The sequence below is a fragment of the Carettochelys insculpta genome, chromosome 4 (genome assembly GCF_033958435.1).
Source record: "Carettochelys insculpta isolate YL-2023 chromosome 4, ASM3395843v1, whole genome shotgun sequence".
Classification (NCBI taxonomy): domain Eukaryota; kingdom Metazoa; phylum Chordata; order Testudines; family Carettochelyidae; genus Carettochelys; species Carettochelys insculpta.
The window spans coordinates 51,170,735-51,227,531 of NC_134140.1; the positions used below are offsets into that span (position 1 = coordinate 51,170,735).

Here is a 56,797-nt window from a genome sequence, read left to right on the forward strand (position 1 = left end):
TTCTCATAGCTGGACTTGCATATCTAAAATTAATATTACCTCCTAGTATAGACCTGGCATGAATCTTTCATATTTGCAGGCAGAGCAACTCGTACACCGATAGTTCTGCACAGCGAACCAGGCTAGTAATATCTCACTTGCCATTAGGGCTGAGGTCTACTCTAATGCAGAAGGTTGAATTAAGACACACAACTCCAACCACATTAAGTACATCGCTGGAGTTGATACACCCTCACTTGGAGTTACGGTAAGGCCTGATGATCCTGCTGCCCCAGTTTGCTTCTCCCTCCCACGACCCATAGCGCGTCCCGCAGTCCCAGGTCAGTTCTGCCTCTCCCTTCCCTACTGGTGGATGAGGTTACGCCCTCCGCCCCCGGCCTGGCTCACTTCCATGGGCTCGCTTCATTGTCCCGCCCCGCAGTTCCCAGGGCAGCGGAGCCGGGCTGTTGTCCCGCACAGCCGGCAGGGGGTGCTCTATCTAGCGGCGACAGCCCTGCGCTCTCCCTCAGTGGGCTGGGGTGTTTCCGGGTCTTGTCACGTGACGGGAAGAGGCTTCGCTGCGCTTCGGACTTGCGGCAGCTGCGGCTTTCGATGGGCCGGCGGCGGAGCAGCTGCACGCAGGAGGAGACGCCCCAGCCCTTGCGCGGGCCCCGCGGTAAGGGGAACGGGCCCCGCCTGACTCCCCGGCGCGCTGTGTAGTGCCCCTTTCCCCAGCTCCGCGCTCCTAGAGCGGCAGGCTCCGGCCCGACCACGGCTCTCACGGGCACTGGCTCCAGCCGCGCCCCGCAGGCAAAAGCCGGCGCTCCCTGAGGGCGCCTCGCGGCGTTCCGGGTGTCCCCCGGCGCGGAGTGGGGATCCGGGGACGCGGTCTCGTGGGCCAGGCCGACAGCGCACTGCACGGGCCGTCTCGCCCCTTCCCACGCCCACAAGGAAAAGGTGAAAGGAAACGGCGGCGAAGCTGGCGGGGTGGGGGCCCGCAGAGTGCCCGACGGGGCTTAGTGCTAGTTTTAAGTGCCCCGGGTCTTTTGTTGTCTGTGCCTTGCGGGGGGAGGTTCCCAGTTAATGGGGGACATTCATGTTGCAGTCTAGGGAGGGTGCTCGGCCTGTGCTGGGGTAGGGGCCACTCTGCTCCCTGCCAGGTGTAGGACATTCTCTATGGGAGTTCAGCATAAGTAGTTGGGTTGGTCTGTCCTACGTTAAAACCCTGGCACATGCCGTTCGTTATACATTATATACACTTTTTTGCATTTATTGTAGAGGCAAATGGAGCTAATGTGCCCATGGTGTATGGGGCCTAAGCACACCTAAAACTTATTCATTAGCTAAGGATTAAGTTGATCTTGTTATGTTATTTACAGTAACACTGGAGAGATGTAGGAACACTGACCTCGGTGGTAATATGGATGCTTCTAGTGGGTAATGCTGGAGAGGTGTAATTAAACTCTAGTGAAAGTACATAACTTACCAAACCAAAAAGCGGTCAAGTAGCACTTTAAAGACTAGCAAAATAGTTTATTAGGTGAGCTTTCATGGGACAGACCCACTTCTTCAGACCAAGTGGGTCTGTCCCACGACAGTGCACCTAATAAACTATTTTGCTAGTCTTTAAAGTGCTACTTGACTGCTTTTTGGTTTGATAGTGTATAGACTAGCACGGCTTCCTTTCCATTACATAACTTAAGTTGTAGCCTACCTTCACTAATAGTAGTATGTGCACTACACTGTATTGATGGAAGATGCTCCTCTGCTGCCAGGGCCTCTGCCTTTCAAGGAGGTTCAGTAGTGATGTCCATGAGAGCGCTCTCCTGTCAGCAAACTGAGGCTTGGCCATGGCTGCAGTGTCAATTACTGTGGTGCCAGTTTGGCTGGTAGTCAGGACAGGCTCATGGAAGAAACCCTTCAGTTGCTATAACAAGTATCTGTGGTGCTGGACTTAGATCTGCACCACTGGAACTGTAGCTGCAGCATTATGTCTGTGGCACTTCAACATTTTTGAAGGCTTCCAACTTAAGGAGATATACTGTTGCTGTTAAGTAGATATCATTGTGCAGAAGTACCACTGAGTGTGACTGGGTTCTTTGGAAGACATAAATAGCCTATGTAACTGGAATAATTTTCTTGGGGCAGAGACTGTATCTTCTAGGATGTGCATTCTGTCAGGGCTCAGTAAATAGGCTTGCTGATACTCTTCCTATTGAATGTTTATTTTGTAATTTTCATTGTTGTGAATATTTAAGTATTTCTTGGGTAAATTAGGTCAGCGAGGTTATATCATGTTAGACTTCATATAGTAGTCTGTTTTTTTCCCCTTTTTTGTCATAGAAGACTCTGGATGGAAACTGGTTATTATAGAAAGACTTCATCAGACACTGGAGCGGAGATTTAAAAGCTTGGCTTGTTTAATGTAGCACAGTGAGCTGAAAGGGGGATATGAGCGTTCTGTCTGTATTGGGGAATACATCAGGGAGGACAAAGAGCTATTTAAAGCTGACAATGAAGGAATAAGGTGATATGAGCATTAACTGCCCATTAATAGATTTAGGTTGGAAAGTAAAATAAGGCTTCTAACCATCAGAGGAGTGAGGTTCTGGAAAAGCCTCCCAAAAGGAGAAATGGGGACAAACTATCTAGTTTTAAAATGGACCTTGATAAACTTATGAATGGGAGCACATGACAGGGTTGCCTGTGATAATGAGGGCTGGAGTCACTGACCTGGAAGGGATGTCCCTTCCAGTCCTATAGTCCTAACTTCTCTTAAAGCTTGCTACAGAGACAAAAATGCTTAATCTCTTGTTCTCTCATAGTTCATTTAAGGCTTTGGTAGATGCAGTGTCCCAAAAGAGCACAACTATCGTAGTGGTATATATATGGAGATGAGATCTCTGTTGTAGCTGGATCCTCCTGGCTTTGAAGATTATGAGTGAGCCCTTGAGCTGGTTATAGAAAGTGGACTGGAACACCTGTGGGGAGATTGGTACATACTGTTGATGTGCTTACCACTGGCACATTTAACTGAAGAGCGGGGGCTACCACATTCTGCATTAATTGGAGAGTGTGTTACTCCCACTTCTAGCCCCAGATACAGAATGACATTAATAAATGTGATATACTTATGGATTTTTGTGGTCAACTCCTTGTTCAGAAGGAAAGGCTCCTTTTTTGTAGCCAGGTGAGGAGGGATTATTTTGCCACTGGAGCATATATGTCTTGTGCCCTCAAGGTGTTGTACCATTTTAAAGTGAAGAAAGCAGGCACAGAACAAGACTTCAGGGGTAGTGGGATGTCGTCTCATTTATTTCTTCAAAGTAGTTCCCCTTTTCTTATCAGTGTTACTTTGGTTTTGCCTGAGCTGAGTTTGAGTCTTTTCTTTATTCAAGAACATGTATATGCATCCTTCTGGCAGCATTGGTTGTGTTTGCAGAAAATGATATTTTGCTGGGTTTAATCTATTTGATGTTGTCAGTGGATCCTATGGCATCTCCTTAGAGTTAGACATTGATGTGCTGTCACATGCATATTGAACTAGAGAAGGAGGATAGCTCCTAAGAAGACTCTTTAGATAAAATCATTACGGAAGAGAAGCAGTTGTTGATTGCTATGCTACAAGCCATTAGAGAGAGATAAATGGCATTGTGATCCATAGTATATAAAGGTTTTAATCATGTTTCTTCCCTCACTCACCCATATACCCCCTCTCGCATTTGTCTGTCTTCACAGTGATGCGAGTTGAACATTAGAAGTTATTTCAAAAAGGTGTGTCTGGTTTCTCTGATCATTGGGAAACTCAAGTCTTTTTGTTGATTAGGAGGAGAATTAGACTGCAAATAAACTGTTCTTTTTAGGTATCTGAGTGTGTCCTAATTGAAGTGTGCATGCACCTTGTGCTCAAACATTACAATGTTTGGAAAGGAATGTCTATTGAGCTGGCCTGCACTATACATGTTCTCTTGCCCCATCACGTGATGGCATAGATGGGACAGAGCTGCAACACTCCGTCACTTCCATTATCACTTGTGGCAGCAATATGGAAAAAGAAATGACCACCCACTATCCCTTAGCAGCATTTTCTCCTCTCTAGTTTGCTGATGTTTATTATCAACAACTTCCCCTTTTATCTTTATTTTATTTCACCCCAAAAGATTTTATTTAAATTTATTTTTGGCTCATTCTTTGTGCCAGTGCTTCAAGCCTACCTAAAATGGGAGATTTGGAGCCCTTTAACTGCAAACTATACCCATTCTGAATAAACTTGCTGTACTTACATGCTGCCAAAGCTGCTGTTTTTGTCTTAGTGAGAGCCCTGTGTCCTGCCACTGCTAGGTGTGCTGTTCTCTTTGGACTAGGAGATGATGATCCAGGGATACTCTTTCAAACAGTCAATAAAACAAACAGTTCCGTAAAGAGAGTTGACATATTTACCATAGATACATCAGAAATAGTTTGGGACACACTTATGGGCCACTTTTAGATACAATAAACTTGGTGCCAAAAGGACTTGAATATACCTATACCTATACATATACCTATATCTAACCTTTTAGAATTAAGAGCATAAATGCCCATGAGTTCTAAAGAAGTGTACTGTGCATGTTTTGTAATATGTTGTAATATGTTGCAGATGTGTTAAAAATCAAGTTGTTGCCTATTGGTTATTCCTTTGTCAGGAGGCAATTGAGTTATGGATGTACTACTGACAAAATGGCATAACACTGTAGTTGCTCTTCATCTTCCAGGTGTTGGCAACTATTTAGCAGACTTCCTAAGTAGATAATCTGTTACTAACCACTTTAGTTCTCTGAAGAGCTCCATAATCAAATAAATATTTTTAGCAGTGGGGAAGTTCCATTACGTAGCTATTTATGCACAAAAGAGAACACACAACATATAGGCTTTTCCAAAGGAGGCATGAGCCCAGGGTCCCTTTTTATACCGTGATAAGAAGTTTTGCCAGGCTGGTAGGGCAGACCAGAAAGGATGTAACCATGATGATACTGATAGTTCCATGTTAAGATTCCGGATTCTGGTTACCAGATCTCATTAGGATGTCTACTTAGTCCCTAAGAGCACCTCCAGACTGTCAAGATATAGTATGTCAGACCCAAATTCACATACTTCACCCAAACCCAAAACCGATGCATCTAACAGACTAGATGTTGGCTGGTTGAATGCTGCTGGTAGTTTGTTTTAAGTTCAAGAAGTCCTATTGCAAAGCCGGAAGCTGTTCATGAGGAAAATTTATTTCTCAGAACAGAAAAGATTTTCTATCTGGGCAGCTCAGTACAACCTTGATCTATTGAAGGTCTCTCTATTGCTAATCCTTCGCTAATACTTCCGTCTGCATTTGATACACTCTGTACTTTCATTTAATTCTGTCAAGGGCTGCCTTGCAGTGAATATGACATGCTCACCTCACATGTTGCTGATCATTTCATTTTCCTTACAAACTCATGAAGACTGCTTGGCTGGGTCTACACAACGTGGCTTTCCCAGCAGATCCATGCTAATGAGCAGCCACGAAATTGCAAATAGACACTCATTAGCATGGTCTTCTGGCTCATTAGCATAGCTGCGCGAGAGCTTGGTCTTGGCAGAGGGGCGTGCCGGCTGTAAAGAAGCTGTGTAGACGTGCCCCTGCCAGCCAAAAGCACCTCTGTTGCCAGTCCCTTATGTCTGAATAAGGGTCTGGTGACAGAGGGGCTTTTTGCTGCCAGGGCCACGTCCACACAGCCTCTTTACGGCGGTCCCCCCGCCAAGACCGAGCTCTTGTGCAGCTATGCTAATGAGCCAGGGGACCATGCTAATGAGCATCCATTTCCAGTTTTGTGGCTGCTCACTAGCATGAATCTGCTGGGAAAGCCAGCTGTGTAAACCCAGCCCTTGAGTCTTCCTTATTTCTTCGTACCACTTTATTCTGAGGATGGACTCTGATTGCTGTTACATCAGCTAGAAGGCTCAGCAAACTAACAAGCTGTCATCACTTATCTTCACATTGTGTTCCACAGAGATAAGGTTGTATTGATACCTGTTCCCAAGTCTGACACAGTTTTGGGAATAATTTAGTAATCTTTCTAAAATCTCATTCTCCATGGAAGGTAAGAGGAGGTGCAGAGGGTTTGGCACTCCACCCCTTGCAAATTTCAAGGGCCTTGCTAGAGTTGGAAAGAACTAAGCCCTTGACTTCCCATCTTTTTTTGTTGTCATAAATACCAATTCTAAGGAGCAGACTGTTTTTTCCAAGCGAATACCTAAATGTGTTACCAATGTATTTAGTCCTGTGTTTGATGGAAAAGGTGTACGAGCAATCCAAGGCAACAGGCTGTCTCTTCAGCATGCTTTATAAATCTTCCCTTTATCGGAGATCAGTAAGGCTGCTATGTGGAGTCATTCCCTTTTGCTAAATCTTATGCTCTTGACCTGACTAGAACATCAGGTGCCAAATGTGGTAGAGGTATATTATGATCACTGTTTAACAATAAGAATCTTCAGATGCACCAAGAGGAAACTGTTACTTACCTTCATAATGGCTACAGTTCTTTGAGATGAGTCCCCTTCATCCCCATATTTTTGGCACCTCCCTTATCTGAGATTCTGAATTAGCGAGGGACCTGAGGACAGTTGATACAGCTCTGCATTTATGCCCTTAGGCATAAAGATGTGCAGAGCACAGACAAGGCCGAATGAGCAGCCCTGCTCAGAAGTTCTATTTCGTGGGGGGTGGGGAGAGGTACTTGCATATATAGGGGATCCTCAGATTACAACCTCTTGAAGATCAACAGTTACTGTCACAAAAATAACTGTTCTTTCTGTTATTTAACCTATGAGTAAATGTGCTTGAACATTACTCATACTTAAAATAACTCTTTAAACCTGTTTTTCAGCTGTGAAAAAATGACTGCAATCAAGCATGCCTTACAGAGGGATATTTTCACTCCAAATGATGAACGTTTATTGAGTATTGTGAATGTATGCAAAGCAGGAAAAAAGAAGAGAAACTGCTTTTTGTGTGCCACAGGTATGCATGTTGATTGAAAGACACAGCAAAGTATTTCTTTTCATTGTCTGAGTGTTCTTCACTTGAAATATAACACAATGAATATTCTGTTTCATTTAAGTGGCAACTGCTTTTCATGTCTCAGTCTGTTTCTTATCTGTATAGTGAATGTGTACTTCCATTTATTATAAATGAATGGAATCAGTTATGGTATAGAGTGAAAATAAATTAGTCATGTTTTCATAAGAAAAAGGACCTTGCTATTAAATCCCTGCAAGGCCCTGGTCCAGGTGTGTTCTGAGAAGTAAGCCTTGTCAAGTCAGCCACTGACCTGAGGGTTTAGGGTTTGATACCCAGCCATGGTAGAGGCCGTTAAAAATAACATTACCGGCTGAGAATTAAATAAAAAGGAGGATAGCTACTTAGGCTCAACACTTTACATCATATTGGTTACTTTCAGAGTGAGGCGGGATGGGCTGAGGTGTACTGATTAGAAGCCAGGGCAGGGAGCTATGGGGAAATGTGAGTACTACCTCCTTATGCTTTGTTCTTTGGGCCCTTTGTTTTGAATTTAGCTGCAGGCCTTTCAAGCAGTAGAGGATTTTGTCAAATAAGTATCAATTTGGCCTAACAGAACCTGTGATTTAAAAAAAAGCCAAACACCCCTTTACCCACCCTCCCCCTCCTTAGTAACCCTAACTACAAAGTGGAGTTTTATATTCAATCCTGATTCTCCAGGGTTTTTTTAATTTTTTAGCTCTGTGTTTCTCCCCAACCCTGTGATAACGTAATTGTGGATGCTGATGGGGCTGCCCGTGTTATGAGCTCTTTAGGGCAGGGATGGTCTTTTTTGGCATGTTTGTAGAGCACATAATATAATGAGGTACTGATCCGTTGACAGGGTCTCCTATGTGCTCTTAATAATAACAAAAATATATTCTGTCAAGCCATATTTTGTGTGGGTTTAATTATGATTTTGTGTCAGGCCTCAGCTCTGTTTTACATTATAGATGAAACTTTGCTCTTTACTTATCACTTTATTTTAGGGCTACTATTAAAAAAATGAGGAACAAATGCCTACATAGTATTGTAGCTGAATTTAGAAATCATGCAATCATACCGTAAACCCTTGAAATGTGCGGCTTCAAGTTGTGCATAACTTGCTTTAACACAAGCTAAGCACAACCTGAAGCTGCTCTGCAACTGTCAGCTGGCAGGCAACTAGGCAGGCTAAGAGACCCTTCTCCCTGACTTAGCCCAGCTGCACAGCTGTCAGGCTGACAGCCATGCAGCTGAGGGAAAGCAGGGAGAAGTAGCCAGGAAACACACCAGTCATGGTGGACTATTCAGTCTCCCAGGTCCCAGGAGTGGTGGGGAGCTGGGAACCAGGCAGCATCCTGGCTCCTCTCCACTGGCTGGAGCCAAGAAACTGACTAAACCTACTGTCCTGGTCAGTTTCCCAGCCTTGCAAGGGGAGGGGAAACAAGACCTAGGCTTCTGCCTGGTTACCAGCTCCTCCACTGCTTGCGGGACCTGAGAAAGTGTCCAGCTCTGGTGGGCTCTTCCTGCTCCTGCAAGCCCAAGGGAGCAAAGACCGTGACTGCAGCCTGGTTCCGGTCTCCTCCCAACTTGTGCGAAAATTTGAGTAATGCGGGGGCTGCAGGAGCATAATCCCCACAATAACTTGAGTGTTTACTGTACATATCTATGTATCTGAGATCAAAAATGAAGCCTGTTTATGGGGTGCAATCCCTGTTACAAAAGAGAGAAACTTATGCTAAATGTCTGAAGGGGAAAATCTGTTTAGAATTCATAAAGTCAAATGTAGATGAGAAGTCGATTTGTTAAAATAGCTCCTAGTCTTTGCTGAAAGTAATTCTGTACATTACAGTGACAACGGAACGTCCAGTGCAAGTAAATGTGGTCAAGGTGAAGAAATCCGATAAAGGAGATTTCTACAAAAGACAGACAGCGTGGGCACTTCGAGATCTTGCTGTTGTTGATGCCAAAGATGCTGCTAAAGTATGTGTTGGTGCTTGTGTAATGTGTTTAGGATGTCTGTAACTATGCAGAGATGTTAGAAGTTTTTCATTCAGTGCACTGTCGAGTCCAAGTTAATTTCTTTCTTGTGAGTGACACACAATTTAGCTTCTAGCATCACATAAAGGTTTGGAAGCTGGGACAGCTGCCATCTGCATTTTTCACCTGTACCCTAATCTGCCTTGTTCAAGGGTGTCTCAACTCCAGTGAAGGGGAGCTAAGTCTGAGGAGTCAGCAGAGTGTATGTGATAGTATTCTCCATATATATAGTCAGATGCATCTCAGGTAGGTAGAGTTTGGCTTGTGTGAACAACTTGAGAGAACCACTCCTTCTTTCCAGCTTGAGTGCTATTAAAGTCTTTATTCTAAAATCAGTTCCCTTGGAAATGGGCTACCTTTATAGAAGGAAAACATTACTGCTGATTTATAATTCATGCTAGATTTTAAGTAATGCTCCTGCTATAAGACACTTTGAAACTGCAGTAATGAACTGTATATAAGAACCTAGATAGAACTGTGAAAAAATAATGCACTTGGTAATGAGGTACATTTTTGTGACCATCCCAAGAAACGAACACATTGCCGCATCTCATCCGTTGAAACATATATCCCTGAGGTACTTTGCCTCTTCATAAATCCTAGATTATGTATGTCCACAACATTAACTTGTTTTTCATCCTGATAATCATCTCTGTACTGTGGAAGGGGATATTTTTTCCTCTTTCTGTTAAGTATTTCGTATCTCAGAACTTGGTTTGTAACTGGAGACAGAAGTGGTGGGGACAAAACGTGGGATAAGTGTACACTAGAGCACTACATTGGTATGGTTGTGCCACTGTAGCAAGGCTGGTGAAGATCCTGGTAGGAGAGTTCTCTTCCTCTGACATGATTATTTCACCCTTTTGAGGGGTATGAGCTGTGTTGGTGGGCTAGCATGTCCCGTGGGCGTAGCACCAGCGCAGATAATCGCTGTCCTTAGGTCAGTGTAACTTTTGTTGCTCAAGGGATGTCTTTTTCACACCCTGAATGACATAAATTGTATCAGCTTAGGTGGTAGTGTAGACCAGCCCACAGATTACTCGTTCTTCCTTTTAGCGTTCTGCCTATTAGGTGTGGGAGGGTGCAGAAGTCAGGGTTGGGGTGTGAGGGAAGGGCTCAGGGCAGGAGATGGAGGGTGCAGGAGTGAGAGCAGGGGGTGGAGACCTGCACCATCTTGGAGTCTACCCTTCTCCCCCGGGCAGTTCCCTTATGGTCATTCTCCAGTATAACTGTCTCATAAAATGGAAAGGGAGGGGTTTGCTGTCAGAGAAACAGTTGAATTCCGGGCACATCTCATTGTCTTGGCAGAACCTCTCCCTTTCCTTGCTCTAAGTTATGATAAGAGGAAGCTGCATACCAAATTTGGTGGTCCTAGCTCGTACCGTTTAGGAGAAGTACTTGAACAAGTAGAGTCACAGCTGGATGGACAGACAGATGCCAAACAATCTCAAATATATTTACTGACTTATAGAAGATTATCAGTTTTTTGTCAAGAGCAGGGTGAATACACTTAACTTTCTTACTCCTGTAATAAATGTTCAGTGCACATGTTGTACTTGCTCTGTGTGCCAAGCTTTACAAGCTGTTCATAAATAGCTTATAAAAATATTAAATCATTGGTTACCAAGTCAAGCAATCAAAAGTTAAAAAAAAAAAAACCAAAAAACACACAGAACTAAGGTTGTTTGTGCACCAGTAATTCAGCTCACTTGTGAGAATGTGTTTATAATATAGTTTTAATTACAGTCTCATTATTTTTTTCCACAGGACCCTTGCCTTTCACATCATACATTATCTAGCATGCACACTACCTATAAAATTGTGGGTGCGCACACTTCTTATAAAGTACCATTAATCTTCACACTTGTCAGTATGAGCTGCTTGGACATCTGAAATTCTTTTATAGTGCTTTGTGGGAAATAATCCTAATGAAGATTTCATTTCCCATCATGTCCAGTTGCATGTGCCAGTGCTTGCAGGAGGAACATTAGCAGTAATACATTTCCTGTGACATATTACTTGTAAGTCTGATTTGTATAGAATGTATAGCACTGAGGATATGAAAGTTTCACAGTTGGAAAGAAGGAGTTCTCAGATGTTTGGACAATAGAGTTTAAATCGGGTCACGTTCAATGCAGTTGATACTGGATATATGGTGCCTCTGAAAAGGAAGCTTTTAATCAAATATAATCAAGACAATTTCTCACAGATGGATACAAGAAGATGAATGTAATATTAAAATATTTACTTTTTGTAAGTGACTTAAGTGGAAGACTAAAACCCCAGTTTGTAATTTTTATAAATGCAGCTAATGGGGTCTCTGTCCACCAATGCTCGATCCTTCAGTGATGGGTGCCATTACCAAGCTCTAAAATGCCAAAAATGTCCATAGTTCTGCTCAAGATGGAGTAACCAGAGCTGTCCTCTCCACAGGAAGGTTTGGGGAGGCTACCCAAGTCTCCATGCTTTGGGGAGGCCATGGCAGCTTCCTCAAGCAGCCTATGCACAGGATAGTCCCCCAGGCTAGCCACAGTGCCCAGGGCAGCTTGGGGGAGCTTGGCATGGGCCAGTAGCAGGGGTTTGGCTCCCCTAAATTCACCACCATGGCGGGAGCTGGAGCTGCCTGACAGCCTGCTTTGCTCCACTGTCCAGATGACTTCTCTTGTCTTTTGCAGGAAAATCCAGAATTTGACTTACATTTTGACAAAGTGTACAAATGGGTTGCCAGCAGCACAGCCGAAAAGAATACCTTCATTTCGTGTATTTGGAAATTGAACCAGAGGTATCTTAGAAAGAAAATTGACTTCATAAATGTTAGTGCTCAACTTTTGGAAGGTAAGATTTAATAGTCGTGGTGGTGGTTTTTTTTATTTTTATTTTTTTTTTAAACAAACACAGTTTACCATTTTTCAACATTGTGATAAGATACTCAAGTATGTAAAAACTAATACAATATCTGGTTTCTGGGATACTAACTAATTCAATAAGTGGACTCAATATAGGAACCGTATCCAAATTTAATACAGGATTGGTAAAGGTCACTTCAAATGAGCAGGTTCAATATTACAACAAATATAACTAGATATTTTCTACAAATGAAACAATCTGTGTTGAGACGCACAGTATTCAGTGATTGTTGAAGTATTCACTTACTCTCTAACATAATAATGGCAATGTGTAAGACTTTATATAGTAAGCCTTTAGAAAAGGAGAACTTGTTCACTGTGTCATTTCACTTCCCTTTGAGCAGTTGTATAGATCTTACATATACAAATGTGTGCAAATTTTAGTTTTTTGCGTTTGTTTAGGGTTATTCCAGGGTAATCTGACACTCTTTTATATAAATCTTGGAATGCCTGTGTAGGACTTAATTGCATGTAGTAATTAATTTATTGTCTTTGAGCATTCTTTGGTGCATCAGACTAATGGGGCTAAGCTTATTTTGTATCTTCATAACATGAGTGAGACAGTAAAAGGCAAAATCATTTCCATGGCTAGAATCTCATAAAAATTGCAGTGAAATGATGACTGTTCATACATTGTTTTAATCAGAAATGGCAAATGTCCTATGCTGATATTAAACAATCGAAATGTCTTATGTAGATACACTTGAGTTCAAGTCATTAACTTCAGGTGGTGTTTAGAGGTCAAAAAGTCTTTGGGAACCTACTTTTTTCATGTTGAACTCAAATTTTTCAAAACCTTGTGATATTGTAGCATTCAATCTTGTTGCCATTTAAAAAAAAAAAAAACACACACACAATGTTCCTACTCTGCCCAGCTAATATTCTTTGCTTCCTTTCCTCTGCTTTTTCATACCTTTTTATTCTCCAGAACTACCTAAAGTTGCAGAAGGTGCGTAACACCTTTTCCTTCATTATTCTTTTGTGTAATTTTTTAATTAAGTTGCTTTTGTTCTCTTGAAACAATTCATTGAATATCTTTTTAAATTGCTAGAGAAAGCAAGTTCCACGTGTGTGACAGAAGGTGTATGAGACAACATTAGTGTCTTCTATGCTTCTTTAATCACTCTTCAAACTGTTCCCATAAGCTTATTATTGCAACAGCAAAAGAACACTGAAACTTGCTGCCCATTTCAGTTACTGTTTGTTTGGATTTTTTGATTAATATCTTGAGGGTAATCCTCATTTCCTTCATTTTTTTTTCCTCCTCTTGTGAGAAATTTCTGTTGCGCATCAACTTCCCTCCTACTCAATGAATTCAGTTTCTGTTTATAGAATAATTTATCCTTCTGTTTATTAGTCTTAGCATATTTTAGAGGTAGAGGTAAATATTTACAAAAATGAGAGCCTATGATTGGGTTCCTAAATAAGTGGCTTGATTTTTGGGGGATGAGAGGGAATGGGTGCTGAGAACCCAGCATCTCTCATGAACTTCAGTGGGATTTGTTGGGTGCTTAGTACCCTGGAAAATCAGGCCACTTATATAGGTACTCAGGTATTTTTAAAAAGAAAACCTTGCTCATAAAGTATTCTCAGACTCCTGATTAATGTAGCACTTATTAGAGTTTTGGTTTCACAATTTTTTTTCTCGGCATTTCTACAAATTTCCAATCATTATTGCTACAAAAATGGCAGAAGTTAGTTCTTTCAGTTGAAAGTAAATACCAATAAACAGCACTGCCAAACTCAGGCATTCAAAATCATGACTCAAGCACCAAAAACTTGAAGTTTGCTTAAAAATCATGAAATTAATGAAAAATATTTGGCAGTATCTGTGAATCTGTGTACTCCTCCAGAACAATTCGATGGTTAGACCTCATTTGGTTTTGTGTTAATGGCTGCCATTTTAGGTTTTGGAAGCTGCCTTGTGGAGCTCCACTGCATTGTAGCGTGTGAGCTCTGAGATGTATTGGAGGAATTGTTTACATTATTTACGGTGAGGTGAACATTTGTACCTAAAGGCTAGTAAAGGCCAATGGAGGAGGTTTGAGAACTATCGTTCAGGATTATGCAAGTAGGATGTGGCCCTGCCAAAGAAACTATCTCTTGACTTAATCTTGTCAGTTACTACCCTTTATCTAACTTTGCATCATTGGTGATAGACTAAGTCCCATTGCTTCTTGAACTTTGTAAGTGGCCTGTATGTCTACTAATTTGTTTTAGTGTAAAGGTAGACATATCATCTGTAGTAGATGATATTGTCCTATCAGTTTTCATAGCAGAAGCACCCAGGATATTGCCTAACTGTATGAGCAGTGACCATGAGGCTTTCTTTACTTGTTGTGGAATTGGAAAGAAATGAATTGGGAATGCCTTACAATGTGTTACTAAAATTCTTCAAACTTCCTGTGTTAGGAAAGGTTAAATATGACTCTTACGCCTAAAACTTTATAAAAGATTTTGAAGTAAATATAGGGCGTAGACTACATGCATGCTTGTTTGTCTTTGTATTGGTTTTTGTATTGTGTTTTTCTTTCTTTCTTCTATTTGATGTGGCCTTCTTTTTTTTTAGTGTGAGTACTTTTATTTAAAGGAAGTTGAACTATCTCCATTTAAAGTGGTAGTGCTTCTTCCAGTTACTTTATTACAAAAATGAATTCATTGTGGGATTTTTTTCCCCTCCTTCCCCTCATAAGAATCTGTTCCAAGTGAAGAAAATCAGAGTGTAACAGGAGGAGATGAAGAAGTTGTGGATGAGTATCAAGAGTTAAATGCAAGAGAGGAACAGGACATTGAAATAATGATGGAAGGCTGTGAATATGCCATCTCTAACGCTGAAGCCTTTGCAGAAAAGTTATCCAGAGAGCTGCAGGTGTTAGATGGTGTAAGGATTTCTTGTTTCTTTTTTTGTAAGGTTTTATATAATGAATTAACATATCTTGGTAAAGTCAGTTCAGTGCATTTTGTACATGACAGTATAATTTAACTATTAGCTGACAGCTCAAGCTGTTGCACAGGTGTAAATCATAAAAATGTAGTGTGCTTTTTTTTTTTGTTTACAAAAGGGCCAAAAAAGGCTGAGAATTTAAATTCTATGGTACTAGACCACAGTTCACAATGATAACTGAACCTATTCATATATTAAACAAAAAGAGCTCTCAATAATACGTGAAGCTTTTTCTATCTCATCATGTTGATTCGACATATATTCTTGGCTGCAGAGTGGCAGATGCGCATTCCAGAAATTTACTGTATAGACTTCTGCTTTTTGCATTTCTTACATTTTACATTTGTCTGAACCTACAGTATACTCTAAAGTAGAGGCTAAAGGGAATATTCTTGTATACTACAATTAACTGGATACATGTATTGCTATCTTTGTGTAGAAAAATTTCATGTTCACTAGTATCTAAATTAAAGAACTTTTAAGGCATTTCCAGGCCTTCAAAGATGACCAGAAGGACTTCAGGTGAGGGGTAGACAAAGATAAGGAAGGCATAGTAGAAGACCTTTTCTCTTCCCAGAAAACAAAGGAAAATTGATATCCATAATGTATGTACAGTACATTAAATATGTAAAGAGACTATTAAAAAGAATCAAATTGTGATAATGTATAAAATGAGAACACTGCAAAATAAACTGAGACAATACCAGAGGTGTTAAGTTTTAAATGAATGTTCTGCTAACCTTAGTATTAGAAGCAGTGACAACTAGGAGTTTTGGATTAATGCCAGGGTACTGCACAATTAGATTGATCTTTGACAGTGATATATTTAAAAGACAAACAAACAAAAATCCTGCCAATTCTCTGTTATGTAGTGAATGTAAGCGAGGCTGGCATTGTTATTTCTAATATTTTTGCATAACGAACAGCTTTCTAACTCTATTTTGCCTTTAAATTTGAAAGTTTTTCCCTGATGGAGTTGATTTTCTGTAGAAAAATTTTTGTATTATCAATTAAACAGTCTTCTGAGCTCTAGCTTTCTTTAGGGCAAAGCCATAAAATAGTCTTCATAGGGACAAAAGAGTTAAAATTTTTCTGTGATTATAGCCTTTGTATGCAGACTACTATTAGAATATAGTGAAAACTAGGGCAAAACTTTATTCTTACTGATTTTTCGTTAGATGGTTCCATATTCTGACATGGCCAAAGGCAGTGGTTCTCAGCCCAGGGGAGGCCATGATCAGGTTTCAGGGAGTCCATCAAGCACGGACAGCATCAAACTCTCACTGCGGCCTAGGACAGAAAGCTGAAGCACCCTCACCGCCCGGGAGCCTGAATTCCAGGGCCCAGAGCCCTGCCATTTGGGACAGAAGCAGAGCCTGTGACTAAATTTTATGGGGACCCGGGAAGTTGTCCTATTTGATATCACGTAAGGCCTGCCCTGGCTTTTGAGTGCAGAAAATCTGTTATGATACAGGTGTGTCATGGAGGTTTATAGCCTGTTGCAGGGCACTGGGGGGGAAAAGAAAAAAAAAAAAAGAGAGGTTGAACTCCTGGCCAAAGGCACCTACTCTGTAGTCAGTAATAGTTAAAATGTTAATATAATTGAAATTGGAGAAAGCCAGAACAATGTAACATTTTGGGAGGTACAGTATTTGATAGCAATGAGGGTGCCATTTGAAACAATATATAAAATTGTTCACAGTCAGGTTCTAAAGTGATTAACTGTTTGCTCTTCAGGCCAACATCCAGTCAATCATGGCCTCTGAGAAGCAGGTGAACATCTTGATGATGCTGCTTGATGAAGCTCTGAAGGAAGTTGATCAAATTGAGCTGAAGCTGAGCAGTTATGAGGAAATGCTCCAGAGTGTAAAAGAGCAAATGGATCAGATCTCAGAAAGCAATCACCTAATTCATCTCAGCAACACGAATAATGTGAAGCTGCTGTCGGAGATAGAATTCCTAGTTGTAAGCATGTTAATTATGGCCTGAAATCTGAGACCTTTTGTATTAGGAGTTAACTCTTTTTAGCATCATCTTGTAATATCACATTTCCAATAGAACAGCATGAAAGTAAACTATGAGCCAGTGCTTTGCTTATATATTGTGTGTTACCTTTTAGAATCATATGGATTTGGCAAAAGGTCACATAAAGGCCCTCCAGGAGGGGGATCTGGCATCCTCTCGAGGCATTGAAGCCTGCACTAATGCAGCTGATGCCCTTTTGCAGTGTATGAATGTAGCTCTTCGACCAGGTAATGCTTTTATTAAATAAACTCAGAGAAAATGTAACTCTTGCCTTGTTACAATAGTACCTCTCCTCATCTTAGATTGTTTTTTCCACACATAGGGAATCTTTCCCTGAAGCTCCTTCCACTCCTAAACAAAAAACATGCAAATCTTTAACATACTTTCCATTTGCGTTTTTTTTTAAAGGACATGATATGCTTTATGCAGTCAAACAGCAACAGCAGAGGTTCAGTGACCTACGTGAACAGTTTGCACGGAGACTTGCCAGCCATCTGAACAATGTATTTGTTCAGCAGGTAACTTCACTTCACTTCTTTAACACGAAAGTTTGCAATTCGATATCTGTTCTGAAACCTTTGGAAACAAAGCATTCTGAAGTTTGATGTGATTAACTGAAATTCAAGCACATTTTCTGATGCACATAATAACTTACTCAAATGGCACATTTATTTACAATAATCTGATGTGTGCATAATAGTTAAGTGGAGATTTCTTCAAACAACTATGGATATCGCAGAAATAACTAACTCAGCAGCTTTGCAGAAAATGGTCTATGTTGTTTGACATGTACCTTAAGGTTCAGTTTTTATTTAGTTATTTATTTTAGCCTGAAAGTTTGATAGTTAAAGCAACAAAGAGCAATAGTCAGGGGAAGCCAACTCGAGTATTTAAAATGTGGACCTTTCACTGCCATAGAAGGACCCATCTCTACTACAGATACAAATGCAAGGAAACTGTACTATGATTCCTCCCAGATCTATGAAATTATTCCAGTTCTTCATATAACCTGGCTAGAAAACATGGCTGAATTCCAGTCTGCGTAACAATTAGAACTATGATGGTAAATATGGATTTGGACACAAGTTAGAGAGGCTGCCTGATATGATTGTATTTATAGTAGAGGTGAATTTTACACCACTTAGTGCAGGGATAGATAATAATTTTGATGGGGGGGGGGGCCAGATCAAGATTTTGATAAGTGGTCAAGGGCCGCACTTTCCTATGGAGAGGGAGCAGGGTCTGAAATAGAGATTGAGCGCGGGAGGCAGCCTGAGGTAGATGACTGGTCTGTAGGAGAGAGAGAGTGGGGTCTGAGAGAGAGTTTGGGTGAAGAAGGGGGTTGTGACCTGGGGCTGGAGGGAGTGCAGCAGGGGGTTCAGGAGAAGATTCTGGCCTGGGGAAGGGATGAAAGAGCAGGTGCAGGGTCTGAAAGGGTCGGCGGGTGGGGGGAGGGTGCAGAAGGTTTGGGATGGAGGAGGAGGTGGAGGGGTCTGACCTGGTGTCGGGGGGAGGGTGCAGAAGGTTTGAGTGGTGACCCGAGACAGAAGATGTGGATGCAGGATCAGGGAGGGGGTACAGGAGAGGAATGTGGTATTGGGGAGGGAGGTAGGAGGCTGTGTGGGGTCTGGGAGGGAGTTGAGGTGGGTGAGGTGCTTAACTTAAGTAGCTCCTGGTCAGCTGTGCTCTCTAGCTGGCTTCTCTGTTTGCCAGTAGTCCAGGCCCACTGGGTGTTCCATGTGGTCCTTTGCACTTTGTGGGGAGGCTGCCCAGGCTGCTCCCTCCCCCAGCAAAATCTCTCAGCTCCTATTATCTGGAAACTTTGCTGGGGGCAGGGGCTGGATGTGAAATTCTCCTCCTTTCACAGTGCAGAGAGCCATAGGGAGCTGCCAGCTGCTTAAGAGTAGCACTGCTTCATACCACAGGGGCAGGCCAGGGGCTGGATTACAAGGTTTGGTGATCCGCAGTGCTCTTTTCTCCTTGTTGTTTTTTGAAAAAAGCGCTTGTATTCAGCTGGCTTGCTCTCTCCCCCCCATCCACCAGTCCCATAGCTGGGGCTTCAGGGGAAAAAAAGAAAGCACTCGTGGTCTGTATATTGCCCACCCCCATTTAGTAGGACTTTGCTCTAGACATTTCTTGTAGTGGAACAAGTGGCATAATCCCAATTTTATGATTGAATTGCTCCAAACGAAATGAAGGAAGATTTTGAAATAGTTACAATATGGGTGGATGAGGCTTGTATAGAGGATTTGTAGAAGGTGTTAAACTACTTACAGACTAGTTCCAAGCAGAGGAGACTGAAAAACTCTTGCTGCTGAAATTCTGCAGATTGTTTTTATGGCACTTGTAACAAGTGGAATTGCTTTGAGATTCTGACCCATGTTTTCAATTATTTAGAATTCATATTGTGCTGAGGTTGTTTCCTGTGTTGGATTGTGTGATTTTTTTTTTTTTTTTTTTTTAAAAGCATCTTTCAATTTTCAACATTTTTTTTATTACTGTATTTTATCTCCAACTAGTTTACTCAGACCCTTCTTCAGCTCTATAACAGGTCCTACTATCTTTCAGTTTCTGTGAGTACATCAGGTTTGATTCAAGCTTTTCTAATTTTTCTTTTTTAAAAGCTTGCTAAATCTAACTAGCAGTTACAGCTTTGGCTTCACAAATAAGAAACTTGCCTTTATTGATTGCAGAGTACAAGGGATCCTTCTTGAATGTCTGTATCAGCACTCAGGATTTGTCTGTTAGTGGACAGACAGTGTGGCCTCTGATGTATTATTAGGGCAGCTAAGTCACAAATTGCATGAAGGAAACTATTACTGTGTTTGCACAAAATGAAAATGTTTGGCTGTGCCTAGACTATCCCCCAACTTCGAAGGGGGCATGGCAATTAGCTTGTTGGGAGATTACTAATGAAATGCTGTGCTGCATATCCATCACTTCATTATACTAAATCTCCCCTGTGGCACTTTCGAAGTGTAAAACTTCGAAGTGCCAGCTTGTGTGTAACTCCGGGTACTTCAAAGTGCCCACACTACTTTGAAGTACCTACACTTCTCAAGTTCGAAGTTGCCGTGGGGGAGATTTAGCCAAATGAAGTGCTGCATATGCACTGCAGCACCTCATTAGTAACCCCCAGATGCCCTAATTACCATGTTCCCTTCGAAGTTGGGGGCTAGTCTAGACATAGCCTTTGTATAAAACAATAGAGGCAAACAGCACCAAACAAAAACAGCAGGCTCAGATGATAAATAATAGTTCTCATAGGTATTGAAAAAAAATACAGGGTTTGCCAAATATTCCATATCCAATAGTTGGAAAATGCTGTGCACCTGAAACATTGCATTTGGCAGTGCAGGCTCTCCTTGAAATGGCAAAATTAAGATGTTTTCTATTTGAGGTATTTGTCTACTCTGTGGAAGAATAGCTTGCTAGATCTTTTAAGAATTTTCACAATTTCTGTGTTTTCTACTTTTTTAGTTTTTTACTCACTTACATTTAAATGAAACAAATCTGTGGCATTCCACTTTATCTGTTCATGTCTCTAGGGCTGTGTCTGCATGTCAGTATTATTTCAAAATAAGCTGTTCTGAAAGAGAATTTCCAGAATAGCTTATTTTGAAATAGTGCAGCTACACACACTGGCTGGGTCTACACAAGCCCCTTCCTTTCAGAAGGGACATGTTAATGAGCGGGTTCGAAAGATGCTAATGAGGTGCTGCAGTGAATATGTAGCACCTCATTAGCATAATGGCGGCTTTGGCGATTTGAAAGTACAGCTTTTCGATCGTATGCCACCTGTGGAGATGGGATCTTCTGAAAGGACCCCCCAGTTTTTGAAGGCCCCTTCTTCCTATCTGGTGTTAAGAAGAAGGGGCTTTCGAAAACTGAGGGGTCCTTTCGGAAGGTCCTGTCTCCACAGGTGGCATGTGATTCGAAAAGGCGCACTTTCAAATCGCTGCGGCCGCCATTATGCTAGTGAGGCGCTGCATATTCATTGCAGTGCCTCATTAGCATCTTTTGAACCCGCTCATTAACATGCCCCTTCGGAAAGGAAGGGGCTCGTGTGGACACAGGGAGTATGCATTTCGAAACAGCACTCAGCTATTTTGAATAGCACATCCACACACAATAGAGTCTATTTTGAAACAGAACTGTTGGATGCAATAGGGCTTATTTTGACATATGCCCTATTCCTTGTCTACACAGCCCTTATTTTGAATGACCTAATTTGATATAGGAGCTATTCATCAGACAATGAGGTTTACCAATTTCGAAATAGCATTCCACGATTTCACAATTATTTCAAAATAGCAGTTGCATTGTATAGATGCTCACAAAGTTATTTTGAAATAGTGGCGGCTGTTCTGAAAAAACTTTGCTGTGTAGATGCACCGTTAATGAACAAGTGAGCTAGTGATGATCAGATCCTATGTAAATTGTTCTCATGAGTAAAGCTGGAATGTTGGACTTGCTGAGCAGTGCAGTAAGACAATAGATGTGTATTTAAGTGCAGATCTTGCTTTTCTAATTTTATGTCCCTGATAGTGCTTTCGTATAAAAGTTTAGAGAGTCAGCTCTTGTTACAACAACAGAATGTGTTGGTTGCATTAATCTGATACATGACTTAACTAAATCATATTGTTTCATACTGGAGAAAACTTCAGAGGTGGACACACACAGAAACAGTGAATTTACATTTTTGCAGCAATTTCTAATCTTTGTGTCTGGAAAAGTACTGATGCCAATCCACTCTCTTCTTTTGCTTACTTTTTAAGTGAAGACATTGTGAGGGTGCAAACTTAAAATCAGATGTCCCATTCAACAGAATTGTGTGATTTATCTGCAAGCTCAAGCAGGAAAAGCTGATGGACTGTGAATGAATATGCCCTTGTTTACACTCTCTCCAAGTGTAGTACCATCAATAAATTGTATTTTAAATGTATCATATTGGACAGTGGATCCAGGTGTGAAAGTCTGTTGTATCAAAGATTTGGTTTACAAAAATGGCATAGGCTGCATCTACACTTAGCCACGCTGCAGGCAACATGATGCAAAGGAGGGCCCTTAGGTCATTTGCATGTTCACACATCTAATTTGCATATTTGCACAAGATCAACCTGCTGGCAGAGGCTACTGCCGGCAGAAAGCAAGCAGCGTTTTTGCCAGCAAAATCCTCCTTTGTTGGCAGCATCTTATGTCACGAAAAAATCAGGGAAGAGGGGCTTTGCCGGCAGACTCACACGTACACTGCCTGTTTTCTGCTGGCAGGGCAATCTTGTGCAAATATGAAAATTATCTGAGTGAATATGCAAAGGAGCAGTCATTTGCCTCAAGCTGCTGGCAGCACTACTCAGTTTAGCCACAGCCATACTGTCTTATTAGGCAATTTGATGAATGCAGAGGTTGCTCTTTTAAATTAATATGAAAAATGTCACTAACTGGCATATTTACTCTTGTGTCTCTAACCTCTTGTTGGGAGTTGCGCTTTTTGTTTAGAATTACTTGCATAATTTATTTATTTTTGTTTCATTAAGAAGCAATCTTAAAATAGAGTGAAAATGTGAAGCAGTTTAATCTTCCATCCTTTCATGCAATCAATTTATATTGTCATCTGGATTTATTTAAACATGATAAAGGGAGAGTAAACTCCAATAGATTTATCTAAGCTTAGATATCTAACTCTGAACTATTATACAGTTTGTTTCATATTAGGTACATGTGTTTTCACATTTTTATTTTAAACGATTCAAACAAGAAATCATAGAAAATTGACATTTTAAACAGAAAAATGCAACTCCAGATGAGAGCTCATTGCATTTGCAAGATGTCTTAAGTTACTGTTGCTAACATTCATCAGTTGATAGTTAACCATTTATGTGTCTGTGTTCTAATCTAACTTGCTTTTTAACTTGTATTTTGTTTAAAAAGTATGAGTAACTTTCAGGATGTTATTGGGTTTCTTCATAAGGAAAACACAAATCAGCTGAAACCATTCAAAGGGGGAACAGTGGATGGCAAACTTAAGTTTGCAGTACAGTGTGGTGACAAAAGAGCAATTTAATTTTATGCTATGTATCTAGAGGCAGTACACTACGAACCATAGAAGTGGTACTCCCTTACTTATGTGGGATTGTTGAGGAAACAACACTTTATTAATCCTAGGCCCCATCATCATCAACTATAGGCTCAATTCTTGTTGGTGTCTCCCTGATGCCTCTCTCACTCTTTCCTTCCGTCTTTCTTGGTCCAGTGCTGAGTGGCTTAGTTTCAGTAGACTAGCTCCACACCAATCTACTATGTCATCTACCCATTCTCTGTGGGGTCTGCCTCTCCTTTTCAAACCGAACATTATGCCGAATATCAGGGTCTTGATTTTTCATTCTGCAGATATGGCTGAATAGCTGTAACTTCTGTGGTATAACCTTCTGCAGTAGTTTCTCTTTCGCCTGTACCTTCATATATAATTCCTTGTTGGTAATCTTCTTCATCCATCCTATTTTCAGACCCCACAATACTTGCATTTAAACCAACTGGATGTCATTTGCATTAGAGTAACAGAAAAAATTGAGGTGGAGGGATTGACTTGGGAGTAAAAATAAGGACAATGAAATTAACTTTGCTACACCGTGGCTAAAGGGTGAATACGATCAACTGTAACTATGTGGAGAATCCCAACACCAAGCAGAGAAGGAAATTGTTTGAAGTGGTATAAGAAGGGTATGAATTGGAATTATGGAATGAAGTAAGAAAAAGACATTTCCACTGAATATCTGAGAATGTCCTAACAGTAATATCAAGTAATAGACAAAAGAAGTTATAGAAGTCCTATGGCTTGGTTCTGGCATGAACATAACAAATTAAGTATATATTATAGGCGAAAAGACTTCATAGGAGGAGGATGAATTTGATGACTTAGAGGTTTTGTCATTTGAATTTCTAGGAAAAGCCTATCTGAACAAGGGGTGGGGAGGCATCAAAGAACAATTAAGAAAAAATTTGCTGTTGATTGATTAATGTGTAGCCTTTTAGCAGTGTTAATTCCCTAACAAAATGGGAATATATTGCTTCTGTTTGTTTGAGACCAGCTGATCCCTAGTTTTTAATTTTGTTTTAAATAAATATGCAGCTATGAAGACAGACATTGCATACTTAATATGACCACAAAGTTAACACTTTCTCCTCATTCAGCAGGAGTGACTCATGTGGCATATGTCTACCTGTGCATATACCAAGGTGTAACTTCCTGTAACTTTCAAGGTGCCTAATTTTGATTTTAATTGGGCTTTAGAAGGGGGAAAAAAAAATTATCTGAATGTGTGAACTTACTCTTTGCTGGAACAAACAAGAAAAGTTGTCTTAGTCTAGGAATCATTTTAATGTTATCTGCTATCTCATACTGTATCCCAAATTGGATATAGTTTTCTAGCTGCTTTTATCATTCTGAGAAAGGAGGTTGTAGTAATAATTAATGTCCTCTTAGTTGGACTGGTTTATCTAAAGCATTTTAAGTACACTGAGTTGTTTGGATTGCAGTGTTTAGTTAAGGTTTTTTTTAGTTAACATTTGTATGGAATATTCAGGTTTAAGTCTCTCAGTTTAAATTAGGTGTCCATTTCTATAACACAGGTAAAAGCTACTACAAGATTTTGTTTTTACATAGATTGGACCTACTTCCCAAGTGTTGCTGAACTGTGCTTGCTACAGTGGAAAATGGCTGTAAAGAGAAAAGGGCCGTAAATTATCTCTTTTTTTTGTTTCTGACAAGTATTGAAGGAGTAGCCATGTTCGGCTGTAGCCACAAACAAGGAGAAGTCCTGTGGCACCTTACAGACTAACAGATTTATTGGTACGTATGCTTTCATGGACATCTGACAAAGTGGGTTTTGCCCATGAAAGCTAATGGTCCAAGAAATCTGTTAGCCTGTAAGGTGCCATGGGACTTCTCATTGGTTTTTTTCCTGTGTTCTAAGTGCCACGCTGGCATCCTCTGTCTCTTAAAGCACCATAACGGTTGCTCTATAAACTACACAAACTAGAATCATCTGCTTGCAACCAGCCTGCCAAATGGTCACCCTCATCCCACCAGCGACCTGCTCAGGAATGCCCCTTTATCTGGAGAAGAATGGCAGACAGTTGTTTACACTACTTTATACCATTTGGGAATTCCATTACATCACAGAAATTACTCTCTGCCTGATCTTGGGAGATGTATGTGCCCTTTCTAGTACCAGAAAGGCACAAAAGTTATGGATCTGAAGACCAAGATCTGGCCCATAGTTTAGTTGTAAACCAGAGGAAAATTTTCCTTTTGCATAGTGCAGCATAGTGTAACCCACACAGCTATGTCTGGTTAACTGTCCCATGTAGTGGTACCTAGGCCACTTCACAGAGAAAGAATAAGAGTCCTCTACAGCCTAAGATGAAAGGCAGCTGGCCTTTAGCTCAAGTTATAGAGGTGCCTGCACTAAGCTCCAGAGATCCCAGGTTCAAGTTTGCCTGTGGGCAGTTACAGTAGCATACTACAACTTTAAACATTTTGAAATATGAAATCTGTGAATAGACCTTTGAATTGAGCTAATAATCATGCAGTCTACTGTGATTGCAGAGTGTATTTATCATCTCAGTTTGTATCGGAATCACAAAAACACCCTTAATTTAAAAACATTATTAAGGTTGCAAAGGCAAGCACTCAAATTAGGAAATACCAGAATTAAGACTATATGTGCAAACTTAATTTAGCCCCTTATGCATATGCAGTTATAATTACATGCCTACATACTAGTTTTTCCCCCACAGGCCCTCTGTTGTTCAGTGTACAAGATAACCCATACTCATCCCTGGGGTATGGTGTGAGTAGTAAAGAAGGCAGTTGCCTGCTTCATTTGTTGAAGTTAGAAGGTGTGTAGCAAATGAGACAGGGGATTGCAGAAAAAGAGAGGATGCTTAAGGCAGTTGAATGCTGCTCTTGGGAACTGAATTCTCTCTGTGACTCTGTCACAAGTTTTTTTCTGTGATCTTGGACAGTCATTTAAACTAGACTTTTCACAGGTGGTTATTGTGGTCCTCATTTCTTTGGATGCCTGATTTGAGAACCTGCATGAGGCTTGTTTGTAGAAGTGCTGAATTTTTTCAGCTGTAATTGAAGTCAGTCACAGGCAACTTTAATTCAGGCATTTCTTAACTTTCGGGTACTTGACTTTGGATCCTTAATATTCTTTGAATGTAGTTTTTTGTGTGTAATTTCCCAGGATTTTTTTTTAAAGAGGCAATAGCAAATTGTCATGTGGCGGCATAATCACATCCACCTTAAAGCCTTAGACGTATTGGAACCTTTAGATCTTCTGCATAATCCTCTGCCATTTGAGATGAGTAACTAACTGATACAGGATGTCAGCCTACTGTTGTTATATGTACCAAAACTAGATGGGGATGAGATACTTTGCCATCAGGTTTCACAGGTATTTGCTGGCAGCAGAAGAATGGTCAGACTAGAAATTTGAGTTCCATTCCCAGCTCTGGAGAGGGAGTGTGGTCCTGTGGGCACAAATGTTTCCCCCAGTTACCTCTCCCTTCAGGCTTGGACCTCTTCTGCCCCATCCCTCCAAGGTGTCCCTGTTCCGTCTTACCACACCAGCTTCTTGTTCCATCTTTTCCTTATCTCTCATTCTAGTTCTAGTCTCTCATCCTAGTCTCAGTTCCCTCATCTCTTCAGTCCCTTGTCCACCTTTTACAAGATCCCCTTCCTGGCTCCTCATCCAGTCTGCCTATCTCCACACCCATTGCTTCTGTTTCTCTACCTCCTCCTTCCTCCCATCATCCCCCTGCATTCTGTGTCCTGACTTGCTCTCAGTCCCAGTTTCATCACCAGTCTCCATCCAGTCTTAGTGTTTACCTGACCTCCACTCCTCTTTTCCCTGCCAGTCCAGATGTCCCCTCACACCTTGTCTGTTCATCGCATCGGTCTCTCCAATTCCCATACCTCATTCCCTCGTCCACCTCACTAATTCTCAGCTCCTGTCTCCTTTCCACTTAGGTCTTTAGTTCATATTGAGTCCCCGCTTCATTGCCTTCCTTGTCTAATCAGTTCAGTCCCCTCTCCAGTATAGTCTCTGTGGTCCCCCTACCCACATGCTCGTTCCTTATCTCAATTTAATTGTTCCACATTCCCAGTCTGATTCCTCTCCCTTTGGCATTCTAGTCAGATTGCTGTGTGCTACCTGGGCTTGAGCAGGAGGGGCATTCACAGCCCAAGAGCAGTGTTCCCTATAAGCTCAGTGCTTCGGTGACCACCCAGGAGTGATTCAGGTGCCATCCAGCTGATTGGCAGAGCACCACAGCTGGCATCTTGTGATTTATTAGTGGTGCACATCTTCACATGCCTTGGTGCACTTAATAAAGTTCATTCCACACAGGGATGGGGAAAATAGAGGGAACATTGACCAAGAGGGACAGTTAATTTGCTTTTGATTCTGTATGGCTTTCAATGGCAATTGCATGTTTAGTTGTTTAATGCAGATGGGAATCTTCAGGAGGTTTAGATGCTAAATTCAATCAAGTCTGAGTATGTACTAATTACAGTTTTTCAGGAGCTTAAACTTGGCCAAATTTTGTCTGATATTCACTGGGACGGCAAAAGACAAATCCATGATATAAAAACGATCCCCTGCCAAATTTCAGGTATCTTCTTTGAAATGTTCTAGTGTCCCCATGTTGTAAAGAACAGTCATTAGAATTTTTTTTAGCAGAGGCCAAATAATAGTAGTTTTTTTGGAAAAGGTAAATGGCTTGGCTGAAATAAAAAATTAGCTTGAGACAGACACCTGTCATAGAAGATTTCAGCCTCAAAGGTTGAAGTATGCCATAGCTACATGGCGCTAAAAATAGGTCCATCTCATGGGTAATACTGGGCAACCTTAACTGGCAGTACTACCAGCCCTGGCTATAGGATAGTAATATCTCAATACTATAAAAGCCCCTAGAAGTCCCAGCTGAACTCAGATCCCCAGTACAATCCAGGTCTTATGCAGCACTTTTCATCTGTGGGGATCACAAATCATTTTACAAAGGAGATTGAGATCTTTATCACCATTTTACAGAAGGGCCAACTGATGCACAGTGGGGAATTGTCGTGCTCAATGTCACCCAATAGGCCAGTTTCAGGAATAGAAGCTAGGTTTCCTAAATCGTAGTCTAGTGGGCTGGCTGTTAGGCCAAAGCAGGATGTCATCCAGGCTGTTTACTGCAGATAGTTACTTGGAAAAGAAGTAATTTATCAGTTCACTTTTGTTTTTCTGGCAATGTGATAATATTTAAGCTAATCAGATATCTTTGTAATGGTATGTTTACACACATTACTTCTATACTTACTTTAATGTTGCCTTTTATCAAGGGTCATGACCAAAGTTCCACACTCGCCCAGCACTCCATTGAATTGACGTTGCCCAATCACCATCCCTTTCACAGAGACTTGCTTCGATATGCCAAACTGATGGAATGGCTGAAAAGTACAGATTATGGAAAATATGAAGGATTAACAAAGGTATGTGACTCAAATGTTGGATAAAGTCTCTTGTGCTGTGTGTTCCATTATTTTTGGATAAGTGTTTTGTTCTCAACTTGAATGTTAAATTGTAATTTGAAAAATCACAGTTCATCTGTTTTAATCCCTGATCCTTTTTTTCCTTACTTTTTTTCCCCTTGATGATATCTTTTACTATGATATGCACTGTAAACTACTCCAGGGACGGGAGATGTTTTTAATTTCTGCAAAGCACCGTACAAAATTTTGGCACTAAATACACGTTAATAAATATGTGATACCTTTTAAATATACATTTTTTGCATTGTGTGCCCTAACAGCATATATAATTAAAAAAACAATCTGGAAAATAACTCTGGTATAAATGGTCTTCCTACTTCCTCGGGACTCATTATTAATCCATTGTGGTTTTTTTTTTAAGCAAAAGATTTAGAGGCTACTTCAAATAAAATAGAAAACCTCAGTTTTAGCTTTTTTTTAAATTGGTTTTGTAAGTTGTTTCTACGCGTTTTCAAAAATTGACACAAAATGAAAAAATTAACTGCAGATTGTGCAGAAATTGTGCTGTGTAACTGAAGGCAACATTTGGCCCTTAGTAGTGAGGGTTTTTTACTCTTATTAAACCCGCTGTTTTTAAGGCAGGTACAATGGATGGCATTGAGCAACATTTGGCTAAGAAGCAATCCAATTCCACTGGCTTTAGTTGGCTTTGGCAACTGTAATGCTACTCATTGACCACTTGCTTTTGTCATACAGCCCCACAAGTCCCCACTTCCCATGGAAAGCCCCAGATGCAGACACATTTAAATATATGCTACCAGGGATGGAAGCATTTGCACATATTGATTCTGAGCTCTTAAAGTAGTTGGCAGGCTCCCCAGTGCCTCCGCTTCCTGTAGAAACCACAATATCCCAGCTGAACCTCAGCCACCCAACTGCTTCCCTGCCTGCAGTCCACCCTCCTGTTTTCCCTTCCTACCACAAGTGCTGGGTGTTCTTAGTTTTCTTCAGTGTTGGAGGTGGATCCCCACCTGCAAGACTGCTGTGCACAAGTGTCTTGGGCATGGTGTGTCTTCCCAATTGGCAACTTTGGGTTATTAACTTGCAGCTTTTCGCTAGGAACGGAGAGGTTGCTAATGAGCATCATCTGCTGAAAATCATTCAGCCTGAAGTATTAGTCATAAAGCGTAATCCTAAAAATAGTGCTGCAAAATTCAACTAATTGTGGCTTCTTTCATATCATAGATGCAGAAGTTTGTTAAATGCCCACTTGAAGATTCATATCTCATTGTCTCTTCAGTTACCTTTTTTATAAAGACAGTAATTTTTGTCCCCATTTTAGTCACATTTTATGTAAATTAGGTAATGTATATGTGACTACTTAGTCTCTGTACAGAGACTGGCAAATTTCTAGACCATTTTCACACCTTTCAGGTGTATGTAAACGATATTTGATATCTTTCCTTGGCATTCTGTGTAGTAATTTTCCGTTTTTCTTTCTTTCTTTCTTTCAATTTGCTTGAATTGGGCTGTAAGCTGAAGTTAGGGGTATACTTAGAAAACAGTCCTTTTACTGGAATTCTTTTTCTTTTGTGGTTAAAAGTAGTGCTTTTGAATAATTAATATAGTATTCAAATGCATATCCCAGTGGGTTTGTTACTTCATAGCCTCTGCTGATAGCTCATCACCTGTAAGGTTTTATATAGTCCAAACCTGTAGATGGAAAGTGTCAGGTGCATTAGCTTGTTCATTTTATGTTCACATTGCCATTTATAATTCTGTGTTATTTTACTTGTTCAGGTCATAGTATGTATGCTAAACTGTTTTGGTTTTTCACTTAAGAATTACATGGATTATTTATCACGACTATATGAAAGAGAAATAAAAGATTTCTTTGAGGTTGCTAAGATTAAGATGACCGGCACAACCAAAGAAGGAAAAAAGTTTGGTAAGCTTACAAGAGACACACATCTTTGTTTTTTGTCTTGTAATGAACATTTATGGGATTTTTAAATTGAAGCCAATTTGAAAAAAGAAATCCAAAGAAAATTATTTGGGTAGTGTTGTAGTGCTACTAAGAGATTTGTATTTCAATAAATATTTATAAGGGATTTTGAAGAAGCTAACTTAAACACTAATTGTGTTCATGGGAATGTACATGCCTGGGCTTCGAAGGTAGCTATGTATGTATATTTGAGCTCGTAAATTGTATTCAGTTTGTCCATGTAGATTTTTTTTTCTTTTTGATGAGTGCATGTATCCCCTTCTAGGAAGAGGAATTAGTGTACGTGAATGAAAGGGAAACTGTACACGAAATAACATGACTAACGTTACTAACTAGCAGCAAATGAGGAAAAACATGTGAAAGGTAGATGGCTTTGTCTTTTAGGTATACTGTATTTTAATGTTTGATACAGACTTATGGCCATAAATCACCCATCTTTTTAAAAATGAAATGAAATAATGCAATTAATTCTGCTTTGCCTGTTTTAATATAGTGAGCTATATCTTTGCACTGTTCTAAGTGGTGTATTCAATTTGTTGATATGCCTAAATATACCCTTAGAGATGACTGACCATGAAGCACAGTTTCCTAGTGTTTTCAGAAGGACTTAGGGCAGCAGAAATCCTGAGTCCTGAAATGTTAATGTACCCCATTGGTCACTTATTTAATGAATTAATAAATAATTCTATTTTTTCAATTTTTTCACTGTCCCCTTTTGATCCATTTTGGGAGGAAATAGCATTACCTATATTAATTATGGTGTTGACTTATGATATTGTGGACTGTGTGTAACAGATCTTTGTTTTAGACGAAAGAGGTTATTCATATATGTGAATTAACAAGGTCCAAGAGAATTTCTGTTAATTTTATTCCAATATGAATCTTAACTGTGTTTTAAAGACTAGTAGTTTGTTCAGTCTACCAGTATATCTAGTGTAAGATATTGCACTGAACTGTTTGCTATCCGGCATTTCATCATCTGGAACTCTCAAATAACTGGCATTTTAATTATAAGTAAATTTTAGTTATATTTTCCACAAGTACAGTACAGTAAATCTCAAGATACGCTCAAGCAAGTTGTACATGTATTGGGTTGAAGCGACTGCTACCCCTGACAGGAGCAGGAAACTGCTCCTTTCATGGGCAGCAGCCTGATTCTCGGCTGTGCTTCTGACAGAAGCGGTTTCGTATCAGGGGTGGCAGCCTGACTCCTGGCTGCCACCCCTGACAGGAGTGGTTTCCTGGTCCCTAGAGTGGCAGGGAGCTGGGAACCAGGCGGCAGTCTGGCTCCTGGCTCCCCTCCACTTGCAGAGCTGGGAAACTGAGCAGAACAGAAGCTCTGGTCAGTTCCTGGCTCCAAGGAGTGAAGGGGAGCTGGGAGCCAGGCTGCTGCCTGGTTCTCAGCTCCCTGGCGCTGTGGGACCCAGAAAAATGACCAGCTGATGGCTGGTTAGTTTCCCAGGTCCCCTAAGCATCAGGGAGCTGAGAATCAAGTGACAGCCTGGTTCCTGGCTCCCTGCTACTTGTGGGACCTGGGAAACTGACCAGCCATATGCTGATCAGTTTCCCAGGTCCTGCTAGCAGCAGGGAGATGGGAACCAGGTTGCCCCCAGGTTCCTGGGTCCCTGGCACTCTGGGAACCAGGAAATTGACCAGCCCTGGGGGGCTGGTCAGTTTCCCGGCTCCTGCAAGCCCAGGTGAGCTGGGAACCAGGTCCTGGGGCTGCCAGATATGAACAAGTTTACTGTAGTTACTTCTGTAAGAGTTATACAGTTACAAAGATTTATCCTTTTTATAGTATGTCATGTTGCAAACCTAAACTATTGCTTTCTCAGATCTTCAGTAATCCAGTGAAGAGCGTCATTTAGTAGGACATTCTGAGATGTGTCCTCCAATATTTATGGGGACACTGATCAGAGTCCTCAAAGAATGACTTGGTTGGCTTAGTCTTTACATAGAAACAGAACGTGCACTCTGCAGCCACATTTAAGGGTGAAGTTCCTCCTTAGCCAACCCAGGAATTAATGAGCAGCTTTCGTGGATGCATATTCCATAATCATGGATTGTCTGTGGGATCCACAACCAAATTGAACCTGAATTAGACCACAGTGGTAGTGTAGGAAAATATACTGCTCTACACTAGTCATGTTCTCAGTGTTAGTTGCACAAAGGTGGGGGAAGAGTTTCATTTTGCCTTTTAAATATCAGCTGATATTTTTGCAGATGCCTGCAAAATCATATTTAACAAAGCTGAATTAAAAAGATCAGTACATTTAAGAAAGTTAGTGCATATTCCTTAAAGATGTTTTGTTGAATTAATGTACATTTCTTTAATAATGGAAAAAATTGCTGCGTAAGAAAAATTCATAGACCTTTTTTTCTATATAGCTTGTGGGAAATCAGCCACCACCAGTTTTTGGGCTGTGTTGGTATTTTCTTGCCTTTTTGCTGCTTTGTGCTTTCTGGAATGAAGCTTCAATCTGAGCATCTTTTAACCACAGAGGGTCTGCTGGGAGAATTCTTTTGGTGTTCTGTACTAGCACAAGAGTCTTTTTTGAAAGGCAGTCTGACTCAAAAAAGAGAGCAGTAAACTTCTGGGATGCAGTGCAGATTCTTCTTGGCCTTAACAGGATGTGGCTTTTTCCTCTGTTGAAGGTAGAATCTTGTTACCTTCAGTGCATTTAAATATAATGAGTTGAGAGTGAGAAGGAATCATAGACCATTAGAAATGAAGGGACCTTGAAAAGGTCCACTCCCCATGTGTTGTAGTAGGACCAAGTAAATCTAGATCATCCTATACCTGGCAGATGTTTGTACAACTCTTTTGTAAAAGATATCAATGATAGAGACTCGATGACAACCTTTTCTAGGCTTATTCCTGAGCTAAAGGTTACATCTGCACTATGAAATAAAGTCGACTTTTTAATGCTAGATTTAACAAAGATGGCTTTCACATTCCACAAATGTTCAGAAAGTCAATTTACCGTGTCTCCATTGTCTTACCTACATTTGACTGTGTGAGCAATGCCTTGTGGGTTCCTATCCCAGAGTGACTGTCACCTTGTTTGCATTCTGGGTTTTTGTGCCCATGGGAAAAAGTGTGCCACAAGTGCTTGTGGGTGTCTGATGTCATCATCCCAGAGTGCAAAGCACCCATCCCTACCCCGTTGGAAAACAAAGGGCCGGCCCAATTGATGTTGTATCATTTTTTTGTGCCATTTTCCCAAGGCCTGCCCCAGGTCACGCTGCTGCATGGCGCTAGCATGGATCCTCAACAGCTTATAGCCATTGCACAGTGTGTTATGTCCACCTCATGAAGTGTCCTGGAGTATTTATTTAGACAAAGTCAGTGGGAGTATGAATTGGCTGAGGAGGAAGAGGATGATGATTCTGATGATGAAATGGAAGAACTGGAGACCAGGAATTCAGAGCTGCCCTGGATGCATTGCTTACAGTGGAGCGTCATTTCTGGGGACATGAAACCAGCACACCTTGATGGGACCATGTTGTTTTTGGAGGTCTGAGATGATCAGCAGCATCTGCAGAAATTCCACATGCTCAAGGCCACTTTCATGGAACTTCGTGTTTTGCCATCTCCTGCCCTGAAGCACAGGCATACCAGAATGAAACCTGCTTTGACAGTGCACAAGCAAGTGGCAGTCGCTCAGTGGAAGTTTGCAATGCCTGACAGCTACCTGTTAGTGGCAAATCGATTTGGGATGGGCAGATCTACAGTGGGGGCCACAGTGATGCAAGTAGCCAATGAAATCTGTCACCATCTGATGCGAAGACCGTGACTGTGGGAAATTTCCAGCACATAGTGGACAGCTTTGCTGCAATGGGGTTTCATAACTGCAGTGGGGCAATAGATGGAACGTACATCCCCATCAAGCCCCTGGACCACCTGGCTTCAGAATACATTAACCTCAAAGGGTATTTCTCAATGGTGTTGCAGGCATTGGTGGATGACATAGGTCATTTCACTGACATGTCCATGGGATGGTTGGGAAAGGTGCATGACACACGCATCTTTAGAAATTCAGGTCTATACAGAAAACTCTTGGAGAGAACTTTCTTCCCAGACGAAAAAATCAAGGCTGATGATGTGGACATGCCCATAGAGATCCTTGGCGATTCTGCTTATCCTCTGCTCCTTGACTCATGAGACCATACACAGGCAGCATGGACTGCAGCCAGGAGCGCTTCAGTTACAGGCTGAGCAAATGCAGAATCGGGATGGAATGTGCCTTTAGCCTTTTAAAAGCCAGATTCAGATGCCCCTTGACTCGTTTGGACCTTTCTCAAACCAGCATCCCCACCATGGTTGCAGCATGCTGAATCTTCCATAACGTGCGAATTAAAGGAGGGATAATTTCATGCTACCCTGGGTTGCAGAGGTAGATGACGTGAGCAGGGCTGATGCACAGCTGGACACAAGCATTCACCAATGCATATGCAGACGCAAGGACAATCAGGGGGGCTTTGAAAAACAGTTTTATAATTGAGCAGACAGCCACATGATTCTGCTGCATATAAATATTGTGATACCATCTCCAGCCCCCACTACGATGTGTGCTTGACCTTTACGAAAGGACCTCCAAGTGCTCCCCACCCCATGTGAACCAATAAATGACACTGGTTTTCACAAAAACATGCTTTCTGTTTGAGGGTGGGGGTTAGGGTTAAGAGGTAGGAAAAAGAAGGGAATCCTGGCATCATATGTGGTAGAATGTGAGCCTTTTGCAGTTGGGTCAAGAGGTCCTGGGAGTGGAGCAAGAGACTGTCCTTGCTCTCCTCTCTGCCCCCTATGTCCCTGGACCCCCTACTGGCGGGGTAGGGGGGAGGGAGGGTCAAGTCAGAATGAGGAGAGGTCAGGCAATAGGGTGTGGAGTCTGCATAGTGAGTCCTGCAATGGGGGTCCCTCTGCAGCTCCAGTGTGAAACATGGGATTTTGGTTTGCTCCCTGACAGCCATTAGGAGTTCTGCTGAGTCCTCTTTCTTGTACTTAAGGATGCTGTGGTGATAGTGAAGGATTCTCTGTTGCCACTGCTGCATCCACTTTTGTTTAGTAGTGATTCTGGATCCCTGTCAGCTTTCTCCAGCTGCTGCAGGATAAGGTCTTGTTTAGGTCTTCTCTTTCTCCTCATCATGGCAAACTTGTCTCTCGCATTGACGCTGTGCACCAAAGATAGTGAAGGTCAAAATATAGATACAATTTCTACTTTTGACACAATGTGCTTACTCATAGAATGAATGGGTCTGTTTGACAATCACTGCAACTTTTATTTTCCTAGGCCACTTTTGGCTTCTTAAGGATGACCGTGAATCACCCTCTGCAGAACAGAAGCTATGACTTATCCAGACCATTTCAGTTCAGACGTGGTAAGATACCACTGGATGCATGGCGGTGGGGGTCAGGGAGACACAACGACAACCATCCCTGTAATCTGTAAAGCCCAGGAAAGTTTCTCAGCAACTCCTCAGGGGTCCTGTGCATGGAAAAAGCCATTTAGAATAGGGAAAGCCTGTGCTGACATGCTGGTGTCCAGGAGCAGGGTCCGCTAAGCCCGACAGCTGCATGGCAGGCTGGGGCGGTGGTAGGTAGGTAGGTAGCTATTCTGAGAGGCATAGGTCCAACGCACCTGAGCCACAACCTGCTTGTAGCAGTTTTTAAAAAAGTGTGCCTCCCAGAAGTAAACCTATACACCTAATCCAGACACAATCTGTTTGTAGCGTTCTAAAAAAATACTCACCAGGAGAGGCCTCTGCACCGTTGCTGGACACCAGAGCCTCAGGTGTTGAGGAAGAGGGGGTGGGGTCGAGAGGGAGATTGAAGAAGAACTCTGTGCTGGCAGGATCAGCTTCATCAGGTGCCTGCTGACGAATGTCATCGTCGTCCTCTTCATTGGCCTCCACTTCCCGCTCCTGCTCTTGGATCCCACCAGACTCCAGAGTATGGCCTCCTGAAAAGTACCAGTTAAAATCAGGGACTGTGGTTGGGTTCCTCCCAAGAATGGTATCCCAGCTGTTTATAGTACTGACACATCTCGGAAGATGACCCAGACCACCCTTGGCTTCTCGGACTTTATGATAGCTCTGCTGGAGCTCCTTTACCTTTACCCAGCATTGCTGAGCATCCTGGGAGTATACCTTTTGCAGTCATCCCTCACAAAATCTTCTCATAAGTGTCTGCATTTTGCTTTGACTTCCAGTTTGTTCAGCACTGATTCCTCTCCCCAAACCGAAATGAGATCCAGGATCTCGTTATGGCTTCATACTGGAGCTCTCTTGTGGCCCTGAGAACTCAGATCAGAAGAACCTTGATTGCTCATGATGGCGCGATGCGATAGCTCTTGAGGTGCGCTCCTGAGGTGTGCTATCCACACTGGTCAGAAAGAAAATGAATTCAAATTCCTGTTACCTAATTCAAATTCCCAGGCTTCCTGTTACCTACTTCTTGCATACCTGGAGAGCAGTGGAGGTGACAGCGTCCAGAACAGACACCTGTGGGGCATTGTGGGATACCTGGGGGACACCTCTGGAGACCAGTAAAATCGATTTAAAGTAACGTTGTTTCCACACTAGCATTAATCCAACCTTTTAAATTCAAACTTGGCATTACACTGCATTGGAGAGTTGACACAAGAATGTTAACCTTATCAGTCCTTAAATTTGACCTAATAGTGTTCACAGTGAAGGTGATCACATTGTAAAATTGAGCTAAGTGCTTTAAAATCGACTTTGTGCTGTAGTGTAGACATAGCCTAACTGCCATTCCTGTTAAGTTTCAGTGCTGCAGATTAAGCCCATTACTTCTTATCTTAACTTCAGTGGACATGGAGAATTAATGCTATGGACCCTATGCAGATGATCCAAATCCCTTCTATCTGTAAGGTGATGCCTGAGGAGTCGCATCCCATGGAATTTTCATTTGTACAATTGGTCAACGAAGAAAAATATTACTTATCTGTACAATAACTATTTATTCTTTGAGGTATGTTGTGCTCGTACAGTCCACAACCCTCCCACCTTCCCTGCTGTTTTGGACTTTACTTAAAGCAGAGCGAACGAGTGGAGAGGATGATGGCAGGCATACCCCTTCCATGCCATCCCCTGAGAGCATGAGGCCAGCAGGCGCACACATGCATCCTAGTGGTAGTATTGGCAGAAGTCTCAAATTTGAGTGCAGTAGGTATATATACAGTAGTAGAATGCACATGCACAAGGTATCTCAAAGAACAGCAGTTACTGTTTTGGTAAGTAACCATTTGGGGTTTCTGCAGTTGTACCTTTAAAAATTCATGCTTGCCAAGAATGGTTGAATCTTATCAAAGTTTGTTCTTAGAGCATCTATGCTTTCTGCTAGTGAACTTAAAATATTTTACCACCAATATAGGGAAAGAGGACCTGCCAAGGTACTCTATATTTCTTATTAAAACACATTTTTTGCTTGAGGAAATTGCTTATTTAATTTTCAGAGACCAGCTGGAAATTCAGGGGTAAACTTTTTAAAAAGGCTTTGTGTCTTTATGTGAATGTTTTTGTTGGTAGTGATGTTTTTCTCAGCCTGGCAATATCTGCAAATTGGAAAATTGTTGACACAGCCTGAATGAAACCCACTACTCACTTTGAAAAGTGAAATTGAATTGTCAGTGGTTAGCGATATACAATAGGCTGGCTGGTCTTACTGGAGAAAAGGCTATTTCTGAAAGGACTTTTTCTCTATTTGTGAATTTTTAGTTAAAAGAGCTGGAAGATAACTAGCCCTTATTCAATACAAGTCTACACTGGATTAATTTGGTTGTATGCTGCTTTGTTTGCTGCCAGTATAGTTGATGGTTTATTTGCACAATGTTCCTGTAAATGGTGAATCTTTGCAAATGAGATTCAGTATTTTTGTGGGCCTTTCTGTGTTAGAGAATTTGATATATGAATGTTTATCAAGTCAGAGTTCTGCTACATGTATTCTTTTAAGAAAAATCAAAGTTTAATATTTTTAAGCATACTGTTTTCCACGTAGCTAGATAATGAATTACTAGAACAGTACCTTCCCAACTAAATGTGTTTGCAACTGTAGTTACTTGCTGCTTATAGTTCTTTGCATGTTTCTTTCAGCTAGTGCTTAACTTGCATCTTGTGCATGGTTTGTGCAAACTGCATTTTTAACTTGTCTTTGTCTTTGATGCTTGCAACCTAATCCATTCCAGCTACACTGCCTCGAAAAGAGAGTGCTGTCAAACAGGAAACAGAGAGTGAGTATGACTAGTTCATTAGTAGGTACTGTCAATGCATGTGTGCTTATGTAAATATAGTTATATATAATGGTGAACCCATTAACTCTAAAGCTGACTGCTCACTGTGTGTATTTGTAAGCAAAACACATCCCAGAGATGGTGACTGTAGCTATTAGTTATACAGATGGAACATACAAGATGAAATTTAATAGTTGGTTTCTCTGCTGAGATTTATGAAGATTTACCATGGCATTTTTACATACAGTTTATTTTAATTTAACCTTTGTATTAAAGTTTCTTATCATGACAAAAGCTCTTCCTTAACTCCCCTGTCTCCCACTGCCCCGCTTTATTCCCAGTTGTCGTCAGCTCAAGGAGCATTAACTATGGAAAAAGCAAGTTGAAGAGAGTATGGAGAGTATCTTCAGATACTCAAGTGTTGGCTTTACTGTTTTCCTTTCAGAATTATTTCCCTAGTGCAGGAGTGTGCAACCAAAATAGCAAGAAGATCCATTTTTTCAAATTCAGTCACAAAATCAACACTTCAAGAGCCACAATACATGTGAATATGAGACAGTCCATAATAAATATATGAAAAATAATAAATAACATGAAATCATACTTTTTGTCACTCCTCCTATTTTAAGAACAGTGCGCACACCATGATTTGTACCAGTTAAAGTTGTTACCTCCATCCCCAGGTTTTACCCCACATCCTGCAAACCTGCCCCCCATCTCCATGTTTAACCCCTTAACTCCCCCCTCCCCCCCGATTTAACCAGCTTCAGACCACAAGTGAAGCTCTTCTTCATGGCTGCCACCACCGCCCCCATGCTGCTTCCCCTGCTGCCTCCTATGCGCAGCTCCAACGCGCAGCTCCAACAGGTTCAGCCACCCTTCCACCCAGCTCTCCTGCAGGCTTCCCCCGTGTTGCATGGTGGGTGGCTTTCTGCCTTAAAAGCTTTCTCTTCTAGGGCCCCCTGCTCTTCTGGCTGACTTCTTCAGGGCCCCCTGCCCTGCGGTTTTTTCCCCCTCTGGGGCCCCCTGCCCTACCAGCTGACTTCTGCAGGGCTCTCTTCCATAGCTGACTGCTGAGCGACCCTGGAGGATGCTGCCACTTAAACTGATTTTAGGTTTTTTTTTTTAAAGTGGCAGCAGCCTCTGGAGCTGCAAATGGCTCCTTGAAGAGCCGCAGGTTGCTGGCCCCTGCCCTAGTGGCTCCCTATTTTTCCTGTGTGCTGCTGGAAGATGTTCTTAAAGCATCAAGGCTGGAGTTCCCATTCAGCTTTCCTTTTAAGAGGGACAATATCTGTCCCAGCATATTTATTAAACATGCTGGTCCCACATACAAGATGCCCAGTGTGGTTCCTAATGTCAGTTTTCCTATGCAATTCCATAATGCAGATATAAGCATTATAATTAACTCTGAAAAAAATTTAAATATTCCAGTTAGCCTTGTAATGGAGAAACATATGTATATAATATCATCCTGTAGATTAAGCACAAACTATTCAGTGGAAAGAATATTTACAATCTCTAAAGACTAGGACTGCTGTTTTGGCTATATCTGCTTTGTTATTTTCAAATTTATTACATGTACATCATTTTTCATAGGTTCCTTATTTCATAGGTCTTCATGGAAGCTCTGGAAAATTGACTGGGTCTACTTCTAGCCTAAATAAACTTTCCGTTCAAAGTTCAGGAAATCGCAGGTCTCAGTCATCCTCACTGTTGGATATGGGAAACATGTCTTCCTCTGACCTTGATGTGGCTGATAGAACTAAATTTGATAAGGTAAAAAAAAAAAGTAATATTCTCCCTTAGTTTTGAACTTTAATTGTTGAGTCAACTTTTTTCTTTCTGAAAATGTTTATTATTGCATAGGAATCACGTAGATAATATGCTTTAAATGCATTTAGAATGAATAAATGAGTCAAATTTAAATTTGATATGCATTGTGCATTTGCCCCATACTCCATAACAGATTTAATTATGAAGTAACTAACTTTAATAATTGTTAATGGTGCAGTTATTTTTCATTATAAACCAAGTTTTGTTGCCTGTCCCTCTCAAGTTTCCAAACAAAGGACTCTTGGCCAAAAAAAAAAATTAGTAGGATAAGTCTGGGACAACGTATATATTGTTTTCTACCAAATATGAAGCGATCTGATCATGGGATTCTTACATTAAGACAGCTGTATAAGAGAATTGTTCACAAGACTCCAAAAAGTATGGATGTATTTTTTTTTAGTATTTTAAGACAATTTTCAGTGGATAAAGGACAATGGTCCTACCAAAAATGTATTTAGTCCTGCAGAACATTGTGAACGATATATCCCTTTAAAAAGGATGAGAAGAACCAGTTATCGTCTTTTTTTTTTTTGGCAAAGTGCTACTGTGAGACTGGAAAATGGGGAAAACAGTTTAATCTGGATGAATTTAATTGAGATGAATGCCATCTTTTTCTTTTTCATCTTTTTCCCCTGACATGGTGAATCCTGTCTAACTTCTGTTTTAATTGTGGGTTTTTGATTTGTTTTGTTTGGGGTAACTTCAATATTCCTGTAAGGAATTTTATCTCTAAATTACTGTGACATACACTTGCAGTCATAGCAGGTGTTTTGCTGTGAAACTGAATTAAAATCATGGTCCTATCTGTGGAATTTAAGAATTCTTTTGTTAAAGAATTCTGATACACTGTTACGAGTCAACAAAGATACACATAATTCATTCAAATGGTTTGGTTTCTGTTTTCTTCTTTTAATTGTTTTAAAATGTTCTCAGCCCTGCATATCTGCGTGTAATTTTGTATAGTATGAAGAAATCCTAGAACTGGGAGGGACCCAAGAGGTCAAGTCCAGTCTCCTGCACTCGTGGCAGGACCGCTGTATACAGAGTTGTTTATGTGTAATTTGTTGTTTGTCCACTAACTTTTGGATAAATCTTCCCCTAAGGAATTTCTAAGGTATGGATTTATTGCTTAATCATACTTGTGTGGTAGGCTTTAGGAATTACAATGTTTCAGTCCCTAAACATTTCTAAAGAAACAGATATGGAATACTAAATGCAGGTGACACAACAGACTAGAAATTTGTGTTTATTGCCCGTGATTTCTACTCAAATTATCACAAAAAAAAATGGAGAGGGAGGAGGATCCATTAATTTCAAAATCAGGAACTATATGGTCCACTCACTTTCTTCTACCAGCTGGGAGCTGCGAAGATTCCCCTCTCTGGCTGAGCAGCAGTGAGGTCCCCTTGCTGCCCACCAGGGCCAGGCTGCTGTGGCATGTGTGGAGGGAGGCTGGGTTGCTTCAGTGGGGCTGACTGCAGAGATTGGGAGCGCGTGGTTTCTCCTGCCGCCCTTGGAGCTGTGGGAGGGACCCAGCTCGGAGGTGCTGAGGGGCCTGCCATCAGCAGCACCTGAGAGCTGTGTGATCTGCCAGCTCCAGGCAGAAAATGTAAAAAATTTCTGGAAGTCAGAGATTCCATGACATAATTGTTACATTAGTCATAACCTCTTGCCTGTTGTTTGTATGTATGTATGTTTCACAGTGATACTAATGACCAGTGGGAACCCAGCTTTTATTGAAGACCTCATGTGATAGTCTGGATTGACATATACTATAAAGCAGCGTGCTAGGTGCAGTTTGGTTAAGTATGTTCGGAAGTTAGGAGGAGTTGTTACACAACAGTGAACCATTTGCCACGGCACTGAGTGGTTCTTAGGTTCACACACGCAATGAAAAATAAATTAAGAATATTGTTATAACTGGCTACGGTGCATTAAGAGGGATATGTATATGTATTTTTAATCAAATTACTTTGGTTTCCTTTAGATCTTTGAGCAAGTTTTAAGTGAACTGGAGCCCCTGTGTCTGGCAGAACAGGACTTCATTAGCAAATTCTTCAAACTACAGCAGCATCAAAGCATGCCTGGGACAACAATGGTATGACTTATTTCAACTTAACAAAAATAATAAATATCTATGAATTCTCTCTGACTACAAAATTGCTGTACTAGGTGTTTAAATAATACTGTGAGGATGAAGACCCAATTTTCTACAACTCTGCAGGATTACTCCCATTAAATCATTGGAGTTGCTCATATGAGTAAATTTGTTCAAATGCATATTGCAAGTTTTAGGTTCTAAAGTGTGAGTAATAGTTTGTGAGTTAATATCAAAGGAGTCTGGAGTGCCTCATGGATTTTTATCACAATGTCTCAAATCTATTTTCCCTAATACAGTAAAGGGAAGTCTGAATTTACTTTAAACAGTGGAAGAAGAACACGATGTAGTTAGTAAATTAGACACTTTTTTTTTTTTTTATTTTGAATTAGTTTTACTCTAAATTACTGAAGTTCTAAGAAACCTTGTATTTAGAATAATGGTGGCAAATAAAAGGAAAAGTCTAGAATGTACAAAACCTTTATAGTTGTGTGTGTTAAACATAAACCTTCATAGTACATTGTTCTCTGGGAATGTTCCTCAGCACACTGTTCTGCAGATGTTGGTATTTTATTAATGAGATTCTCTTGTTAATGCCACAGAATGTTTTCCTTTTTCACCTCAGAGGAAAGTGATTTTTTTTTTCACCACTTAATATGTTATCTCTATCTTCTGAAGTGGTTGGATTGTCAAAGTTTTTAAAGTTTTCTTAAGTTTCCATACATTAGTCATTTTCTTAAACAAAAAAAAAAGACCTTTAAAAACTACAGTTAAAACAGTGTAGTTGCTTTAAGAGATTTTTTAACCATGTGACACAGATGTCTGCTAAAGAAAACGCCCATTGCAGTGCCTCGCAGATTTTGCATCCTACACTAGGGTCCCTGCTGCCAGCCCTTGCCTCGTGAACCTGGCCATCAGCCTGCTGTTCTGTAGCCACACCCACTGTGGCTCCCAGCATAGGGCAGTGAGAGGGGTTCAGGTTGAATAAGGTGAGGGTGGCAACTCAGCAACCCCACCCTTAAAATTGTTCCAGTGCCACTAAAATGAAGGAATGATAACTATTTTAAGCTGTCTAAAGTAAAACTATCTGTAACATAATTTGACTGACCTGTGTATATGAGGCTAAGTTGTTTAGACTTAATTTTAGAGACTGACATTAGCTTAGGTTGTTAAATTTCCATACATCGCTATCATGGTTTGATAATACGAATTGGCAAGTTGTGCATGCAAACAGTTTGCTGAGCAACCCTAGGAAACTATGCATTTATGTGCATCTGCGCTTGTGGACAGTGCCATGGCAGGTGTTAGGGGACTTATTTGAATAGGAGGTAATTTGAGTAGTTAAGGATGTCCTTGCTTCTGTCCTGATATAAGTATTTATCAAGAAGAAACATCATGTTACTTTATTGAGAAATTGAAGCTGACCATGATTAAACAGTTCATTTTTGTAGCTAAAGACTGCATAAACACCAAGGCTATGTCTACATTAACGAATTTTTTCGAAAAAACTGTGGCTCCTGCAACATATCTCATGGAGCATCTACACACAAAATGCGTTGTTTTTCTGGTGGCCCTCTTCCTCTCCCAGATGAAGAAGAGAACCTTTTTCCAAAAGATTCTTTCAGAAGAAAATGTTTCTAGATGCTGTAGGGGCCTGTTTTTCGAAAGAGATGTTCTTGTGGTGCTGGATTTTTCGATATCTGGCCTGCAGAAAGAGAAGGGGCTGTGTGGATGCTCTCTATTGAAACAGTGGACTCATTTTTTTTTCAATCCACTTTTTTGTGTGTGCATATGCTCTTTCAAAATAAGTGTCTTCGGACGATATCTTCTGGAAGAACTTCTTTAGAAGGATCTCTGTAGCGTAGACAAAGCCTAAGGGTGAAATGCTGGCCATGTTGAAATCATTGGTAGTTTTGCCATTGCCATAATGGAGCCAGAATTTTACCCATAGTTTCTGAGTTTAGTCCAGTGTTGCTCATTCATATATCATATCTCACAGTTTTTATAATGATATAACAATAGTGCTGACAATAGGTCACTGCTCCAGTTTGTTTGGAAGGGGTGGAAATTGTCGGTACTTCCATTCCTCTGGTAAGTTGTTTAGTTTTGATAAAGGAAATTATTCTGTGGCCATAGCTATCAGCACCATATAGATATTTGTTTGCCTCTGACCACAGATTTAATCTTCCATCTTCTAGTTTCTTGCCGCATTGCTGAGGCTACATCTGTATACTACAAGATAAATTTGAGTTTATTAAAATCAATTTTGTAACACTGGGTTTTATAAATTCGAATTTGCATATGCTCATCTTCCACAAATTCCCAACAAAGTCACCTTGTTGTTGTCATACTCAATTGCCAAACATTGACTGTTGCAGCAGTGCATTGTGGGAACCTATCCTATAGTTCCCTGAGCCCCATAGCATTCTGGGTATTTTTGGTGGTGCAACATAGGAAAAAATGCCCCACAAGTGGTTGTGGGTGTGTGATGTCATCTTCCCACATTGCATTGCCCTTGTTCCCCTCCCATGGGAAGCAAATGGCCATTTTTCCAGAAGGAAAAGTAGGGCATCCACAAAGATTGCCAAATTAACTGAGATCTCTTGCTTCTGTGAGTAAATTGCTTTTTATAACTGAATTATCAAAGATTTTACAAAAAGCAGCAGGTGTCTGAGTCTTCTCAACAGACCTATCCAGCCACTGTCCCCGTTCCCTTGATTACAGAAACATGATCCCTGAAAATAATACAGGAACAATGCAAAGCTTGAAGAAAGAGTAGGGTAGTAAAAGTTTGGAAAACAGAGATTTGTGAGGCAGGGCTTTTGGCCTCCCAGTTCGTTACACAGAGGTGCCCAACATGGGGGATGGTGCTTGCCAAATTTACACACACATGAATACTTCTTTGCTGTGGGGTCACCCAGGAGTCTCTGTCATCTCAACTGGCTCTCCAGCCACTTTTCCCTGTCTTAAGGGGACCATTTGATAAGAAATTTTCCAAAAGAAACGAAGATTGGAAAGAAAGCATCAACAAAGATCACCAAATTAACTGAAATCTCTTGCTTTTATAATTGAAATGTCAAAGCTTTTACCAAAAGCAGCAGCTGTCTGTGTCTTTTCACCTGGCCATTTTTCCCTGTCTTCAGGAGGCAATTTGATAAGGAGTTTGCCAAAGCTTGAAGAAAGAGAGAGCTAGAAAAGGTTAGGAAATTTTTTTTGGTTTCCCAATACACTACACAGAGTTGTCCAACACAGGATGTGGCTTGCCAAATTTCAACAAGCAGTGTTGCTTAGGTGCAGGGGGGTCAGCCTGGATTGACTTATAGGGGACTGGCCCCCCTCATCCCGTGAGGGGGTACTTTTGGGGGATCAGAGGATGAAGGGTCAGTTGAGATGGTTCCTTCAGTGTTGCTCAGGTTGGGGGGTCAGCCCCAATTGACTGTTAGGAGACTGGCCCCCTCATCCCATGGGGGAGGTCGGGGGAATCAGAGGATGAAGGGCCAATTGAAAGGGTCTCTTCAGTGTTGCTCAGGTAGTGGGGGCAAGCCCCTGAAAATCTTAGCTGTCAGGGGAGACTTCCCCCTCACTCCCAGTGGCACCAAGCTCCTGAAAATCTTTGCCACCTTTGGAACCCTCGCAGCGCGCAAGCCAGGACATGGTGCTGTCTGGCATCATGGTCCGCACTGAACAGCATGCACATCCTTTTATTGTGTTGGGGGCTAGCCATTGGATGGGGTTGGGCGTGGGAAAGAACCTGACTGCATGGGAAATGTCAACTGCAGAAAAGAAGTTTCTTGGCCTTTCGTACAAGCACGACTACCCACCAGCCTAGCTGCCACGTGGTGCAGTGGGGCAGGGCCTGGCACCAACACTGGGGGGGGAAAAAAAAATTAAGTGCTCAGCTTGCAGAGGTAGAGGCAGAACCATGAACTCCGTGTTGGGACTATTTTTAATGGTGAGATAGTCACCATGCTGATAGCAAAGAAAGAAAAGTCTCTCAGCCTCTCTCACAAGCATGACCCCACAGCCACCGGCTTCCTGTTGCCGAATTCAAATTCACAGGCTTCCTGTTACCTAATTCCTGTGCACCTGGAGAGCAGTAGAGATGGAAGCGGACAGAGCAGAAGGTTGTGGGGCATTGTGGGATACATATAGGACACTTCTGGAGGCTAATAAATCTATTAATAGACATGGCGCTTCCACACTAGATGTCACTCAAACTTTTAAATTTGAACTTGACACTACATCAAGTAGCTTTCCACAATGTTACAGTAACGACCTTAGCACTGCCTAAAATGACCTAATAGTATTTACAGTGAAGATAGTGACATTGTAAAATTGAAACAGAGAATGAATGTGTGTCTGTATTGTAAATAACTCAAATAATGATTGCTGATCATAATTCTTTTTGTCACCTATCCATTTATACTGAATTTTAGTTTGATAGGAATATAAACTAGTTAACTTTTAAGATTTGTATTTATGTAAAATACCTACATAATTCTTGCAGAATGAAGCAGAGGAAACGGATGGAGGAACTTTATCCCGGTCTTATAATTCTGGTGTTCCACAAGTTATATCATCTGAGTACGTGTTGATGTTTCATCATTGTTCATTCTTGAGGCTAGAGATTTATTTCTGTAATGAACTATAAGCCTTCAAGTTCTTCTCTTACCCACAGTGATAAATTGACAGATTCTTTTCCTGTAGTTTGCAGTTAAAATTAATTACTTCTAAGTTTTTTAAGAAAACATTGAATTAGTTAACTTATATAATTTATACTTAATTTTAAATGAATTGCAGTTAAATATGTCTATTAGGTTATGTTATAATAAAGCAATGTAACAGAAAACTTAATACATCCCCACTTACAAAATCTACAAAAAAAATCCCTCCCTTTGGTAGTCTTGTAAAAATATCTAGGAGTTTTAAATTTAGTCATGGAGAACACTGTTTTGGAAGCCATATACATTTTCTAGAATCCAACAGGCAAGGTGAAACCTTGACACTCATTAAATAAAAAGGAGATTGCTAAATACCCATACATTTTTCTTAAATACATGTATATGAAAGAAAATGTATAATAGCCCAATAAAGTCAGAATTTTTATTTTTTATTTTTAACAGGAAGGACATGATCCGACAGATGATGATAAAAATATTTCGCTGTATTGAGCCAGAGCTGAACAACCTTATAGCTCTGGGTGACAAGATTGATAGCTTTAATTCCCTTTATATGTTAGTTAAGATGAGTCACCATGTATGGACAGCACAAAATGTGGATCCAGCTTCTTTCCTCAGCACAACACTTGGAAATGTTTTGGTGACGGTCAAAAGGAACTTTGACAAATGCATTGTAAGTTCTTAATTACTTAAATTTAACAAATCCTAATATTAAAGGCAGCCAACTGCTAGCCTATTTGAATGTAAGAGAGCCCAAAATCTGAAACATCTCTGGTGTTAATTTAAAGATGGAGAAAAAAATCTTATCACTACATATTTAAATAAATACAAGATAACTTGGATGGACTTGCAAAAATGTATGAATAATTGATGGATAGCGCTAATGAGCTTTCAGGAAGGAACTGGAAAAATGCAGTCAATTATGAGAACCTGGCTTCTTAGTATTCCAGAGCCAAATCCCAGCTACTTTTTCTCTTACCAGTAATCTCATTGAAACTACAAACATGAGCAAGGCAAGCAGACCTTAGCCCTCAGGCCACTTGACTTGCTGAATAACATTTGGTTTATATTAAAAAAAGATACTCTCTTATGACCACATCAATATCAAAAAGTATATCTGTGAAGGAGACAGATGGCTAGTCAACAATAGGAAAGGTTTTCTAATATAGATGTACTGGCAAACCTACTAAATGTAAACCCATCTTCTACTGGCAAAAACAGTTCCATGCCTAAAATAAGCTATCTCTACCATTGGACTTTTTCTTGTCAATATAACTGCATCTAACTAGGATTTTTGTCAGTATAAAAATGCCATTCAGAAAATCCCAAAATAAACAACAATAAAAACCCAAACACATCTTTAATCAACTTTGGTATACCAAGAACAGTTACTGGTGTAGATCTAGCCAAGAATGGGAGACAAAAATTACTCGTAATCCAACTTTCAGTAAGAATTTAAGCAAGAAAAGAATGTTTCATTCCTTTCTTAGATTTTTTTTAACTTAGCTGCATTTGAAATTTTATTTTAATAAACAAATATCTTAATATTTCTAAATTCTAGTATAAAATGCCAGTTGCTAGTAATAGGCATCAGAATATGTTCAGCTTTACATAAGTGAACCAAGAAGAAGGAAAATAGAGGCTAAAAAATGTGGTATACTCTCACTTCATAGTGTGTCATCCTATTTTATTAAAGGTCTGTTTGGGTAAAAAGATTTTAACTGACCCCCACTTAATATTATACAAATATTAAAAAAGAAAATTATTAAAATGTTATATGAATGAACTTACTGGTTTGTTTGTTTTTATTCCCCAGTACATCTGAGTATTTTTCTTATTTCGTTCAGGACAAGTTTCAGTAAAAAATATTGAAGACTAAATAACCATTTTGTTTTAATTTTAGAGTAATCAAATAAAACAGATGGAGGAGGTAAAGATATCAAAGAAGAGTAAAGTTGGGATCCTTACATTTGTTGCTGAATTTGAAGAATTTGCAGCACTTGCTGAATCTATTTTCAAAAATGCAGAGCGTCGAGGAGATTTAGATAAAGCCTACATAAAACTTATTCGAAGTGTTTTCATAAATGGTAAGGTCTGTTGCAATGCCCAGCACACTTTGATGTAAGTCATTCTTTGTCTGCATGATTTACTCCTTCCCTCAGTTTGGAAGGACAGAAGATACAGTGTCGTCGTCCCATCGTCGTCATCTCCGCCCCCCGAAATTAACAGTAGGTTTCCATAAACAGGGCACAGACTACCCAGTGAGAGATGCACAACAGCAATTTGGTAGAACATATTTATCCTGCAGATAAAGCATATTGCCCACCATAGCGGATCCAGATGGCAGCTCCCAAAAATTTGAAAGTGCATTTACTGTTACAAATATATGGCACCAAAGGATTGAAATTTTGGGAAATGTTAGTGACTGAAATCAGTATGTGTAAAGTGAACTTAAATTGTTCATTTTGAATGCTTAAAGTAGACTATTTGAAAAGCAATTTCCTTTTCACTCACTTGATATGAGCAGAGTTCAGGGCTCTTCATGGCAGGTAGGGAACAAATATTTAACATTTTATCTTAAAATGTATATTAATTTTTAACTTTTTTATATATGCACATATATTCTGTTACTGGGTGAACCTTTTTAAAAACAAAATATTCACCTTCTGAAGTGTTGTAAAGCAGGAGCTTGGAAACGGCAATTGAATACTGAGACTTTCACCTTTATTTCAGTCATCAGTCTGAACTGTATAGCATCACATATGTATGTAGAACATAATACAAGTGAGCAGACACTTTAAGATTTTAAAGTCCAAGAAACAAATCCAAAAGAGCAAAAAATGAGGCATAGAAGAAGGTGGCAGTAATAATGGTGAGATCATCAGGATACAAAGGATACACAAGTGCATTTGAAGAAGGTATTTGAGAGAGGATACTTAGCAGAAAACAGTGCACAGACTGCTCCAAACCATTTGGGAGTATCTTCAAGGCAAGCATAAAACTACAAGCAGGAAAAAGAGATAAGAGATCGGAAGGATGACTAGGGATGATACTAAGACAAAATGACAGCAGAGATGTAAGCAGGGTCTTGACTGTGAGGAATCTGAACATAGCGCAACAAGTGATTTTGTTGGGAAGTGGTCAAGGCTGATCAGAAAGATATCTGTAGCTGCTGTGCTTTGGATAGAATGAAAGACAGGAAGCCCAAAACTGGCAGGGAATTCTTGCCATAAAAATGACTAACACAGGTGGCATTCTTGTTGGTAGTTTCAGTGAAAAGGCTAGTAGGTAAATTGGACATAGAGACTTTAGTACACATTTTACTTGGAGTGGTGACCTAGGACTAGATTGAGGGATGATGAACAGGGCAATATGCAGAAATTTACATTAGCATTGGCCTGTTGTGTGGACAAAATGTGTACTTCTGTCATCACAATTATCAATTGGGCACCTGTATAGGCACTCCTGTTTAAAAAGAGAGACCAGAAGAATAAGAACATTTGCAACAGATGCTGATGTCCTAAGTAAAAATTGTTTGTGTTTTAAGAAAAAGTTGGGAAATACAGAACAGAGCTCATTTTGCAACACAAAAATCAACAATGACAGCAAAGGGAGATTATGAATAATTTTGGATAATTTTTTCAAGTTTTGCTACTGTGCATAAATATCTGTAAAGGGCGATAAATTGTTTGCAAATTTCCACAGAATGTATGAATGCTAAACAAAAGGATCAGTAATATAAACAAGAGTAAGTGAAATAGCCCTCTTGTATCTTTTTTCATAATATGTATAAATTACTTGTTATTTTTTCCATGTAAGGAGTGGAACTCTGTAGCCTTAGTCCTTATATGAACGTGCTGCTGCTCTGCATATTCTCATGTACTCACTTGTCCATTACTGAAGGTCAGTTTGGCAGACTTAAGTACGGAAGTCATTAGCTTGGATCATCCTCTCTTCTTAAATTGTTATAACTTGTTAGGAAGTCTTTTTGTTTTATCTTGCATGGTTCCCTAAAGAGGTAATCCTCCTAGAGAAATTTAATTTGTAGCGCTTTCTAAAATTGAAGCACTCTAAAATTTTACAAATTACTGTTCTTGACATGAAAGCCAAAAATTCTTTTCTGAAATTCTTCCTGTAGTTCGGTTCTTTAGCATTCATCTTAGTCTTTTGTCCCCTCCATCGTTTGGAAATTTTAATTGCCTTAACATTCTGTATGGAATCTTTTTACTGTTTTGATTTTAGTGGAGAAAGTAGCAAATGAAAGCCAGAAAACACCAAGGGATGTGGTCATGATGGAGAACTTCCACCATATTTTTGCAACTCTCTCTCGTTTGAAAATCTCGTGTCTTGAAGCTGAAAAAAAAGAAGCTAAACAGAAATACACTGACCATTTGCAGTCTTATGTAATCTATTCTTTGGGACAGCCTCTTGAAAAATTAAATGTAAGCATCTCCAGGTCTGTTTATATTTCTCATGCAGAATACAATTGTCTTTCTCCAAAAGCTAATAAGTACATTTTTGCAGCTCCAGCAGTAGGAGACGGTGCCATCTCTTGTTCTGTTATCTGCCAAAGAGCTCTTATGTGCCCCTGGGACCGTGATTTACCACTTCCATGGCTGCATATTACATTTTTTTTTACCCAAATGTTCATGTGAGAAGGCTAATTTTCATAATTAATTAGGAACTTGAGGATGCTGATGCCCACCCTGGAGGCAGTGGTAAAAGCATCACTCTGTTTCTAAATTCATTTAAAAACAAAACAAAACAAAACACTCATTTAATTGCCAAAATCAGATCTGTGTCTATAGCGGCACGTTTTGCTTTAAGTTGAACTATTCAGTTCGATGACACAGCAAGACTTGTAAGGTATTTCAGTTGTCCATATCAAATGCATTCAGTATTATGTTTTTGTTATACTTAGGATTGTAGTTTTTGTTATAGTTTTTTTGAAAGTTATGATTTACTAGAGGATTCACTTGGTTTGTTCAGGTCCTTGTAGAGACTCATGTCAGAGTGTGGCAGGAGTAGGGGAGTCAGGTCTGGGGGAGCTCACTGAGGTCTCCTGTAGTGGCAAGAGCAGCACTGGTCTGGCAACAACAGCTCCCTGTGGCACCCAGGGCTGTGGTAACTGGACAGTGGCTCCTTGGGGCGGGAGCAGGGTGGCTGCACTACCTGGCCCTGGCTTGTGGTTGCTCCAGGGGAGGGACCATTGTCTCGCCCTGGTGGTGCTCCCAGACAGGCTGAGGTGCTGCTGCTGCAGCTGATGGGGGAGGCATGTGAGGAAGGAGGGGTCACTTACCCCATCTGGTGACCAACAATCCAAAAAAGCTCAGTCCCAGCTGTCCACTCTCTCCTAGTTAGGGGAACCCTGTGTGGTCACTGCATAACTGCCCCCTGCCCTTGCTGCCTCCAGTGCTCATTGCAGAGCATAATTGCCCCGTTCTCAGACATCTCCCTTTCTGTGTTAATGGAAAACAATCACATTCCAGGCACTTTTCATTTTCCTGACAAAACCAAACTCCAACCTTGCTTCAAGTTAGGATAATAGGAATCTACTATCATTTAGGGGGCACTCTTGAATGGACAGACTCACAGATGGACAGTTGCACAAAAGCTCTAAAATATCCACTCATCCATCTATGTGAGTTAATAATTAACCAGTGCTGTAGTGGGGTGGTGGCTCTCACTCCTGTTTAGCAGGGTGGAACCAGATATTTAGCTGATGTAAAAAAAGTATTGTTTCATTGAAGTCAGGTTTTTTTTTTTGTCATGTGGAAATAAGATGCAGTATCAGGTCAGTATTCCCAGACTTACATTCACTATCCTAGATTTATGATTATATTAATACTACAATTCTGTCTTAGCATTTCTTTGAGGGTGTCGAAGCTCGTGTGGCACAAGGCATAAGAGAGGAGGAAGTAAGTTACCAATTGGCTTTCAATAAACAAGAGCTTCGCAAAGTTATAAAGGAATATCCAGGTAAGGAAGTGAAGAAGGGACTGGATAACCTCTATAAGAAGGTGGACAAACATCTTTGTGAAGAAGAAAACTTACTTCAGGTAAAAATATAAAATTTTAGTTAAAGAATAATCTGTCATCTTAGATTGTTTGTTTGTTTTAATGTCTGTAAAGACATTTTTTCTATTTGTAGAATAGCCTCTAGTCTGCTTCTCTAAAATTAAACTTTACAAGAATGAGTGAAAATTACCATCTTGACTTGCACCCAAAAATGCCCTGTAAACTACAGGTCTACTCTGGGAAGTACATCATCAGTAAATTAACAACTTGCCATCATAACTTTTTTCTTTTGGGTTGTTTCTGCATATTCCCACTTGGTGAATGCACCTCAACCTTCATGACTCTTCTGAAAAATCAGTGTTCATTGGAGCCTTGCATGAGTCCTTTTGAAATTGAATGTTTTGAGATTTGAATTTAATCAAAGGGGTACTCACCCCCAATTGCCTTTTTTTAACTCCTGACAAATTGAATCAACCACTAACAGGATTTAGGAAGAAACTTCCCTGTAGTTATGGCATGATCATTACTAGCTTTCTTCCACACTTGAAACATCTGATGACAAGTGTGGGAGATACCACACTGGATTGGAGGTCCTCAAACTTTTTGGCCCGAGGCCCGCTCCACTCAATACAGACCCTTCCATGGATCATCAGCCAACCACCAATGATGACAAAATGCATTCTTTTCTCTCTAAATACAGCACCTTAAATACTACATTATTCAGATTAGGTTACTGGATCATAAAATATGTAAATAACTATAAGGGGCATATATTTAGATCTTTTTATTTTTCCTAACATATGGGTGAGTATATTTTAAATATTTGTTTTAAACAAAGTAAAATGTCCAGAACAAAGGTTTCAGCGTTGTCTTTATTTGTGGCAGGGGTGGGGGTGCCCTTTTTTTGGGTTGGGGGCTGATGACCAACAGAAAAATCAGTTGGGAGACCACACATATGAGAAGCAAAAAAAAAAAAAAACAAAAAAAACCCCTGCTGTCACTGATGTTGGACCCTGATTGAGACACCTCATTCCCCTCACACTCTAGCCCTGCAGAGTGCACAAGGAAGGACCGAGATTCAGACCTTCCCACAGAACAGATAAATTCTTCTGGGGGCCTAGGGCTAGTATATTTTGTGGGCTGCCCCAGGCTCTGGGTTGGGCAAAATGAAAGGTTTAATGTGCCAGAGGGAGCTTCTGGGGAGCGGCATGAGGGTGTAGAGTCTGAGCAGGAGGGTGCAGGAGTGGGATGGGGGATTTGGGAGAGAGGGAGGGCTGCAAGAACAGGGTGGGGGGTCTGGGACAGGGAGGTTGCAAGAGGGATTGGGGGTTCTGGGTGGGAGGGAGGATGCAGGATCAAGGAGTGGGAGATGAGGGAGTAGGGGTGGTGCAGGGTCTCTGCAGGGTTGTGTGTTAGGGTAATGGCAGTTCAGGGTCTGGGCATGACAGTGGTGTGAGGGTTGCTTAGCTGACTCCATGGCCCCACTGCAAAGTGCTCGCAGCCCAGACTTTTCCGAACCATTGGTCTTGTCTGATCTGGAAATTTGTTTATTCCTGTACATATGTTTTGGCACAGAATTTTTTTCAGTTCATTCTTTTACAGTGCTGAGTGGGAGTTGAAAAAATGCTCAATGGTGGCCTAATTCAGTTCCTGTTGAAGTTAGTGATAAAATTTTTGTTGACTTTAGAGCAGGAATACTCAAATTTCCTTTCCCTTGACCCGCTTCTGACCACAAAATTATACCAGGAGGCGTGTGTGGTGGGGAGGAACTAAAGCCTGAGCCTGCTTGTTGCACTAGGTCAGGAGCTGAAACCAAACTCCAAACTTTGCTGCCCAGAGCTGAAGCTGAAGCCTTCTCTTTGCTACTCAGGGGTTTCAGCCACAGGCAGGGGGCTCAGTCTTTTTTGATGTCAGCCCCAGCAAATCTAAAAGCAGCCCTGGTGACCTATGTTCCCCCTAAGCTGTGTGGCTGTGCATCTTCCTGTCAAACCATGTACAGGGAATCAGGGCTACAGGGGGGTAATATGCCTCGCCCCAAAGCTGCTGTGGCTGGGGGAGAGGCACCTGTAATGTCTAAACTTTTTATTTACAAAACACAATTTAATATGTTTAAAAAAATCTTCTACTTTGTAATTTTGACTTGGTAGAAATTGTGTAAATGTTTATGGATTACTTACAGTAATTCTGTGTAATAAAAATGTTTTTCTGAATTGTCTTGATAAAATGACACTTACTTTAGTTCGCATTCTTTTTTTGGGCAGGTTGTATGGCATTCTATGCAAGATGAGTTTATACGCCAATACAAACACTTTGAAGGCTTGATAGCCCGTTGTTATCCTGGATCAGGTGTTACAATGGAATTCACTATTCAGGACATCTTAGACTACTGCTCTAGTATCGCACAGTCTCACTAACCTCTACAAAGGGAGAATGCTTGAAAAATATCAAGTACTATGAATGTTACTTGCTTTAAAAATATGGAACAAGTATATGTATTAAATGTTCTAGACATGTCTAGTCATGTTTCCATCTCAGATGTATTTCAATTCAGAATGAAAATCCTAAATAGCAGTGTTTGTTTTTCTGCTTGGTTGAAGCACTATTTTAAAGCATTAAATTCATGAAACACTTAATATTTAATTTTTCTCTCACTGGTGCCCTGTTCTGTTTTTTAATTTTGTAACCCTTGCTAACAACAATTACCTTTGTATATTCTTAGCACTTTAAGCAGACACTACAGTCATCTAACTTCACACTATTACTTTGCTGGAAATTATGTAACCATTAAAAAGATTGTACAGGGTTTTTTTTTTTTCCTGAGTCAAACTGTAATATATGGATGTGGAGTTCAATGAAAGTACTAACTAAATTCATGTTTTCAGAATTAATGTGACTGTGTAGTGGTAACTCTTCTGATCTTAAGTAAAAATAATCTTTCAAACAGCGTTCCTGTATATTTTTTGTTTCACAGAATGTTCATTAATTCTTTAGATGAGACTTCTGAGGTTCTTGCAGTAGGAAAGTACAAGTCCAAAATGAGGTATCAAGACAAGGAAGAAGACAGTACAGCACACATTTACTTTTTAATAGTTACTGTAGCATGATTGAACTTCAGTCATACATTAAGCAGAAAGTCTTCTCTATTACCATAAAGACAGCTAAAATAGTTTTTAAAATGTGCATTGATTATAATCTTAAGGACCACAATTTTCAAAATTGCATGGTGCTTGAGTTCGTATGTAGATACACAATATGGGAGCGTTTGGTCCTTTGAAAATGAGACCGTTTGTTTAGGTCCCCAGAATAGTCCTGTGTCCACTGCCCCCCACACTCATGACTCAGGTGAAGCAGGTCTTTGTGCACAAAAGCTTATGCTCCAAAATATGTTAGTATATAAGGTGCTACAGGACTACTTCTTGTTCTCA

General features: G+C 40.6%; 1 protein-coding gene across 5 annotated transcripts; it reads left to right on the plus strand.

Moving 5' to 3' along the window:
• The first annotated feature begins 528 nt into the window (after window positions 1-528).
• EXOC1 (exocyst complex component 1) lies at window positions 529-56,311 on the plus strand. 5 transcript variants are annotated; one of them, XM_074992802.1, is made up of 20 exons: window positions 529-655; window positions 6,879-7,012; window positions 8,883-9,013; window positions 11,746-11,905; window positions 14,670-14,857; window positions 16,658-16,885; window positions 17,040-17,172; window positions 17,354-17,463; window positions 19,465-19,518; window positions 28,338-28,487; window positions 30,330-30,435; window positions 38,700-38,744; window positions 40,357-40,520; window positions 42,565-42,675; window positions 47,183-47,259; window positions 47,799-48,027; window positions 49,258-49,441; window positions 51,597-51,796; window positions 53,219-53,413; window positions 55,634-56,311. In XM_074992802.1, the coding sequence occupies exons 2-20, from the start codon at window positions 6,889-6,891 to the stop codon at window positions 55,784-55,786; spliced, it is 2,742 nt and encodes a 913-aa protein (XP_074848903.1). In that variant the 5' UTR covers window positions 529-655; window positions 6,879-6,888; the 3' UTR covers window positions 55,787-56,311. The 5 variants fall into 5 exon arrangements, with proteins under 5 accessions (XP_074848903.1, XP_074848905.1, XP_074848906.1 ...); XM_074992803.1 differs by lacking the exon at window positions 529-655 and adding an exon at window positions 725-936; XM_074992804.1 differs by lacking the exon at window positions 38,700-38,744.
• Window positions 56,312-56,797: the final 486 nt, after the last annotated feature.

Bases quoted from the DNA above. Each gene is read 5' to 3' on its own strand.
- EXOC1 (XM_074992802.1), top strand. From the start codon at position 6,889: ATGACTGCAATCAAGCATGCCTTACAGAGGGATATTTTCACTCCAAAT. The intron at 30,436-38,699 runs GTAAGCTTACAA...AATCCATTCCAG, and splicing joins CAAAGAAGGAAAAAAGTTTG to CTACACTGCCTCGAAAAGAG. The intron at 48,028-49,257 runs GTAAGTTCTTAA...TTTTAATTTTAG, and splicing joins GGAACTTTGACAAATGCATT to AGTAATCAAATAAAACAGAT.